The 69691-nt window shown below is 41.3% G+C and overlaps 5 protein-coding genes, 1 non-coding gene and 1 pseudogene across 14 annotated transcripts; 5 read left to right on the top strand and 2 right to left on the bottom strand.

The window, feature by feature from the left end:
• Positions 1–12390: 12390 nt before the first annotated feature.
• Positions 12391–20158, top strand: LOC112175284 (disease resistance protein At4g27190). Of its 6 annotated transcripts, XM_040509854.1 has the most exons (7): positions 12391–12996; positions 13190–13228; positions 13577–13721; positions 13994–14090; positions 14575–16874; positions 17086–18030; positions 18112–20158. In XM_040509854.1, the coding sequence occupies exons 2-7, from the start codon at positions 13206–13208 to the stop codon at positions 18640–18642; spliced, it is 4041 nt and encodes a 1346-aa protein (XP_040365788.1). In that variant the 5' UTR covers positions 12391–12996; positions 13190–13205; the 3' UTR covers positions 18643–20158. The 6 variants fall into 6 exon arrangements, with proteins under 6 accessions (XP_040365788.1, XP_024168727.2, XP_040365789.1 ...); XM_024312959.2 differs by having other exon boundaries at positions 12391–13228; XM_040509855.1 differs by lacking the exon at positions 13190–13228 and having other exon boundaries at positions 12393–12996; positions 13990–14090; positions 14510–16874.
• A 752-nt stretch (positions 20159–20910) lies between these two features.
• LOC112179403 lies at positions 20911–24869 on the top strand (annotated as a pseudogene).
• Positions 24870–25386: 517 nt separating this feature from the next.
• Positions 25387–28315, top strand: LOC112180648 (flavin-containing monooxygenase FMO GS-OX-like 4). Its single transcript, XM_024319211.2, has 7 exons — positions 25387–25958; positions 26055–26125; positions 26295–26447; positions 26532–26614; positions 26712–26847; positions 26950–27123; positions 27842–28315. Exons 1-7 carry the CDS (start codon positions 25427–25429, stop codon positions 28028–28030), a joined length of 1338 nt encoding a protein of 445 aa, XP_024174979.1. The 5' UTR covers positions 25387–25426; the 3' UTR covers positions 28031–28315.
• A 14206-nt stretch (positions 28316–42521) lies between these two features.
• On the top strand, positions 42522–46009 carry LOC112175257 (flavin-containing monooxygenase FMO GS-OX-like 4). 3 transcript variants are annotated; one of them, XM_024312921.2, is made up of 7 exons: positions 42522–43124; positions 43692–43762; positions 43980–44132; positions 44241–44326; positions 44425–44560; positions 44658–44831; positions 45561–46009. In XM_024312921.2, the coding sequence occupies exons 1-7, from the start codon at positions 42590–42592 to the stop codon at positions 45795–45797; spliced, it is 1392 nt and encodes a 463-aa protein (XP_024168689.2). In that variant the 5' UTR covers positions 42522–42589; the 3' UTR covers positions 45798–46009. The 3 variants fall into 3 exon arrangements, 2 of the variants coding, with proteins under 2 accessions (XP_024168689.2, XP_024168687.2); XM_024312919.2 differs by having other exon boundaries at positions 43980–44151; positions 44236–44326; XR_002926377.2 differs by lacking the exon at positions 45561–46009 and having other exon boundaries at positions 44236–44326; positions 44658–44799.
• Positions 46010–46569: 560 nt separating this feature from the next.
• LOC112179293 (flavin-containing monooxygenase FMO GS-OX-like 4) lies at positions 46570–49664 on the top strand. Its single transcript, XM_024317672.2, has 7 exons — positions 46570–47218; positions 47438–47508; positions 47689–47841; positions 47957–48039; positions 48143–48278; positions 48366–48539; positions 49271–49664. The coding sequence occupies exons 1-7, from the start codon at positions 46579–46581 to the stop codon at positions 49463–49465; spliced, it is 1452 nt and encodes a 483-aa protein (XP_024173440.2). The 5' UTR covers positions 46570–46578; the 3' UTR covers positions 49466–49664.
• Positions 49665–49951: 287 nt separating this feature from the next.
• On the bottom strand, positions 49952–53763 carry LOC112179294 (pentatricopeptide repeat-containing protein At4g18975, chloroplastic). 2 transcript variants are annotated; one of them, XM_040511649.1, is made up of 6 exons: positions 53541–53763; positions 52734–52835; positions 51982–52101; positions 50973–51116; positions 50412–50624; positions 49952–50277 (listed from the first exon to the last, which is right to left on the bottom strand). In XM_040511649.1, the coding sequence occupies exons 1-6, from the start codon at positions 53568–53570 to the stop codon at positions 50077–50079; spliced, it is 810 nt and encodes a 269-aa protein (XP_040367583.1). In that variant the 5' UTR covers positions 53571–53763; the 3' UTR covers positions 49952–50076. The 2 variants fall into 2 exon arrangements, with proteins under 2 accessions (XP_040367583.1, XP_024173441.1); XM_024317673.2 differs by having other exon boundaries at positions 52716–52835; positions 53541–53761.
• A 14258-nt stretch (positions 53764–68021) lies between these two features.
• LOC112175159 lies at positions 68022–69034 on the bottom strand. The gene is made up of 4 exons (XR_005804113.1): positions 68926–69034; positions 68772–68815; positions 68156–68678; positions 68022–68061 (listed from the first exon to the last, which is right to left on the bottom strand). It is a non-coding gene; the product is annotated as an uncharacterized LOC112175159 (transcript).
• Between the last annotated feature and the right edge of the window lie 657 nt (positions 69035–69691).

The following is a 69691-nucleotide window of genomic DNA, read 5'->3' as shown; positions in this document are numbered from 1 at the left end:
TGGATTTGGTGCTTTCTTAATCATAGCTGTGAACTATATGAAAACTAGTTAAAGTAGCTTAAACTCTCTTCTCATGGATATATGGCAGCTAAAGACATGTTCTTTTCTTCTTCTATTCTGAGATGATCCATGTAGAAAGCTTACAATCATCAGGTAAAGTTTCACTGCTTCTGGGACAACATTTCAGTGTCAATGTCATAATAAGATAGCAATCTAATGGAATAGAGTTGTTCCTCATTCTTTTTTTGGGTAAGTTTCTCATTGTTTTGCCCTTTTGATGTCCATTAAATAGAAATGTAGAGAAGCTTCTGTTTAATGTTACGTTAGTGTAATTTAATCCAATGAACACTACTAGAAAAAGGGCCTAAGGTGACACATAATATGTGCGCCTATTGATACCTATAGGGACAAATATGTATCCCCATTGAGCTATAGAGACAGATATGGTATGTGTGCCTATTGCTAAATGGAACACATATCTCATGTGTCCCCAAATAAAAGAGTAGGTCCCATGGGTCTCTCTACACTACAAATCTGGATTTTGTATCAAGTATTGTACTACACTTGTACAAATACAAGAAAAATACACTCACTCTTGGGGACACTTACATCTGTGCCAATGACCTTTTTTTTTTTCTCCGGTTCCCTGACCATAATAGATTCAAATCAATCTTGGACAATTCCAACAATAAAGTACTCCAATATGCATTAGAAACCATATCAAAGAATAAAAACAGTAATTGCAATCCCATTAATGAATAAGTATTTCAATGTAACAATAGAATAAGTTACTATATCCAACTATGAAACTTCAATTCAGTGGATCATTAATACATGAAAAAGCTAAGTGCTTCAGTAGCACTTGTTCCAACAGTCCGACCTGCTCCAATATGAAATCAACTACCTTTATACACATACTTCCTAAATAGAGATTGTAGCAGACTAGCAAACTGCACAAGTATGTGAATTATATAATCAAAGCAGCACTTAATAAGATGAAGCACATACTACTACTATTAACCCTACCATACTACTACACAATTCAGTCAAGGCATGTTTGGAATCATCGTTGCATCCTGAATGAAGCTAATTTGTACATGAATGTTTGATGATCAATATAACTTGTCTTTCACCATACACAAGTGTACAAGTTGTGCAACTTCTGAACAGGTCTAGCATAAATCATAGCATTGAACTAAACTAGCAGGACAAGAGTATGTGGCTTTTCAAGATCACAGATTAACAAAGAAGCATTAATTTTTATGCATGTTCCCATTAGCCATCTTAGTAACATGTGAAACCTCACAATATATATATATATATATATATATATATATATATTCTATCCAGGGCGAGGTTTTGCTTTAAAATTTCAGAGCGAGGTTAGAGTTTAGGATCACTTTTCGTCGCATATCCACATATTGACCGTTCAGTTTTTAGGTACTAATGTATAGATTACCTCTGCAAAATTTCAGCCAAATTGATAGTCGTTAAGGCATTGATAACTGCCATAAAACTAGTACGGTTTAGATTTGATAGATTCAGTTCGTCCATTGGTTTAAGCGAGTTGGATACCTTAAAGATAATCAATTTGGTTGAAATTTTACAAAGATGATCTATATATTAGTACCTAAAAACTGAATGGTCGAGATATGGATATGCGACCGAAAAGTGACCATAAACTCCAACCTCGCACTTTAATTTCAGAGAGAGGCCTCACTCTGGATAGGATCTGTGTGTGTGTGTGTGTGTGTGTGTGTGTGTGTGTGTGTGTGTGTGTGTGTATATATATCACAGGTCTCAATAGTGAAATGAAACTTACATTTGACAAAAATGAGCCACAAAGTTCAAAGGCTCGGTACCATCGAGTTGCAACATAATTTTTCACAGACAGGCAAATGAAAAAGCTTAGTCTGCAACCATTGTCGTTTATAGGCAAATGAAAAACTTCTGACAAAAGACATTCTCAAATTTGTTTGGTGGCAACTTACAGTCCAAAAAATAGCAGATGGGGCATCATTGAAGATACTCGAGCAAGCCCAATGTCTCATATCTTTAATTTGCAGTCAGCATTAGTAAGGCTATTTTTTGGCTTTAAATCTTGATGAAATACATTTGCTGCAAGAAATGCAAAGCAAAATGAATTAAATCATTGAAACTGCATACCACTACTATAATTAGTCCAAAATACCAACATGTATGAATATGCTTTAAACCACGAACAAGCTGGTATAGGAAAAACTGATAACGCTCAGGGTTAAGACCATCATTTGCCTTAATAACCTGGTGAAGGTATGATTCCATCAACTCAAACACAACATAGATATCTCCGAATTTTTGTCGTGAAGAAGGGAGCATAATGTGCTTTATTTCAACAATATCAGGATGATGAAGCGGATGAAGAAGCTTCATTTCTCTCAGGATCCTTGTATCATCTGAGGCATGCTCAAAGACACCATTAATCTTCTTGATCGCAACTTTTTCTCCGATGTGGGTGTCAACCGCAGAACCCACAACACCATAACTTCCTTTCCCAATGACCTCCTAAACTTTGTACCTACTTGCCTTTCCATATTCTGTGAAGAATTCTGACTCTAGATTGCTCTGTACAACAATCAATAACCATCATTAATTTATAAACGGAAACAAAGAGACTCTTTCTGTGGGCCCCGGAAATTTATCGAGCTTAAATTGAGATCGTTCAACAAGTTATTTATTTACGATCTAGAAAAATGTCAAGATGATCGAGAAAATTTTCAGAAATTTTCATAAAGTGAAATCTTCAATTTAGGAGTTGGATAATAAGGTACACGTCACGACGAGTTCGTGGAAATTTTCTAGGAATTTTTCGGATACTGAAGGTAATTATTACAATTTTTCAAAGTTTTGACATTTTGGAAATCATTTAAGAGAATAGAAAATGTCGTGGACCAATCTGGGCCGTCCGTTAACTCCACCGTTGGATTTGGTCTGTTTGGACTATAAATCCTGTGGAAGGGACCAGATTGCATCAGAAACATCGAGAGAGATTGAGAGAGGTCGACCCATTCTTGAGACTCGGCGACCCGATCATGTGACCCAACCGGAGTGACGCCGTCTAGCCACCGATTTATGACGCACGACCATCGATGTCTTCCTCTATTCATCGCCTTCACGTCTGCGGTCTCGGATCGCCCATGCACTTGGCGAGTAGGGAGAATCGACGGTGAGAAGACTTGACTGCTCCGGTGAATTTCTACGATTTCCGGCTACCGTTTGGGCCACCTGTGGTATGAAACCTCACCTCCTTGACATGCTCTACACCCCAGTATGATTAGTTTTCCAATTAGATCAAGTTTCGACATTTTGGTTTCTGGGTTGTTTCTGCCTCCGTCGCGTTTCCTCGCTGCCGGCGACTTCTCCTGCCTTTTGGGCTTCGTTTCTTGCTCGATGGCAGGACTAGGCGAGATGGTGTGAAGTTTTCTGAGTTGTAGCACGAGGAAATCACCGGTTCCTGCAAGTAGTTTGGTGAGGCCGAGCTCGATCAACGTGGACTTGAGAAGGTATAATCCCAAACCTTGAAATAAAAGGTTGCTCTTGGGTTGAGTTCGAAACAGTGGACTGAAGTACTTTTGATTTATTTCTGTTTTGGAGAGTTGGTTCAATTATGGTGTTAGGCGTAGTTTGATCGAGTTGTGCAGTCGGTGAGTTGGTTATTGTGTATTTGTGTTGCTGTAATTGCAGTTGAGAATTGATATTCCTGTCAAGGAAACTGGTTGTGGAAATTAGAAAGAGGATTGGAATTATGTTGGGTGCCCTTAGTAATTTGGGCACACCTTGTGTGAAATAGTAATAAGTAAAGAAAGAAGAATAACATATTGGGTGGTCTTAGTAAATTTCGGGTACACCTAATATGTTTGAAATTAAGTTGGTACTTTATTCACTTCGACATATTCGTAATTGCTCGATATCGTAATTTCAAGTAAAATGTTCTGTAATTTGGGCTAATTATCGAACCTATTACAATTGGTCAAACGTTGGTCAAACAATGGTAAAAACGGTCAATCCTGGTCAAACCAGGAAAGGTTGGTCAAACCTTGGTCAACTACTGGTCCAACCAGGAACAGTTGGTTTAGACGATTTATTAATCATCGATATTTCATATAATTGTTCAATAGATTATTAAAGGTCGAAATGTTGGAATCTAGGACTCCAGTTACCCAAGGAATAGAAGGTTTGTAACTCTCGGAGTACGTGAGAGAAAGCATCGGAATCCAGGTAGGGATTCAGAACTCTCCTCGGTTGGTGATTTTCTTTTATAGTTTATTGGTTATGTAAAATGCAATGCATACTAACCAATCCGTGAGAAAATGTGTGATGGCTTGAGAGCGAAGGGTGGCTCTAACTTCCTTGGGTTCGATCCCCTTAACCTCCGGAGGGTTAGTTACGCCGGTCGTCCGGGTATTCCGATCGTAATAACGGGCCCGGTACGTGTGTGTAGGTAGGTAGTGGACGCTCTCGCTACGCTTACCTGGTGATAAATTAATTTGAGGTAAGGTCGTGTAGTGGGTCTATGGGACCGGCCATCAGGTAATACTTGGTTTTGGCACCGTATTTATTTAAGCATCATGCATCGGTTTTCAAGTTGAAAAACATTAAAGTTTGTCGTTCTTTTAAATATTTGGTTTAAATATGTTTTCATACTGGGCAGCCCAAATATTTGTTTATTGGTTTTGAGTCTAGCTGAGGTAGAGTTCCTGTTGAGCAACGAGGACGAAAGTTCACCCCCTACAACAGTATGGATGCAGGTACTGTGCACTGGTGACGGGACAATGGCGGACGGAGCTGGGTGTGCAGAACAAGTTTGGTAAACCACCTTCTGGGCTTTATTCTAATTTCCATTTCTCAAACTTTGTGTTTGTGTCCCGGAACTTGTGTGAAACTATTCTTGGGTCAAATCTAGCTCAATTCTTATTCCTTAATTTTTTACCTCTTGAGTGAGCATTCAATTCAAGTCTAGAGGAACAAATTGAACCTACCGATTCAAGGATTTTCACCTCAAAAATATTGGTAGTTTTCGCTGTGTTTTGCAAAAAGTTTTCTAACAAAATGCCTAGCGGTCCTCTAGAATGTGAATCGAGCTTTCGGTTTATATTTTAGAGCCCCGCGGCACTGTGACGTGTCCAAGCTGGTGGGGTGCAGCTTGGGGCGTTACACTTTCATTCTTATAATTTATTACTTCGATCCAGAAATGGTTTCAAAAACACATACTACAACAATTACTAAAATCTATGGTCATAAGTTGATATAACATCATACTGAAACAGAGTTAAAAACAGAGTGAAAATAGGCTTAATTGCTAAAAATGTACATGCCTCCCCATCAAAATTTGAAGCTTTACAGAGCAAGTTTCAATTACCCTCAAAATGAAACAGGGTAAAAAAAAATTAGCTTAATTGGGCACAATGTCCATGCCTAACCGATCAAAATTTGAAGCTTTGAATCTTTGATCAGACCAAAAATGAAAAAAAGTTTCAATCTAAGCTAACTTGTATCCGTCCATTTTCATAACTAAGCCAAACAAAAGCTTAAGAAATCAACTAAACCCACCATCAATATTCAACCAAACAAACAATAAGCTATTGAAAACAAATATAGAACCAAAATCAAATCAAGACCCAGATTTTGAAATGCAAAGAAGAATGAGAAAGGCACCTTCTTTTCCATAATATAAGCTTCGTTTAGTTTACTTCCAAGTTCTTAATATAAGCTTAAAAAGTAAGAGCTCCCCATTTGAAATTTGAAATTGAAAATGAATTTGACTACAATACCTCATCATAAGGAGAGCAGTGCTAGCCTTCTTGACAGTAGCTGGTTTCAATGGTAAGATGAAACCAACCACCACTGCCCAAGAACCCAACTGAAAAATCGAATCGAAGAACCAGATTGAAGAACACAAAAGAAAAATCGGGTGAAGAAACTAATGGAACAACACAACCAAAGAACCCAAATTAAACAACCCTTAAACCCAGGCCAGATCCCCTTTAGTTTTCCCAAACCAACCCAGATCTTCAAGTTTCCCACCCCTAACTCATAAGCTACAAATCGAATAACCTAGCTAGAGGCAGAGATGGTTTTGGTCAGGGTTCATTTTTGAGAGATGGCTTCGATCGGAGTTTGTCAAAGAGAGATCTGGCACTGGGAACAGAAGTGGAGTCGCAATACACACCTCGTGAAAACAAACAAGAAGAAATGGGAGAGAGAGTGGGAGATAAAATATGTATTTCAGTGTGTACATGTTATTTTTATCAAATAGGGACACTTCATCCATCCCTTCTCCCCATTGTGGAGATAGAAATACATATTTGTAGTCTGTATGTGGTATTTTTATCAAATGGGGACACTTCATCTGTCCCTTTTCTAACTAAAGGGACACATATCTTCTTCTGTGCCTATTGATCACTTAAAGGCACACATCCTTCATCTATCCCTATTCTATGTGTCCCCTTAGGCCTTTTTTCTAGTAGTGGAATTAGAGTAGTTCTTTTTTGTTCTACCCTCTGTCCAGGAAATAGAGATGCAGAGAAGATTGTATCTACTGTTAATGTATGTATTTGATCCATTTAAACCTCTCTATAACATTGCCTGATAGATACAAACAGGTTGATTTTGTGCTTTAAAAAAAAAAAAAAAACAAACAAACAAACAAAATTCACTCAAAGTCTGAAGTCTTGAAGAACCAGCTTTTGTTGGCTGTTGCATGGTTTTGTTCTCACTAAATAGTTTGTAATTTTACTTTTGTCAAGTTGGCGAGCATATTGGTAGTCGGTGGAAACCTGACAGAATAGAGGCTTGAAAGGTTAGAAGATTGATTAGATGAATTGAATCCGAATAAGGACATCTACTGAATTTGCATTGTTATGGTTCAGGTAATGACGTTTATTCTGAACTTAGAAAAACTTCTAGTTGCTCACTTTTGTAAATCAAGCCTGTGATGCCCCAGAAATTCGTAATTATTTTTCGAAGATTTTTCGGAATTTAATTAGTGGTTATTGAACGGTTTTGTGGTTCGTGGATGGAGCGGGAGTGTTTCGGACGAATTTTTATTCAGAAAGTATGACTTTAGGGGGGTTGTAAAGGTTGACTTTTTATTTGTTAGGATTCTCCGAAAACTTCTTTCACTAAAGTTGTAGAGCGCATCGATACGAGTTCGTGGACATGTGGAACGCGAAAATCGGAGTTCGTTGAAAGTTATGAGCGTTTGAAGTTTTGGGAAAATTCTATAAATAGGAGTTTCCATTTTCCTTTTCCGGAAAATAGAAATGCTCCATTCTCTCTCCTTACCCGCGACTGACCCGACCCGAACCCGGAAACCCAACCCGGCTTTTCCGGTTGTCTCTGGCGATGAAACTTTCCAGATCAGTTCGTCGTTGCCGTCCGCTCCTCCTTGTGGTATCCTCTAGCGGCGATTCGCGGCGGTGATGGCCCTAGAAGGCGGCAGAGTTGGTGTATTCGGACCCGGTCGGAAAACGCAGCTCCGGCGACTTCGTGGCTTCGTGCTTCCTTGGTTGAGTTCAGAGAAGGCTCCCTGATCGATCTATGGTGTTTGTTTTGATCGATTTACATGGAAATCGGTTCAACTCAGTTTGAGCAATAATCCAAAGCTTGTGAGGTAGTTTTCGACCATTTATGCTTGTTTTCTGACTTCGAGCTAGTTATGAAAATTCACAAGCATGCTTAGATGAACAGCTTTGATGTTGGGAGTTTTGTGAAATATTGAGTTTTGGCCGGCGACGGTGCACCACCGCCTGTGGCGTTTTGGTGGCTTTCCGTCCATGTATGGAACTGTTTTTGGTATTATATATGTTCTACTCGTTGATACGAGCGTTTTGATATATAATATGTAAATTTTGGAGTTCGTATGGATTTGTTATGATTTTTACGGTTTCATACCGGTCGATTTATACGATCCATGAGGATCCAAGTTTCCGATCGACTTGTGGTTTTGGCATATCGATCGTAGAAGTATTCTGGAGACATTGGGTGGTCTCGGATGTGGTTTCGCCTCGATTGGCGTCACTTTGGGGATTTTAGTTTAAAACAGGGGTTTCGGACTTAAATCGTTTGTGAATTGTTACTAAGTGGAAACCGATTGTGATTAGATACTTGACGAAGTATTCTTGGACGGTCGTTTTGTGAGTTGACTGCTTTGTTCTGTATTGAAGACGCAGCGGGAGTTTCGAGGTGAGTAAATCTCACAATATTCGTTATGAGCCTAGTTACCATATTGTCTTGGAGTTATTAGATTAACTGTGACTAGTGGTATTAGTGGCATTCCTGAGTGGATGATTATGTATATATATATTTGCGTGATATATATATATATATATTTTGGTGGAATATGTGTGATTAGTTGGATGATTGCTATCTGTGTGATGACTGATAAAATTGTGTATTGAGTTGTGATTGTAGGATATCATGTGTTGAGATACCATGGGGTCTAATATGACCGTCTTAAGTGAGATTTAAGATATGGTAGCTTGTGTAGGAATATCTGTGTTATGAATTGATGATTTCAATATGATGAATCTTTGTGATGATTGTCATGTAAAGCTTGTGTAGGTGTAGGAATATCTATGTGATGAATCGATGAGATCCGTATGATGAATTTTTGTGATGATTGTCATGTAAAGCTTGTGTAGGTGTAGGAATATCTGTGTAATGAATCGATGACATCAGTATGATGAATCTTTGTGATGATTATCATGTAAAACTTGTGTAGGTGTAGGAATATCTGTGTGATGAATCGATGACATCAGTATGATGAATCTTTGTAATGATTGTCATGTAAAGCTTGTGTAGAAATATCTGTGTAGCTTGTGTAGGGATATTTGTGTGATGATTGCTATATGTGTGATGACTAGCAATGAATCTATGTGATGATCGCTATCTGTGTAATGATCGGCGATATCTGTGTGATGAATATGTGTAATGATCGTTATCTGTGTGATGACTAGCGATATCTGTGTGATGACTAGCGATATCTGTGTGATGATTAGTTGGATGATCGCTATCTGTGTGATGATCAGTAGGATGATGGCTATTTGTGTGATGATCAGTGTGATGACAGCTCAGTAGCGGAGTTGAATTTTTATTAAGTTAACAAAGATCTAGGGGACTGTTGTGATAGTCAGAGCTACCTATGGATGTCAGAGTGTGGGGTTATGATGATTACTATGACTTTTTTTGCTTGTTTTGAATTGTGATTGCCTTGTTTTCTTCTTGATTTGATTGATTGATGGTTTGATTTATCTTGAAAACTATAGTGGTGACGATCGTGCTCTGTGTGAGGATAGGAAGGTGATTCATTGTTTTCACCTTGATGTCATGTTGATGACAAGGCTTCCTGTTGGAAGGAAATGAGTGTGATCCTTGTGACTCACCGTGTGCGTCAAGGGATTTCCAAACATTATCTGAGGAGGTTTTGTTTGACGGGAAATTTGTGTAATAGGATGTTAGGTTGAGAATCTGAGCATGTAGTTTAGTCACGAGTTGACCTACGTAAGCATGAGATGGAAGATTATGAAACAGATGGTTGTAAGTGTGAGATGTATGCTTATTGTTGTTTAAGTTGGGGTGACTTAAGAAATGTGTTTTGCTATGTGGTTTTGAGTTTACTCATACGGGCTTGCAAAAGCTTACTGGGTTTGTTGTGTGGCAACCCGGTGCACCATTCCAACGGTGTATGGGTTATTTCTGCAGGTCAGGGGTCAAGATAATCGTAACTAATGCTGAGGTAGCGTGCTTGCAGCTTAATGGTAAGAAGTTAATTTTGTGACTTTACCGTTATAAAGACTTCGCTTGTAGTGAGCTTTGAGGAGCATTTACGTTTTATTTTATTGTTGACAATTTAATTCGTAAGCTCGTGTAGTATGTGACTCTGTGGGGTGAGTCAATATTGGAATTGTAGGTTCAGGACATCAATATATACTTGGTTTAAAGGGAAGATGTCTCCATGTATTTTGTATTGATGCCTGAACGATCGCGCATATATAATTATGAGGTTATATAAACATTAAAAATCAGGGGTGTGACAACGCCTTCCTTCACAGTTCAGAATATCTGAAATTCTTTTCTTTGGTAAAGAGAAAATGTGAACTGCAAGTTAATAGAAATTCAAGATTAGAAGTTTTGCAAGTATTGAGAAAGCTAAGATGGAATCCTGCACTCCAACCAAAAGATCAATGGGACTGCTTGTTTAAAGACTTACACTCGTAGTCATATAATATGGGAGACGGTTAAATGTCATATATTTATAAATATATTTAGTATATCTATTTCCTTTAATTAATCTACATTAATTCTTGTTTCACCAGTTCCTCATGCTGGCTTTGGATTGAGTTTTGAAAGGCTTGTAAAGTTTGCAATGGGATTGAGAATATCAGAGATGTGATTCCTTTCCCACGGACACCTAGTTCATCAGAATTTTGCGGAGGCTTTTTACATTCTTTGGCTCCCAAACTTTTTTTTTTCCCCTGCTTACCTTCACTATTTTGTAGCTGGTTTCTCAACTTATATTGTACAAGAAAGCCTAGGCAGCTTTCATTCTCTAGGCCTGAAAGGGAAGGTTAATTCTCGTATAAGAACTAATATGTTTATTAAATTAAGGGAAAAATTTACCAACGGTGTCTGGACACTTAGGGGACTTTCAGAATGATACCTGAACTTTCAAAGTTATCAATGTGATACCTGAACTCATTTTTTCGTATCAACGTCGTACCTACGGTCAATTTCCGTCACGGAACAGTTAACCAGAGGCACGTGTCCGACTCGTGAGGCATAAAATAAGGGTAAAAGACTAATTTACCCTCAAAAGTATTTTATTATTATTTTTTATTCTTTATTTTTTTGCTTTCTTCCTTTCTTTTTTTCTTTCTTGTTTTTCTTTTTCAGCTTCTTCTTCTCTCTGCTTTCTTTCAGCTTCTTCGTCAGCAATTCGAAGGTCCGCCAAGTCGGGTTCTTCGCCGCCCCGGAGCCCATCGCCTCCTCCCCTCCTGTCTCTGACATTTCCCCCTCCAGCAACTCTCTCTCTCCCGTCATGATCATCCCGCCACCTCACTCCTTCGACGTCGAGTTCACTTTCTCCCCCGGCCGCCCGCTCCGGTCCAACTCGGTTCGCCCCACTGCGGCCGTGACGACGACGTTGATGGGGATTAGGGAGGAAGAAAAAAGAACAAAAGATGAAGCAGAGTTGCAGAAACTGCAGAAAGAAGAAGAAAGGTCGAAGACCAGGAGAGAGAGAGAGAGAGAGAGAAGATTCTTTTTGGTGTTTAATCTATCACCTAAGAACAACATAAATATAAAGATCATAGGGGTTATAACATCGGCAGCTCGTGCCCAAGAGGTGGGGAGTTGAGCTGTTGTGCAAGAGGTTGGCGGTTCGAATCTCAAATGTTCCAAGGTTTATTTATTTTGTTTAATTATTTGGTATCGCCTAAAAAGAGTATAAATACAAAGTTTGGAGATAATATGTCGGCAACAGTTCGTGCTCCAGTGGTGGGGATTTGTTTTGTTGTGAGAGAGGTCGGGGGTTCGAACCTCATCTCTTCCACGGTTTGTAAATTTTGTATATTATTCGGTATCTCTTAAAACGTGTATAAATATAAAGTTTGGAGGTATTACATCGATGACAGTTTGTGCTCCAGTGGTGGGGAGTTAAGTTGTTGTGAGGGAGGTTGGGGGTTCGAACCTCATGTCCTCCAAATTTTGGAACGAATTGAATTTTTGATCGATTTTAGGGGAAATTGAGAGAAAAAGTCTGTTTTGCCCTCACTTTTTTTATCACGTGCCGGACACATGCCTCTGGTTAACTGTTCCGTGACGGAAATTGACCGTAGGTACGACGTTGATACGAAAAAATGAGTTCAGGTATCACATTGATAACTTTGAAAGTTCAGGTATCATTCTGAAAGTCCCCTAAGTGTCCAGACACCGATGATAAATTTTTCCCTTAAACTAATTGTCTAGAGTATTCGTCTTTGTTTTTCTTTTGTTTGGGCTAATCTCATATTAGTTGCATTACGCAATTTGCTGAAACATTTAAGATGGCATCTTCTGATGAGTTGAAAGTGTAGCATGCTTCAAACTGCCAAAATAGTATCCAAAAAAAAGACACGCTGATTGCTGTGGTCCTCACGCACAATTTGCTGTGCCTATCCCTATGCCCATCTCCCACTGTGACGAATACTTTGTCGAGCAATCATGCATGCCATCCTAGTTAGTATTTTTTCGTGAGTCCTTGATTCAAAGTATTAAAAATTCCCACTTATTTCTGATAATTAATTATTATTCTCAGTTATTCTGTTTAAAGCAAAATAACAATTTGGCCCTTGACTTAATTAATTAATTACACTTATTCTCTCTCTCTCTCTCATCCCTCTCCGATATGCACTCACTCTCTCTCTCTCTCTCTCTCTCCCGATCCACCACTCTCTCACCGGATCCTTCCTACTCTGATCGAGACACTCTAAAGCGGAAGTACTCGTCCATGGCAGAAGACGGCGTCGGCGGCGGCGGATTTTCGGGTTTCGAAGTCGCACAGACGAGTCGAGTTCGGGTTTTGAAGGGTTACAGCGTGTGCTTCCAAGTCGGAGAGGAACGGGAGTAATGCTGGCGCGACAGCCTGAGTTCGAGTCCGGGTCGGGTCCGAGACCAAGTTCATATCGGTCGCCGGCTGGGTCAGCGCCACCGTCTCCTCCCTCGAGCGCTTCTCCTGCATCAACGTCGCCACCATGGACGCCGTCGAAAACGAGGCCGCCCGCCGCCCTCTCGCTCTCACCGATCTCACGCACCCCGATCAGCAAGAACACCACCACCACGCAAACGACGTCGCTCAGGTCGTTGAAAAAAAAAAAAAAAAGGGAAGGCAGAGATAGCGGGCCTCTGGGCTGTGGGCTTGGTTTTTGGCTGGAAATAGATTTAAAAATAAGTCCTGCACCACTGTAGCACCCTATAAAAGTAAGTCCTATTGTACACTATTCAGATAGACTCAAACTACTATTTCAATTTATTTGGACCCAAATTTGAGTATAAAAAATTAGTCTTCACTGCTGATGCTTTGAGTTATAGTTATAGACTTGTAAGGTTACAGCAAGCATGTCTTGTAATTAGTGTATATGAAGTTTGAAGCATAATAATTTGTATGTGCCAGTGTGCTGGAGTAGGATATGCAGAGAAGAAATGGGGAAAGGTGTGTACAGTTTTTCATGGTCCTTATTCCATGTAAAGTTATTTTATACTCTCCAATACTTTCAATACAAATATCAATTCATAATGGAAATTATGTTCTCAACATTTTAATTTGGTTTGGTAACGGGGATACATAATTGAGAGTCCAAATAGCTGTATAACGGTGTCTTCACTACTTTTTAATTAATATTAATAATATAATAATAAAGAGTTGGCTTTACCATCTAGACATGGTGGCATCACTCGCATTTGAGAAACAGATCTGAAAGTGTTGCCTTATCCGCTCATTGTTTTCGTTTGGTAGTCCTGGGCCTTTACACACTTGAACAATCTTCTCTTTTCCTCCCAGTTCTACTTTGATCATCGCTCTACTGTACTTCTCAATTCTAAGAAGCCAATCGAAAAACAGATGTGCTTCTTTCTCTGACAATCTGACATTGTTGCCACAAGAAATTAGAGGAGCAACTCAGCTTTGGTTCCAGGTCATAACCACGGTACGTCCTTTAATTTCATTCGTTCTTAAATCCAGTTAATTTACTACTAGCTGCTGCTGCTCTTTTATTTTTCATTACCCCTAAAAAAACAAAAAAACTGATATCAGTAAGGATTTACTTTTACTTTTGTTGCTCGACTTCATGCGTCCTTGATTTCATTGAACAATATTATTGCAAACACTCTGTTTTTACTTTTTACTTCTACTATTCTCCTTTGCAAACTCTCTGTTCTTACTTCTTACTTTAATTAGATTATTCCTCTTGTTAGGCAGCTTGCAGTTAATTTGTTCGTTGCATCAACCTTCTCTAGTTTTACTTTGATTGCTGTTCTTCTCAAGTTAGAAACAAAGCAAAATCAACTACATACAGGTACTGCCTCTAGATTTCCTAAATTTTCATTTTTTTTTTCCTTGATTTGGGTAAAACCCTTCTAAGCAAAGGAAGTCAAAGACCTAAAACCAAAAAAAAAAAAGCAAAGGGAAATTAAAGACCACTTAGCTTCATCCATAAGTCAAAACACATAACAAATTCATGTATGTTCTTTAAAATTATCCTTTATCGGTTAGATTTTATCCCTACGCCTGATAATTTAAGTGTATCGTCTTGTACTAAAACATATGGTATTATCAACAGCAACGATCCCAAGTTTTTGCATAAAAAAAAACGATCCCAATTTTTTTCAAACCTTTAATTAATCATGATTATCATCAAGTCTTCATTCTCCCAAAAAAAAAAAAAAAAAAAAAGATTATCATCAAGTCAATACCTGACCCTGCAATATTCAGCAGACGAATGGCGATTAGATTTACGGAGGCAATTCTTTTTAAAACTAAGGAGACAATTGAACTCGTAGGACGCCAAGTGGGATATGTAATTCACTGCAAAAGCAACCTTCAAAGACTGCAGGCTCAATTGGAAGAATTGAACGCCGCCCGGGAGGCTGTAGAGGATAAAGTTGTGGAAGCTGAAGACAAAGGTGAAGCAGTTCAACCAGATGTCCAGTTGTGGCTACAGGAAGTGGGCAACATCAATGCACAGGCAGAGGAATTGTTGAAAGATGAAAACCAAGCCAAGCTGAAATGTCTCCTTGGGTTTTGTCCTAATCTGACAATCCGTCATCACCTAGGCAGGAAATCAAAAATATTGGTGCACCATCTTGTTGAACTCTATGAAAGACGAGAATTTCCCGTTATTTCTGTTATTCGGCCGCAAGAGCTTTGGGTTGAGTCCACCGGAGAGTACCTGGCCTTTCCATCAAGGACATCAGTTGTGGCCCAAATCATGGATGAACTTGAGAATCCTAATACTCATAGGATCGGGGTGTATGGAATTGAAGGTGTGGGTAAAACCACACTAGCAAAAGAAGTCTACAGGCAAGCTACAGAAGATAAAAATTTATTTGACAATGTGGTTATCCTACTAGATGTGAAAGAAAATCCACACTTGGAAGGAATTCAAAACAAAATTTTAAATAAGTTAGATATGAAGATTTTTGATGATGAGAATTTAGATGGAAGAGCAAGTCGTACTTCTGCCGATATACAGGACAAAAACATCCTTGTAATTCTGGATGATGTTTGGGAACAAATTGACTTGGAGGCTCTCCAACTTCCAAGTGTGGCTACTTGTAAGATATTGCTGACATGTACAAGTAGAGAATCGTTATCTGGTATGAACACGCAGGTAGATTTTCAGCTTGACATCTTGGTGGAAGAAGAGGCTTGGATTCTATTTAAGAAGAAGGCAGGCGACGTTGTTAAGAATTATGCTATACGAGAAGTAGCACTCCAAGTAGCCGAATGTTGTAGTGGCTTGCCTATTTTAGTTGTCACAGTTGCAAGCGCTTTGAAGAAACAAACTACTTCACCTCCATGGAAAGATGCATTGAGATGCCTAAAAAGCCAAGAATTTACAGAGAACCCATACTTGTGTCTGGAGTGGAGTTACGATCAGCTGAAGGATAAGGAACTTGAGCAGTTGTTCTTGCTATGTGGATTTGCTATATGGGGAAAGGATATTTATTTGCCAGCCTTGCTGAAATATAGTATGGGTTTGGGTCTCTTTAGAAAGGGATACACAGTGGAGGAAGCACAAAATACATTGCTTAAATGGGTTGGAAAACTAAAAGATTCTTGTCTACTGACAGATAGTGATGATAGCAGATATGTCAAAATGCATAACCTTGTGCGTGATGTTGCTAACCGGATTGCACTCAGAGATGAACACATCTTATCATCAGTCGATGATAGGGGAAATTATGAATTTAAGGAATGGCTAGATAAGGATTTCTTCAAAAAGTGCACTATGAAATCTTTACAATCTAGTACTGTTCCTGTGCTTTCTGAAGTACCTAGGATATACCCCAAATTAAAGCTGTTCTATTTACACGGTACAGGTGATGTGTCAGTGGAAATCCCAACAAACTTTTTTAGAGAGATTGAGGAACTAAAAGTGTTGGATTTAACAAGACTGCATATGCTGTCACTACCTTCCTCTCTTCAGTACTTGAAGAATCTGCATGCCCTATTTTTAGATCAATGCATAGTGGGAGACACTGCTTTAGTTGGGGAGCTAAGTAACTTGGAAATTCTTAGCTTTTTCCAGTCCAATGTCAAACAATTACCAAAGGAAATAGGGAAACTGACCCGTCTTCAGTTGCTGGAATTATCTGATTGCTCTGAACTCGAAGTTATTTCACCTGGTGTCATCTCAAGCTTGGAGAGACTACAAGAATTGAGAATGAGAAACAGCTTCAACAAGTGGGAGGTTGAAGGTGAAAGAAGTAATGTGAGCCTTAGTGAGTTGAAGCATTTGTCTCAGCTATCTGTATTAGAGGTACATATTCCGAATACTGACATCCTTCCAGCAAACTTGTTCTCCCACGAGTTCGAAAGATTCAATATTGTTATTGGAGATGCATGGGTTGACAGATATACATCACGAGAGAAATTTATGGCTGAGACGACCCTCAAGACACTAAAACTCAAACTCACTACCAGCATTAAAGAATTGGATGAAGGATTAATATGGCTGCTGGAGAGATGTGAAGACTTGTCCTTAAGTGAGACACAGAATGCTAATAATATTGACCATTATTTAGATACTGAAGATTCTGAGCATCCGCAACATCTGCAAGTCATAAACATCTATAAGGTACATCTTTAATTTGGTGCCAGTTTGATATAGTTTCTATAACTCTGAGTTTAAGACATATTATCATCACTAGTTATTTTTTGTATAATTAAAAATATGTCTCAGGAGAACCCTGTATAATAATCTTATTTTGACCTATATATAAAAGGTGAATATTCTCTTTCTTTCATCACATACATTGTAATGTCTTAGATATGAATTTTGTCTACAGATTGGTTTGCCCAACTTAACAAGATTGGCTGTTCACCAATGTGATGGTTTAAGTTTCTTATTGTCATCTTCCGTGGCAAAAAGTTTTGTACAACTTAAACATCTTCGGATATCTGAATGTCAAATCATGAAAGAGGTAGTATTGTCAGAAGGTCACGGTGAAGAAAAGGATAACTTGTTTCCGAAGTTAGAACAATTGGAGCTAAATGATCTTCCTTGTCTCACTAGATTCTGTTCAGGAAGTTATGTTGAGTTTGCAGCTCTGAAGAGGTCGCAATTGGAGAAGTGTCCTAAATTGGAGACATTCATCTTTAATCATTTGAGTAACAGAATTCAAATCTACAAAGAAATTAAAGAAAGGGGCACAAATGATGAGAATGTTGAGACAGTTGCACCATACTTTCTTTTAGATGAAAAGGTGAAAACGTTGAGGTTGCATGGAATGGAGATCAAGCTCATGCATCTCTCAGAAGAGAGCCCAGTTTTTCCACTGTTGGAAATTCTAGAGGTGAAGTTTTGTGGATTGAATAACCTAAAGTTGTCTGCAATATCCTTTCGGAATCTAACAATTATAGAAGTAACTTTTTGCTGGCGATTGCAATATTTGACAAGTTATTCGGTAGCTCAAAGTTTAGTGGGACTGAAAAAATTGAAAGTTGATGAATGTAAAAATATGAAAGAAATCTTCACAAGTGAAGGAATTGAAGAAGATGCAAGTAATTGTGAGATTGTTTTCAGCCGGTTGCAACATTTGGAACTCAGTGATTTAATAAGTTTGGAAAGGTTTTGCTCGAGAAATTGCATTGTGAAAGTCCCATCCTTGCAAAGCAGTGCTTTACAGGTAAATTGGTGCCCATTCCAGTTGAAGATTTCCACTGAAAGGGTACTAGAAGAAGTTTCCGATATGCAACAGGATGTACATAAGTCGCATACTGGTAAAGAAGAGGTAAATGAAACCTATTTCCTAACCGCATACTTAAAATCTTTGTAATGTAACTTTGATAACTGAAATAAAGTCTTCTTGTAGGTTCTCGACACAACTGAGTCTGCTTGTAGCCTGGAAACAAATCAGAAACAGCACATCCCAAACACCTCCAAAGTTTCTAAAGAAATCGAGTTTAATGAAGGAGAACTCCATGATGACAGACTTGTAAACAACGACGGGCCTCTATTGCCTGGCAATATTGCTGAAAGTAGTGAACATGGAATCAAAGCTGTCATTAAAGAAACTCCTATCAATTTCTTGGAGCATGCTGAGGTTATGGACCTACATCGGAAGCAAATTGTCACCAATACGCCAAAGAATCTTCAGGAGGCTGATTTTGGCATGGAAGAGAGCCTCATTGAACCTTTGAATGCAAATGAAGGCAGACCACTTCAATTGAAACAACTTAATGGGGTGCAAACTGATTCGTTGCTGCAAAGCATATCTGAGCTTGATGCCGACATAAAACATTTGCAGGAAGAATTAAGGGCCAAAGAAGCAGAGAGGATAGATAAACAGCAAAGGCTTGCCGACAGACTTGCGACAGTTGATCGGTTGTCCGATTCTTTATGAAGCCAACTTTCCAGATAGTAATGCAGCTCTTGTTGGAATGCAGACAGACTATGGTCTGGCGAATGACAACAAAGTCAAATTCTGATATGAGCTAATTGTTCGCCGTAAACTTATACTTTTGCCAATGAATTGCTCCATCATTCAGTGAAGGATTGCTCTTTTATTTGTTGCGAAATTAAAGTTTGATCTCTTTTTGGTCATTTTATTATTCATGTTTCCCTTGATTTTGTGAATAAATCTCCATTCTCTAGCTGCAGATGCTTAACTGAATAAGCTTAAATAAAACTGGGATGGGGAATTACAATTCGGCTCTGTGGGCAACAACAAAAGCTGAGATGTCATCTGTGTCTTTTCCTTAGTTTTGTTTGCATTGCTCTTTAATTTCCTTTATGTATGCATTTAACCTGTTTATGTCGTTACATGCATTCTAGTACTGTTTTTACTGCTTTTGTAATTAATTAGGTACTGAGCTGGGTGCCAAATTCCCCCTAGCCAGTTAATTATGTGCTGGTTCTGTGTATTTTTCTTCTCTTTCTTAACAATGAAGCATTATGTTCTTTAGTGAGGGAGTTTTGTGTGTGGGTTTTGAGTTTATGGGTAAGTGATGGCACACGATTTCTTTCCCAGATTGATCCTTCTGAATGAAGTGGCCACAAATGTGTTTAAACGTAACCTATTTCCTAACCGCAAACTTAAAATCTTTGTAATTTAACTTTGATAACTGAAATCAAGTCTTCTTAATTGTAGGTTCTCAGACTTGTAGGTTCTCGACACAACAGTCTGCTTGTAATCTGGAAACAAATCAGAAACACCGTGTCCCCAACACCTTTGAAGTAGCTCAAAAAATCGAGTTCAATGCAGGAGAACTCCATGATGAGAGACTTGTAAACAACGACCTGCCTCTCTATTGCCTGGCAATATTGCTGAAAGTGACCATGGAGTCGAAGCTGTCATTCAAGAAACTGCTATCAATTTGCTAAACTTAGAGCATGTTGAGGTTATCAACCTAAATCAGAAGCAAATTGTCACCAGTACTCCAAAGAATCTTCAGGAGGCTGATTTTGGAGTGGAAGAGAGCCTCAATGAACCTTTGAATGCAAATGAAGGCAGACCACTTCAATTGAAACAACTGGATGAGGTGCAAACTGATTCATTGCGCAAAGCATATCTAAGCTTGATGCGGACATAAAACGTTTGTAGGATGAATTAAGGGCCAAAGAAGCAGAGAGGAGAGATAAACAGTAAAGGCTTGCCGATGAGAGACTTGCGAAAGTTGATCGATTGGCTGACAGCTTACCGACGAGAGACTAATCGACTGTCTGACTCTTCAGGAAGCTAACTTTCTAGATCGTAGTGCAGGCTAAGGTTTAGCAAATGACAACAAAGTCTAATGCTGATATAGCAAAGATTCAAAGAACCTGAGCTAATTGTTCACCGTAAACTTATACTTTTGCCATTGAATTGCGTAATCAATCAGTGAAGGATTGCTCTTATTTCTGTTGTGAAATTATGTAAGAATTTACTCCTTTAATTGTGGATCGTATGAATTAGTAATTGGTGTTTATGGTGTATATTCCATATATGATTTGATAGACTAAATGATGGATCCCAATTGATCAATCAGAGGGAATTTTCTAATCTATTTCCATTATCACATTATGGATGGAAATCACTTGAGTCATTGATGGACATTGGTCCTCTCTCACCCTATATAACCGGTGCACAATTCCATCTTATGTACACACATAAAGTACTCAAAACACCTATGAGAGTTTGAGGTGCAAGGGCTGAGAGAGAAACCATTTTCTTTGGATTGACGACTTCGCTGAGCCGCTGCATCTTAGTATACTACATATTGCTCCAATGGAACAAGGTATGTAGTTTATGTTTCCGCCTTACGGTTAATGTGGTGAAATCATGTAAGTTCTAGATCTTGGCTTTATATATTTAAACTCTTACAAATTAAAGTTTTCTCTCTAATTTGAAAAGAAATACAATTCTTTAAATCGATTAAAAAAATAAATAGATAAATAAAAGGGAGTGCGTATACAATTATACATATATAATCAATCAGTGAAGGATTGCTCTTATTTTAAAGAAATACATTTCTTTAAATCGATATAAAAAGGGAAGGGCCTTTCAAAAAAAAAAAAAGGGGAGGAAACTATACATACATGGTTAATTAGGCACACTGTCATTTTTCTAGTAAACAAAGACGAACGATAAAAAAAATGTTAAGCATGCAAGTCTCTAGCATTTGCTCCGGCGATGGCTGATGCTCCCTCTGCTCGTTCGGCTACAATACATCCCTTATCCCGCCACGTAACTGTGATCGGTGCTGGTGCCAGCGGCTTGGTGGAGGCACGTGAGCTCCGGCGGGAAGGTCACACTGTTGTCGTCTTCGAGCGAGGAGACCAAATCAGTGGCACTTGGGTCTACCAGAGCCGGCCCTGAGGGTAGCTACCTGAGGCAGCTGCCTCAGGCCACCAGCTTCTGGGGGGCCTCTAAAGCTTTGAGTTCCAGTATGCTTAGTATAATATATATCAACTTTGCGAGTTTGAAACTGGTTGGTTGTGTTACTGCAGTGGTGATGCGGTCTTTGCTCTATCTTGGTAATTGAGATTCGACTCCTATGATGACTTTTGAGACCTGAGTTTTTCCTTTTTTTGTTTTACATTTTCAGTTCATTTTTTTCTTTTATAATCTATAAACAGTAACATAATTTTTATTATGTACCTTTTTCTTGATATTATTTTTATAATGGAAAAATGATTTTCTATAGCTATTTGAAAAAAATACTTATTTAAACTTCATGTAAGGCCACATTTTAACTATTTACCTCAGGCTTGTACAATCTCAAGATCGGCCTTGGGTCTACACTCCAGAAGTGGAGTCCGACCCAGTTGGTATTGACCCAGATAGAACCAGGGTCCACTCGAGCATGTACCAGTCTCTCAGGACCAACCTTCCAAGAGAGATCATGGGGTTCCGGGACTATCCATTTGTGGCCAAGGAAGGAGATGAAGAGAGAGACCCGGGAAGGTATCCGGTGTTAACGAGTCAACTATATCATGCTGGTCATCATCAGGTCTTGAGATTGTTGACTTTCTGCTAGTGATGAGGATTATGCCATGCTGGCAAAATTACAGGCTGTAATAAATAAACATGCTAGGGTTTGTCTTTTTCCGTTTTTGAGTTGCTATAAATAGTCAAAAGGTGTTGTAATAATTAACGAGACTTTCATTATTGCTGAATATTAGTTCTTGCTTTTTCTCTCTGTAAGTTCTTCTTCCTTCTTCAGCTTAATTACATTTCAAGCTTTGTGATCTATGGCGGTCATGTTATCATCCGGGTCACAGAGAGGTGTTGACGTATTAGAAGGACTTCGCCAGCGAGTTTGGGATTTCTGAGATGGTAAGGCTTGAGAGTGAGGTGGCGTTCGTGGGTTTGGTGGAGGGTGGCAAGTGGATGGTTAAATCCAAGAGCAAGACAAGTGAGTATATGGAAGAGATTTAAGATGCTGTGGTTGTTTGTTGTGGGCACTATACTAATCCTCGTGTTGCAGAAATTCCAGGTATGAATTAATATCAATCATAGAGAGCTAGCTTTACTTGTTAGTTGATGAACAGAATGGTATTGGTACCGAATTTTTTGAGGTTGCAATTTTAATGGCATTGTAGTATATGGGATTTTGTGTTTCCATATACAAGTCAAGGATGCGTAGAGAAAAAGTCTCACCTTGAAAAAAAACACAAAGACACAACAACATAACGAAGACAAGTGGTTATATTACTCTTAATCGTACATAAATATATGTTTTCAGATAAAAACACATGTTAACACAAGAAAGTTAAGTGGAAACAATGTTGATATTATATATGTCTAACCTTTGAGTGGTGCGGATTCTATTGCCACAAAAGTATACAACAAAAATATGTTGCATCGTACACGTTTCTCCTCATTTATAGCATTTACATTCTTTTTAGGTATCACTACATGGAAAGGGAAGCAAATTCACAGCCACAACTATCGGACTCCTGAGCTGTTTCGAGATCAGGTCCGTGACAGTACTTGTACATTCTGTAAAATTTTGTAGCTAGGTTCTGTCCTCATAACTTGCCAATGTGAGAATATATGCGAAACAAAGCAACTTGTATGAAGCAGGTCATAGGGTACGTAGGACTACTTTAACTGTTCTGTTTTCGTTTTCTTTTGTAGACGTTAACTTCGATTATTCGGTGCCTGCTTTGCATAGGTTGTAATTTTAATAGGGAGCTCCAGTAGTGCTACTGATATCTCTCGGGACATCGCTGGAGTTGCCAAAGAGGTTCACATTTCATCTAGATCTGTTGCGTCCGAAACCAATGAGAAGAAGCCTTGCTTTAATACGACGCGGCTTAACGCTATGGTAAGATAACACCCATAGAATGGATCGGTTTTGGTGACTATGATGAGAAGTTTTGCACTAATGCTGAAATCTAAACCGATGCAGATTAATAGTGGCTATGATAACATGTGGCTTCACTCTAAGGTAACATAACTCACCAAAGTAAGAATTTCGGCTATGAGAAGTTATGAACTTATGATATAATCTAACTGATGCAGATTGAAAGTGTCCATGAAGATGGTAGTGTTGTTTTCACAGATAGGAGTGTTGTCGTTGCTGACACCATTCTTCACTGCACAAGGTATACCTGCTTTGTAATCCTCTGTACTGAATGTGAGGTAATGTGAAGTGTAACAAAAATGAGAGCAATAATAATCTACGTCTTTAATTTTCCTTCCAAGGTACAAATATCATTTTCCTTTTCTCGAAACCAATGGCATTGTAACCGTTGATGAGGATGACAACCGTGTCGGGCCACTGTTCAAGCATGTCTTCCCACCTGCCTTGGCACCGTCGCTTTCTTTTGTCGGGGTACCATCGAAGGTGTGTTAATTCTTTACCTTGAAATTGTTAGAATTTGTGGCTTTGATACCACTGTTGGAATTTGGTGCGGAAGCTTTAGGAGTAGTGGGCTAGGACAATGTGTTTAAGACTTTATAGTTTTGGGAGCAAGAGTTTGGGAGAAGGAGTAGAGGAGATGGTTGAGTCTGGAACAGAGGAGGGAAGGCTTTGCACTCTTGCTTAATTGCTTCTGCTTGAAACTTCTTAATTGATCCATAATTGCAAGAATACACGTCATAGATATAGATCTTGTAAGCCGACATTGTGGCTTACTATGACCACTGACTTGCTTGTGGTTAATTATTAACCACACCTCAATGGAACTTTCTAGACCATGATAAACTTAATTGATTACATTCATACTTTCATGATTGTTCTAGACACATAATGCAATAATTAACATGATAATTCTAGATCAATCTAGCAACTCTTAAACTTCACTTGTTTGCTTTAAACTTCTTTAGATTGATGTAGATTATTTTAGATGATCAATGTGCATTAACTTTCAACATAAGTGTATGCCGCATTTTGGTTGAATCTTTTTTGTTTAATGGTCCCAGACCCTTATTCCTTTCCCCAATTTTGAACTTCAAAGCAAGTGGATAGCAGGAGTTTTGTCTAATCGAATTGCGCTTCCATCTCAAGAGGAGATGATGGAGGATGTCAAAGCTTTCTACTCTTCACTTGAAGCTTCTGGCAAACCTAAACGACAAACCCATGACATTGCTGATTATCAAGTAAGTTCGGCTTCTTTGCTTCCTTGTCAATGTCTTATTCTCATTGATATCTCTATACTTAACATGAAATTGAGAGTTAATATTTGGATTGTTGTTTTTACAGGGCGATTATGCTGATTGGCTTGCAGCGCAGTGTGGGAGCCCAGTCTTTGAAGAATGGAGAAAACAAATAATGTTCGCAGTAGCAAAGAATTATCTAGTCCGGCCGAAGACATATCACGATGAGTGGGATGATGACCATTTAGTGCTGCAAGCTTATAAGGACTTCTGGAAATTCACCACAGATGGATCGAGTTTAACTTATTAGCAGTGATATCAAATGATGTATTTGCCAAATGAATCTGAAATATGAAAGTGAACACCTTATTTCTGTATAAACTTATATAAATGTTTACGTGTTGTTGTTCCTTTGGGATTAGGAAATGCAGTTTCCCCCAAAAAGGGCTATGTAATTCAAATTTGGACAGTGATGGTTAAAAAGTATTGAAAAGTGATAATGGTGAATGAATACTTTTGGAGATGGGTATTGGAAAGTGAAGGTTGAAGACGAAACAACCAAGATTAGTTGAATTAAAAAACAATAAAATATTGATATATAAGATAATTAAACCATAGTTAAGTATAATTATCTTTTATAACATGCACATGCAGCTTTATATTGAGTGCTCTGAGTGGAGGTATCACCAGTGCCCCACTAAAGTGTTGGTGATGAGCAATTTCAATTTCAAAAACAACGTTTTATTTTTAGCTCATAGAATTTGACCAATAATGGCAACGTTACTTTTTTTTTTTTTATAGAGTAAATAAGTATTTTGGATAAAATATTCTTTTTTAATTGGCTAAATCAATTTGGCTTTTGACTTGTGATTGGAGATGTCCGCAGTTGATGAAAGTTTTGTAGGCTAAATCAATTTAGCTTTTGGCCTGAGATCACTTAACCAAAATTTGATTGGTTAATCAAATTTTTTTATTATTAAATTGGCTAAATCAATTTGGCTTTTGGTAGGCTAAATCAATTTGGCTTTTGCCCTATGGCGGTAGATGCCCTGAGTTAACCAACATAAAATGGCAGGTCTATGCTATCTCTGCTCATCCTACAATGCAACTCTTATCTCGGCACGTAGCGGTGATCGGCGCCGGCGCCTCAGGCCTGGTGGCGGCACGTGAGCTCCGGCGGGAAGGTCACACTGTCGTCGTGTTCGAGCGAGGAGACCAAATCGGTGGCACGTGGGTCTACACTCCAGAAGTGGAGTCCGACCCAATTGGCCTCCACCCAAACAGAAACATAGTCCACTCGAGCATGTACCAGTCTCTCAGGACCAATCTCCCAAGAGAGGTCATGGGGTTCCGGGACTACCCTTTTGTGGCCAAGGAAGGAGATGAAGAGAGAGACCCAAGAAGGTTTCCGGGTCACAGAGAGGTGTTGCAGTACTTGAATGACTACGCTACCGAGTTTGGGATTTACGAGGTTGTGAGGTTCGAGTGTGAGGTGGTGTTTGTGGGTTTGGTGGAAGGTGGAAAGTGGAAGGTGAAGTCCAAGAGCAAGAGAGGTGAGGTTTTGGAAGAGGTTTATGATGCTGTGGTGGTCTGTAATGGACACCATACTGAGCCTCGTGTAGCTCAGATTCCAGGTATCATTTGCCATTTTCGTTTTTATTTTTTCTGTTACACATTGGAATATTTCAGGTTGTGAATTTGAACTTGATTCTTGCTTTTTCTCCTTTCAGGCATCAATGCATGGAAGGGGAAGCAAATTCACAGCCACAATTACCGTAATCCTGAGCCATTCAGAGATCAGGTCTGTGCTCCCTTCTGAATCCTGTAGAAACTTCTACATTGTGTTGTCTGAGTTGCTGATGTGATTACACGTGTGAAACAATGCAACTTCTCATAGAAGCACTTCTGTTTTTGTTTTCTTTCACCTCCTTAGTAGATAGCTGATATTGGCCCTTTCCTGCTTTGCGTAGGTTGTAATTTTGATAGGCAGCGGCACAAGTGCTGTTGATATGTCTCGGGAGATAGCTGGAGTTGCTAAAGAAGTCCACATTGCATCTAGATCTGTTGCTGATGAAACCATTGAAAAGCACCCTGGCTATGATAACTTGTGGCTTCACTCAATGGTAAGAATTGGGTGGCTATGATGAGCAGTTCGTGAAGGAATTTTCTGTTTTATTTGAGCTCTGATATTATTTAAACCGGTGCAGATCAAAAGTGCCCATGAAGATGGGAGCGTTGTTTTCCAAGATGGGAGTGTTGTCCATGCAGACATCATTCTTCATTGCACCGGGTATACTTGCTTAGCCTTTTTACAGTATTTCATGCTACTGGGTAGTGTTCCCAATTGTTAGGAAATCGCACGTAATCTTTTCTTCTGTTCTTTAAAGGTACAAGTATCATTTTCCTTTTCTCGAAACGAATGGCATTGTGACTGTGGATGACAACCGTGTCGGGCCACTGTACAAGCATGTCTTTCCACCTGCCTTTGCACCTTCGCTTTCCTTCGTTGGTATACCATGGAAGGTTTTTATCTACATAAACCCCATGTCCTTATATGGTTGAATCTTTTTGTCCATTTTATTGGTTGTTGAAGTAAATCTTAGAATATCATATTCATGCTACCAGGTCGCTCTTTTCTTCATGTTTGAACTTCAAAGCAAGTGGATAGCTGGTATTTTGTCTGATCGAATGGCACTTCCATCCCAAGAGTACATGATGGAGGATGTAAAAGCTTTCTACTCTTTACTTGAAGCTTCTGACACACCTAAGCGATACACTCATAACATTGCTGATTATCAGGTAAATTCAGTCTCCTTTTCTTTTGCAACTAGTAAATTCAATCTCTTTGGTTGTCTAGCTGCCTATGTTTTTAATTTACTTTCAACCCGTACGTCCTTACTGAGGAGTTCATTCATCATCGGTTGTCGAGAGAACTACCTGCAAAGCAGTTACTATATGAAATGTTTCATATTGACTTGACTGGATCCACGTCTGATACACAGAGACAGTTTAATTAAGTACATATCTCTTGTTAAAACAGACTGTCAGCTCCATAAGAACTAATTAATGGGGTTCTGCAGAAGTTTCATCTCTCTCAATCTGTTGGAGCCTTCAATTTGTACCAAATGAAATGCATGTCATATTATTCAGGAAGATATATAAATAAAAAATAATAAAAAATGTAATGTGAAGAATTATAATCTTTGTTTCCTTTTGTGCTTATAATATATTATCATTATCTGCTTCTTCTGACTGATCAAAGGTCAAGAGGTTCATAGACACTTCCGTCGTATAACTTTTCGATGGCTGGTATAACTCATCGCTCACACTCAATCTCGGCAGGCTTTGCTGTTTTGAAATGTTTGCATTAATGCATGTGCTGTAGTAGAGCAAAACTTCATAGCTAAAGCTACTAGTTCTTCTTAGCCTCTGTTGGATATTTTTTCTGTTCAGCTATTCTAGTCTCGAATTTTTATATCCCGAACGGAATAAATATTTTAACTGTTGCATTTTGCAGTATGGATATGAAGATTGGGTTGCAACTGAGTGTGGGTGTCCAGTCTCTGAGGAATGGAGAAAGCAAATGTACTTTGCAGCTATAGAGAACATGGTTACCAAACCAGAGACATTCCGGGATGAGTGGGGGGAATATGACCATTTGGTATTGCAGGCTCATGAGGACTTCAAGAAATATGCCTTGAATTGACAGATAATTCTTGACCAAAAGAAATTGGACATGTTAACGGATAAGTGATGGCACATGATTTCTTTCCCAGATTGATCATTGTGAAGTGGCCACAAATGTGTTTAAGAAATGTGGTGCATTCCTTCTTCATATTGTTGGTATACTTGGAACTGGAGATCATTATCCTACTTCCATACCAGAAGAAAAAACGTCTTGGCAATTCATTTTCTATTGTACCATAACTTTATATTTTATAGGACAATTTAGTACCTCAATACATCTTTCGGAAGCCCTTTGATCAGAACACATCTTATTAATCTTCTACCAAATCTGATGAATCTCTTTTCCTCCTCTTTCCCATCAGATTGCCTCCAATGTGAACTGTTGCACTCAAAATCGTTGCGAAATGCACAATCTTAGTCTGAAAAAGGAGAAATAGATTCACTAATCGACTGATAAATTGTGAATTGATGAAATTGGTTAAGGCTCTTTGGAGAGACAGACTCTGTACGTGAATATTAGAAGTTTCCATTACTTTTGCAATTACAATTAGTATTGAAAGCAAGAGATCCTATGACAATACTTGCTTGCAATGCAAGGAACAAAAACACTTGGCCAAGAACATAAATGGTAATTTCCGAACTTTTACTCCCATTCTCTCCTTTTTCGGTTTTTCCCAACCTATTTACCATTCCACATATACATTTTTCTTTCCTTTATCTCCAATTCTTTATTCTCCTCCTCGTTTTTAAAAATTTTCTATATACCAACAGTGCAAGCGATCCAGCACCTATTTATAGTTAACATTTTTTTTAATAACCAAAAAGTCAACTTGATGTAGCAACTATCTATTCATGTTATTATTGCAAGTAAACATAGGTGCTCTAAAAATCTTCCTCCCTCTTTACAAAGAAACAAAAATCTTCAGAAAAAGCCAAGAACAAAGAAAGAAAGAAAATTTAATATAAAAAAAAGGGCTGTGACCACTTACCCAATTTTTGGCCAAAAATTGCCCACTTACTTCACCAAGAGTTTTTTAACCCCATTTACCCAATCTAACAGTGTTTGACAGTATTGCCCTCATTTTAATTAACAAATTACACTCATATCTCTCTCTCCTCCCCCTTATCGATTTCTCTCTCTCTCTCTCTCTCTCTCTCTCTTTCTCTCTCTCTTTCTCTAACCTCGTCTCAGGCTCTCTTTCTCTTTCTCTCTCTCTCTCTCTGAGCCACCACGCCCACCACTCCACCGTCGATGTCGGCCTCCACCGCCGCCGCTCTGTCCTACCATCGGACCACCAGAGGATGACGCCATCTAACTCCACGATCCCAACCCCTCTGGGCTTCGCCGGTTTTGTTCGTCAGATGTCCGGGAAGCTCTCCACGCCGGAATCGGGTCTGGGCTTCCCTTGTAGGTCTTGGGCGACATCAAAACTGTGGTCTATTGGGGGGTAATAGACAGATTATTGCCCCCCACTAATTTCTTAACTATGGTTAATTAATCACTGAAATTAGAGTTTTGATAAGTCTTATGTTGTTTTGAGTTTATTAAAGTACAATAATCTGTCAATGATAGTTAAGTGAAGGGTTCTGACTTAAAACAAAGACATTATTTGGGGGCAGTAATGTGTCTACTGCCCCCACTAAACCATTAAAACTTGCACCAGTTAAGTGAAGGGTTCTGACTTCGTATGAAGACATTATTTGGGGGCAGTAATGTGTCTACTGCCCCCACATTACTGCCCCCCACTAAACCATTAAAACTTGCACCAGTTTCAAGGATTCACAGTGTATTGCACTTTATCACAAACAAATCAACAAGAGAAGATTACTGTCTCCTAAGAAAGACATTATTGGGTGGCACTAATGTGTCTACTGCCCCCCAATAGACCATCAAACATTACACCGCTTCCTATGTTTCACAGATTATAGAAGTTATTCACACTCAAAACAACAGATAATGTCTAAAAACCCACATTTTGAGGGTCAATATTCTGTCTACTGCCCCCCACTAGACTGACACAAACCACACAATTTTTTTCATTTATCGACTACTATAATTTAACACTACATTTACTTTGGAATAGCAGTTTTCAGTCCGTCAATAAATAAAGCAGTCATCATTGGCCCCCAATACAAAGTCTACTGGGGGCACTAATGTAACAACTTTTATGGTTGTGACTGCACAATAGCAGATAGCAGTTTTCAGTCCCAGATAGCAATTTTCAGTCCGTCGTCGATTCCTTCAAAAGGTCAACCCCGGCGTCGCCGAGCTTCTAAGCGACGAGGACCGTTGGCTTGGCGTCGAGCCTGGCCGCGGAGAGCACGACGACGAGTTTTGGCGCTGCGATGGCTAGAGCAGGCGTCATGAGCGACCTGTTGGAGGGATGGAGGGAGGGAGAGAGAAATCCGACGTCGTCTGGGGAGAGAGAGAGAGAGAGAGAGAGAGAGAGAGAGAGAGAGAGAGAGAGAGAGAGAGAGAGAGAGAGAGAGAGAGAGAGAGAGAGAGAGAGGAGAGAGAGAGAGAGAGAGAGAGAGAGAGAGAGAGATCGGTGAGGGGGAGGAGAGAGAAATTGGTGAGGGGGGAGAGGGCAAAAAAGTCCCAAAAATAAATAAAAAGAAGAAAAAAAGAATTAATTGGGTAAAGGGGAAATAATCTCTTAGAGTGTTTTGGGTAAACGGGGTTAAAAAACAGTTAGTGGAGTGTACATACATGTACATTTGCAAGCATAATTAGCTATAATAGGCAACGCTCAGTGTACCGACAAGGGTACTAATTCCAACCAAAGGAATGACATACAGATACACCGCCAGGCGGGCTACAACCTCAGCGGCGGATCACCCCCAGATCACCGCCGACGCGCCGCGCCAAAGCAGCATTAGAAGCTCCTAAAGCTGGGAACTGAAGCACTTTAGTCCCACATCGAAAGCAAGGAAGAGATCAGCCTCCTCCTCACCTATAAAAGGTTCTTTCCTCTCTCCTCATTAGGGGTGCATTCAATACTTACCTACTGTTACTTTGTCAACATAAGTACATTGACTAACTTAGGCATCGGAGAGTTGAAGACCGCTCAGCGCGGTCTCCCTCTGACGCCTTTTGTATTTTATTTGACAGGTAGCGGAGGCTTTGGGAACACCACAAATGTCGATCCACCCACCGGATCGGCGTTAACAAAGGTTCAGCTACCGCCGAACTTTCAAACGTTAACATTGGCGCCGTCTGTGGGAATCCTTGAACAAAAGGTCATCCCACCACAATCACCATGACTAACGGTAGCGGGGGAAACGCAGAAGAGCAGGCAGACCATTCCACCATCCCCCAACCCTCCGACCCAGCTGTAGGCGTCAACCGCGCACTATTCACAACCCCAGCCAACCCCGGCGTCGAGGCAAATCCAAGTAGCAGCCGCCCGCCGGGCCAAGATCTCATCACTATGTACGAGCTGGCACTGGCGGATCTTCATAAGGCAAACAGAGAACGCGAAGAGGAGCGTAAGGAGAAGGCTGAGGCCTAAAGGCAGTTGGCTACGCTGACGTCACGTTTTGATGAATTAAAGAGGACGCTGGGAGCTACCGCCAATCCAGCACAAAGCGAACAGTCACATAGCACTAGGCGTAGTCGACCCGGCGCTGGCGCACTGGTACCAGGGCCAGCCATACCGATGCAAATACCGCTGGAACCACCTGAGTTGTTGGGGATGGGACCACCGCCCATCCCCCAACTAATGCTAGAGCAGGAGGGGGAATCACTGCCGCACACCAACCGCTCGGAAGCTAGGACAAGGACTGAAGGCAGTCCGCTTGCGCCAGGGCGCAGGGGTGTCCAGCGGAGTGCTCGGGCTGATTTCGCCGGCGATGCAGCCACCTAGATATTGGAAAGGATGCAACAACTAGAGCAGAGGCTGATCCGGGCGGAGTCGGGCGCCCCAGCGCCAACTCAGAATCCACTTTTAGATTCCAGACCTGGGCCTTTCACCGCTGCGATTCTGCAAGCTATCAGACCAGCATATGCAAAAACCCCGAAGATGTCGCATTACGGCGGAATGTCTGATCCCTTCGTCTACATGGACACCTTCAAAAAAGTCACCAACAACAAGGGATTTGACGACGCCACCCTGTGCCACTTATTCAGCGAAACATTGGACGGTGAGGCGATGAGTTGGTTTTTCGAGTGTCCGCCAGGGTCCGTTGACTCATTCCATGCACTATCACACGCCTTCCTCTCTCGGTTCATCCTATTGTCCGCCGGACATCACAACACAAGTCAGCTGTTCGGCGTCAAGCAAGGGGCGGACGAATCACTAAAGGCCTTCGTCACAAGGTGGCGGGCAGCAGCGTCTCAGTGCCGTGACCTAGACAAAACAATGGCATTGGCGGCCTTTAGGCAGGGACTCCTCAAAGGGCCATTCCTCTATCACCTCAACTACAATCATCCTAATGCGGTATATGACCGCGTCATGAGTGAGGCGGTCATCCATGCCCAAGCGGAATTCCTCACATATGGAGAAACCCCACCGCCACCAGCAACTCCAACAAAGTCAACACAGCCATCCCCCAGTCGTCAGGAAACCGCTAACAAGACCCCATCAGCACCTCCAACTGACAAGAAGAGGGAGTGGCAGCAGGGCCACCACCAGAACAAGCGGCAGATGGACCAGCATTACAACAAGGGCGATCGCCCAACCCATGGGGATAACCGCAACAAGCAGGCGGAGTCCTCGCAGCGGTATGCAGTGTTCACGGTCCTCACGGCCTCGTATGAGGACATCTACAATCAGTACAAGGATCAGATCCCACCGCCACCCCCTCCAAAGTACCCAAAAACGGGCAAACCCAGGAACACCGGCAAGTGGTGCAAATACCACGGAGACAGCGGCCACAATACCAATAGCTGCAACGCTCTCAAAACGGCTATTGAGACCTTGTACCGTGACGGCAAGTTGGAGCAGTTCAAGGTGCGCCAACCGCCACCTGTGATCGCCAATATTGAAACTTTAGGTCGTATCAACACCATCGACGGCGGTGCCCCAATCACTAGCATGTCCCACAGGGCGAGGAAGTGCTATGCACGTGCTAATCACCCAAAGGAAGTCTGCAACATCCGCTACGAAAGATCCGCCAAACTCCCATGATCAGGTTGGGAACCTATTACCTTCTCAGAGGAGGAGGAGCGCGGAGTGCACTTACCCCATGACGACCCGTTCTTGGTCGACACCATTCTGGGCAAATTTTCTGTGGGGAGAATCTTGGTGGATAGCGGGTCCACTGTCAACGTCATCTTCAGCAGTTGCTATGACCATCTCAAGCGAAACAAGAAACTACTCCAGGATCACGAGCCACTGCTCAGCTTTTCCGGCGACGTCACACAACTGCTGGGGTCGGATTACATGCGACTGGTTATTGGCACTAGCCCATGCATGGCGGAGGTGCATACGAAATTCATTATTGTCGATTGCTTCAGTTCGTACAACGCCATCATTGGACGACCAGCGCTTAACAAGCTCAAGTGCATCATTGCCGGATACATGCTTCTCATGAAATTCCCCACACCCAACGGCACGGGCTGTGTGAGAGGAAGTTAACAGTTGGCTCGGGAATGCTATTCAACTACTATGGCGCGCTCGGCGCGCCGCCAGGAGATCCTGACAGTGGGCAACCAAGCACCCCCCCCACATATTTTCGAGGACCCTAGAGATGAGGAGAAAAAATATGTAAAGAAAGAACCGGTCAACCCGGAGACGTCGTTGAAGGTGATTTGCATCTCGGACGAACACCCTGAACGGACAGTCCGCATAGGCGCCCAGCTAGACCCAGAGGTGGCGGCAGAGCTCACTCAATTCCTGCGTGATAACGCCGCCGTCTTTGCATGGTCCTACGCGGATATGCAGGGATCTCTCCTGAAATCATCACTCATAAGCTAACCATCAAACCCTCCTTTTATCCCATCAAGCAGAAGCGGAGGGCCTTTGATGAGGAGAAGTACCAGGCAATAGGAGAGGAGGTCGCCAAGCTACAGGGCATTGGATTCATCCGCCAGGTCGTCTATCCCCAGTGGATCTCCAATTTGGTAATGGTCAAGAAGCCCAGCGGCAAGTGGCGGATATGTATCGACTTCAAAAATCTCAACAAGGCATGCCCAAAGGATAGTTTCCCGCTACCTCGTATCGATCAGCTAGTCGATGCAACCGCCGGCCATGAGCTCCTCAGCATGATGGATGCGTTCTCCAGATACAATCAGATCAAGATGCACCCCGACGACCAGGAATGCACCACCTTCACCACCGACAAAGGCCTCTACTGCTACAATGTCATGCCTTTCAGTCTGAAGAACGCCAGTGCAACTTATCAGCGGTTGATGAACGCCATGTTCGCTGAGCATCTGGGAAAAATCATCGAGGTCTATGTGGACGACATGCTGGTTAAGAGCATAAAGGTCGGCGGCCATGTGGCAAACCTCAGGATCATAGTAACCATTCTCCTGGCCTATGGTATGCGCCTCAACCCAGAAAAATGTTTCTTTGGGGTCACCGCTAGCAAATTTCTGGGTTACATCGTCAGCGAGCGAGGCATCGAGGCTAACCCAGACAAGGTACAGGCCATCCTTAACCTGGCGGACCCCGAGTATAAGGTGGACGTCCAGTGCCTCCAGGGCAAGTTAACCGCCCTTTCTCGATTCATCTCCAGACTCACCGATAGGTGTGCCCCATTCTTCAAGCTCCTCAAAACAACTCACAAGAAAATCATCAATTGGAACCCAGAGTGTCAGGCGGCGTTCCAAGGCCTAAAGGAGTACCTAGCAACAGTCCCTCTCCTTTCTGTCCCTGTGCAAGGAGAGACACTGTTCATATACCTAGCGGTCTCAGTATCGGCAGTAAGCTGCGCCATTGTCCGGCGAGAGGGCCAAGACGAGCTCCCGGTGTTCTACGCCGGCAGGGGCATGAACGGAGCAGAAACAAGATATCCTCACTTAGAACAACTAGCCCTCGCACTCATCGTTGCCGCCAGGCGCCTCCGCCAATACTTCCAGGCTCACACAATCCATGTGTTAACCAATCAACCGCTGAGGCAAGTGATGCAAAACCCTGAACACTCGGGGCGCCTCAGCAAGTGGGCCATTGAACTCAGCGAGTTCGACATAGACTACAAGCCAAGAACCGCCATGAAGGGTCAGGCAGTGGCGGACTTTATCGCTGAACTCACCGAGCGTCAACCAGACCCCGGTACCGAAACTGGGCCTCGAACGGAAATGGTAACCGCTGAGGAAACAACTCCCCTACACTCGGATTGGAACCTGCATGTGGATGGCTCCTCTTGCGCCAAGGCCAGCGGCGCTGGAATCATCTTGACAGGACCAGGGGGACTAAACGCGGAGTACGCATTGAAATTCAACTTCAAAGCTTCAAACAATATGGCGGAGTACGAAGCACTCATTGCCGGCCTACTCCTTGCCATCGACTCGGGTGCTGACAGCGTCAACATATTCAGCGACTCTCAATTAGTCATTAACCAGGTCAACGACAGCTTCCAAGCCAAGGACAAACAGTTAGCGGCATATTTGGGGTACGTCAAAACGCTGCTTAAAAAGTTCAAATTTCACACCATCACACAAATTCCCAGGGAAAGGAACGCCAAAGCTGATTCACTGGCGAGACTGGCAACCGCCCAGCCACATCAAAGTCCAACGGACACAAGAGTGGAATGCCTTGACAGGCCAAGTATCACAAAGACACTGGGGGAGATCTTCAGCATTGAAGTCGGTCCTAGCTGGATGGACGAGATCATCGCATACAAGAGCAGCGGCACATTACCGGAGGATAAGGTCCAGGCGAGACAGCTGAAACGGCGAGCAACCCGCTATAACATCCAGAATGGCAGGCTTTACCGCCAGGGATTCACCCATCCCAACCTCCGCTGCCTAACCCCAGAGGAGGGACAGGCCGTCCTAGCGGAAATCCATGCCTGAGAATGTGGAAACCACTCGGGCGCCAGATCCTTGGCCAACCGCACAATGCGACAGGGCTACTTCTGGACCACACTTGGTGATGACGCCCGGCGGATCTCGAGGTCTTGCCACAAATGCCAACAGTTTGCGGACCTCCCACATGCACCGGCAGAGCCGCTGTCAATCATCATCGGCCCATGGATTCACTCCACGTGGGACCTTGATTTGATGGGAAAATTCCAAACCGCCAAGGGCCAGTTCAAGTACATTATTGTTGCCATCGACTACAGCAGCAAGTGGGTAGAGGCGGAGCCACTGACGGCAATAACTACCGCCAAGGTAATTCACTTCCTTTGGAAGAACATCTACTGCCGCTATGGTGTCCCACATACAATCATTACAGACAACGGCACGCAGTTCAACAACAAGGAACTTATCTCTTTCACCGCCAACTTGGGCACCAAATTGAGTTTTGCATCTGTCGCCCATCCCCAAACCAACGGCCAGGTTGAAGCAGCAAACAAGATAATTAAGAAATTGCTAAAAAAGAAGCTCGACGACGCCAAGGGTCTGTGGGCGGAGAAACTTCCAGAAGTTCTATGCGCCATCCGGACAACTCCAACCTCCGCCACCGGTGAAACACCCTTTTGTATGATGTTCGGAACAGGGGCTGTCCTACCTGTTGAGGTAACTCAACCTACCGCTAGGGTCGAAGGTTACCGCCTAGAGACCAACAGCGACGGCATCAACCTGGACCGGGACCTCCTAGAAGAGAGAAGACACAAGGCTCACTTGCAAAACAAACAGCGAGTATCGCGTTTCTACAACGCCAGAGTCAAGGCCCGGAACCTCCAATTGGGGGACTGGGTAATGAAGCAAGTCATTCCACCGCCAACAAGACTCCGCCCAACATGGGAAGGTCCATACAAAATTGCGGAAGTCGTTAGCCCAGGCACCTTCTACTTAATGGACAAGGATGGCGTCACGTCGACCCACCCTTGGAATACCGAACATCTTCGGTATTACTACAAATAATCATGCCGCTACCCAAGAGCATCTTGACTTAGCTAAATTTTTGTTCAATATTTAGCTAAGGGAAGCTACCCAACGGGTACATCCCCGCTTTTGTAAAACGCTGATCAGTCGGCTATCAATGAAACGAGGAATTATTCAAACCATTGTTACCAAGTCTAGCACTGAGGGCAACTGGCGACGCCAGCAAGCGTCAGCGGACCACGTCCGCCACGTAGTGCACTTGGACCAATCTTAATTCCTTTAATGTTTCATTGATTGCAAAAGAAAATTCCAAGTTATAAGGCCATATCATAAACCACCAAAATTCGAACCTTCATTTCATACATAAACAGGCTGGGAATTCCCACCCAAAAATGTTTTTTACATCAAAAACTTTAAGCCTCAACGGCTACATACAAAAAAAGAGAGAAGTACAGCATCTCAGGGATTGGCTTCAGCCTCTTCACTTTCGGCGTGCGGCGGCGGATGTGCGCGGCTCGTTTGGTCAGACCCCTGGGCAGTTGGACTCGGAGTCTCCATTGTGCCATCTGCTCGAGTGTGGGCCACCAGGAAAATAGCACGGGACACCTCCGACTAGGTAGGAGGAGTTCGCTGGGAATCACCCGCCGGTCGAGAACTACTCTCTCCGCTCCCCGAGCGAACACCAACTTGGGAAGAGGCTGTACTCTTCGCCGGCGGGATATTCTTCGCTGGCGGGGTCTGCTGAGACGGAGGCACCTCGGGCTAGGACGCCTTCACCCAGTCAATAGCGCCTTTCTTTCCCAGCATCTCTACGTTAGCTAGGGCCCCAGCCTTCGCTGCCTCATTCATCGCTTTCTTGTAATCCGCCGACTGTTTGAATGCTTCAACAGCGGCGGTTGCGGTGCGGTCCCCCTCAGCTCTCAGGCGGCCAATCTCACCTTCCAGTTTCGTCACCTCCTCTTTCCCGGCTGCAGACTCCCGCTGCAGGATATCGATCTTTTTGTCCTTAGCGGCCACCCGTTCCTCCAGCAGGGACATGCTTTGCTCCAGCTTGGAGACATGGTTATTTCGTTCCACGTCCCGCTGAATGGCCACTTGCAGCTTGCCACGTGCATCTGCAACATCAGTATCCGCCTTTGTCAGGTGGCGCTCCACCTCCAACAATTTATCCCTCGCCTCCGCCAACTCTCTCTCAAGACCCTGGACCTTCTCCCTCAGTTCCCGCTCAACCAGGGGCTGCTTAGACGCCGCTAGGAACATTTCGTGCAATCCGACAGACAAGTGACCGAACGCCGAGCTGAAGGGCGACTGGTCAATGTCAGTTGGGCGCGAAATCCCCGCTAGGCCGCCAAACCCTAGCCGCTCACAGAGGTGGAAAAGGAATTCCCGCTCACTGTCTGTCATGAACTCTGAGTACGCGGCGAACGAATCCAGGTCGCTCGTGGGAACCTCTCTCCCCTCGACAGCGGGAGCCTTGAGCGGACCTTGTCGCGCCTTCTTCTGTTGGCGGGCCCCAATGGTCTCCACATCATCCTCCTCTTCCTCATCGACGGAGTCGGGTTGACGACGCTTTCGCTGAAGCACCCGTGTGCTTCCAGCAGCACTAGGCCTCGACTCCCTTGCAGGCTGCTCTGTCCCAGCGGCAGTGCAGGTCCCCGCTCGCTTCCTCTGAGGCCCGCGATGAGTGGCGGGCTCCCTCTCTTTTTGTGGCGCGGCGGTAGTAGACCTCTTCTCCCCGCCTGCCACGCTGCCCCTAGCTTGGGCGACGGGCAGGCCGTCATCGCCAAGGTGGGAGTGATGCGACATTGGCAGCGTCACCGGAACCTCGGACTGGCTTAACTCCAGTGTTTCCGGATTCACCACCGTCCGCTGAGCCGCTAGCCCGTCTGCATACATCGTCTCCAGGAAATTGTCGATCTCCGCACGGTCCATAGCTTTGGCAAAGGCGTCGCGGCTTCGAGTGTTACCCGGCGGAGTTTCTAAAAAAAAAAAAAAAACACAACAGGTTAGCCTGGGACTATGATTGAAGATACAGTGTGACGGGGACTCCTTACCAACAGCACGGGTCAGGCGTAGGTCGACCAGCAACTCCCAACCGGTGAGAAGGCGAAAGTCCAGCAGGTTGCGGTTCCGCCAACAGCCTCTGATACGAGTCACGCGGCACTCTTTTGCACTCGTCAAGTTGTAGCGCAAGCCCGCTACACAAACAAATTGTAATCGTTAGAAGAATACCAAAGATATGGCCAAATGGAAATCGCCAGTTATGTTCGACGAACAACCTCGAATAGGTTGAAACTCCAACTTAATCCTAAACGTCGGCTCCCCCTCGTTGGACCCGACCTGGTATTCCCACCCTGCCGTGGCCATGCAGAAGGTCCCCCGCCAATAGGACATAGAGTCCCTCAAATTCTCGATCAGCTTCGGCGCTCCCACACGCCGACTCAAATTCACCTGCCCCTACAGCCTTGGCGCTTCACATATACCAGTTCGTAGAAGTACAGCACTTCCGCCACGGTTGGCCCTTCACAACCAGACAGCCGCCATAACGAGTTCAGCGCTAACATCAACCGCCACATGTTGGGACAAATTCGCCCGAACGCAAGGCCGAACTCGCACACCAAAATTTGTAGGTTGGGCACCAATGGGAGTGTCACTCCTTGGCGGAATATCGCCTCGTGCACGGCGGCAGACCCCCTTGGCAGCATCGATGCCTTCTCGTCCACTGTCGGCGGACGCAGCTTTATCACTCCCGGCAAGCGGTACATCCCTTTCAACCGATTGACGGCGACGGCGTTCATCCGCCCACCTGCCTCGTCAACAAAAGTACCATCGGAAAGAACCCACGCTGACTCGGTATTCTCTCCCGCCACATCTCCCCCGTCAGCGGAACCACTGGCGGCACTGTTACTCGCTAGCCGCTCGTCACGCCTATTTTTCGCAACGGCTGTCTCCCCTGCCCTAGAACTCTCAGGACGCGAAACACGACCCATGGCTACTCCCCAAGGTATTGTTTGTAACGGCTCAACCTCTAGCAGTTCTGGCAGTGAGGTTCCTGCATGGGCAGACCAACGCAACGAGTCAATAAATATTCTATCCGCCGCGCTGAACGACACGTCAGACCCGGAATCCTCACTGCTCGAAATCTCTATGACGTTAGCCATCCCAAACCCTAAAACCCACACCAGTTAGCACAACCACAGATCTAGCTTATTCTTACATCAGTTATAGCCAAGAACATCAAGAACAATTACCCAGAAAAAGCCAAAACAAGAACAACCACACTCAACCCAGATTCGACCATCTAGAAAATCCCTAAACACAAACCCTCTACCAAACACCATAACCCACCCCCAAATCTCACTTTACACCCTCAGAGCACACCAGAAAAGAACAGATAACACCCCAAACACAGAACCAATGGAACAGGGAAGAAAATCAAGATACCAACCTCAAAGGCGAAAACTCCTATGTGGTGATGAACAATAAATCTTCGATGACGGAAACTTTAGTCTTTCCTGGCACTAGAACTCCACGAAATCCCGGCAGCCTCTTGCTGAAGTCTCGGACGAGCAGAGTTTCAAGTTTTAGCAAAGTGTCCAATCTCGCTGGTTTCCCCCCTTTTTATGTCAACGTCAAAGAATTCTAAACCATCCATTGAAAAACGACATCTCACGCCAGCCGTACACGTGTCCCACGTCTCCACTTACCCTCCGGATTAACCGAGGCGTCGCCTCGGTTACAAAATCCATAATTACTATCATTTATGGCGAGACGACGGCCAGGCTTAGGAAGCAAACCTCCGCACGCTAACCCTCTACGGGTTGGACACGTATCAGCAGCCACCAGACGAAGCGTCTGGTGGAAGTAACCACTTGGATGACTTCACCAACCGTCCGAAGTCTCCGCTGAGCGAAACCCCGCCAGCGGAACTTCTCACTTGTCATCTTTCAAGTGACGAAGTCTCCACCGAGCGAAACCCCGCCAGCGGAACTTCTCACTTGTCATCTTCCAAGTGACGAAGTCTCCGCTGAACGAAACCCCGCCAGCGGAACTTCTCACTTGTCATCTTTCAAGTGACGAAGTCTCCGCCGAGCGAAACCCCGCCAGCGGAACTTCTCACTTGTCATCTTTCAAGTGACGAAGTCTCCGCCGAGCGAAACCCCGCCAGCGGAACTTCTCACTTGTCATCTTCCAAGTGACGAAGTCTCCGCTGAGCGAAACCCCGCCAGCAGAACTTCTCACTTGTCATCTTTCAAGTGACGAATTCTCCGCTGAGCGAAACCCCGCCAGCGGAACTTCTCACTTGTCATCTTCCAAGTGACGAAGTCTCCGCTGAACGAAACCCCGCCAGCAGAACCTCTCCCTAGCCATCATGCAAGCGGCGTGCCTTCCACTACACACCTCTAGCGGAACCCCCTTTCATCTTGCAAACTGTGTGCTTTGTTCAACGCAATATCGCTCAATAAAGTACCGCCACGCACGTCTACTGGACGCTGTTTCCTGCTGCAGTCAGCGGGGGGATATCCGCCAGCTGCGTATCCCGAGGCCACGCCTCACTCTGACAACGACCGCCACGCGGCGTTACTGTCAGATCGTCCCTACGGGACACGGGGACTTATCAACAGTCTACGACGGCCCTGATCAGGCACGTTGACCCCCGTCACTCGGGTGCTAAGATTGGGTTCGCTATCCAACACCCTCTGCTCCGTGCAGCTCCCCTAAACGAACAATTTGCCGGCCATCCGGAGGTCTATCTTAGCCGGGGAGTGGGGGACTCCCTGGGGGGCCTAGCAGGGGCCCACCCGAAAGGGTGTAAAGCGTTTGCTCACAAAATCCATGGTTGACAACGCACTGACGCTAATTATGCTCCTACAAAGTCTAGCGGAAGAGAACGCTTCAAACCGCCAAGCAACTCCCCAACCAAGATTGCCCTCCTTGACTGGGGACTTGGGGGACTTGTACATACATGTACATTTGCAAGCATAATTAGCTATAATGGGCCATGCTCAGTGTACCGCCAAGGGTACTAATTCCAACCAAAGGAATGACATACAGATACACCGCCAGGCGGGCTACAACCTCAGCGGCGGATCACCGCCGACGCGCTGCCCCAAAGCAGCATCAGAAGCTCCTGAAGCTGGGAACTGAAGCACTTCAGTCCCACATCGAAAGTAAGGAAGAGATCAGCCTCCTCCTCACCTATAAAAGGTTCTTTCCTCTCTCCTCATTAGGGGGGCATTCAATACTTACCTACTGTTACTTTGTCAACATAAGTACATTGACTAACTTAGGCATCGAAGAGTTGAAGACCGCTCAGCGCGGTCTCCCTCTAACGCCCTTCGTATTTTATTTGACATGTAGCGGAGGCTTTGGGAACACCACAAATGTCGATCCACCCACCGGATCGGCGTTAACAAAGGTTCAGCTACCGCCGAACTTTCAAACGTTAACATGGAGCAAGTGGGCAAATTTTAAGCTAAAATTGGGTAAATGAGCATTTTCCCTAAAAAAAAAAAATTAAAAAAAAAACTTGTGATGATAACGACAATCCCCTTTTTATTTCAAAAAATGACAACCCACTCTCTACCGTCCATAGCGCCAATCCGACGTGCGCTCTCCAAATCTGCCGCCCACAGTTCCACAATGCAACCACCGACCACCCTCAACGTGGCGGTGATCGGCGCCGGAGCCGCCGGCCTGGTGGCCGCACGTGAGCTCCGGCGGGAAGGTCACACTGTTGTCGTGTTCGAGCGAGGAGACCAAATCGGTGGCACGTGGGTGTACACTCCAGAAGTGGAGTCCGACCCAATTGGTCTCCACCCAAACAGAAACATAGTCCACTCGAGCATGTACCAGTCTCTCAGGACCAATCTCCCAAGAGAGGTCATGGGGTTCCGGGACTACCCATTTGTGGTCAAGGAAGGAGATGAAGAGAGAGACCCGAGAAGGTTTCCGGGTCACGGAGAGGTGTTGAAGTACTTGAATGAGTACGCTACCGAGTTTGGGATTTATGAGGTTGTGAGGTTTGAGAGTGAGGTGGTGTCTGTGGGTTTGGTGGAGGGTGGAAAGTGGAAGGTGAAGTCCAAGAGCAAGAGAGGTGAGGTTGTGGAAGAGATTTATGATGCTGTGGTGGTCTGTAATGGACATCATACTGAGCCACGTGTAGCTCAGATTTCAGGTATCATTTGTCATTTTCGTTTTTATTTTTTCTGTCAGACATTGGAATAATTCTTCCAATGTCTGACATACTGAACCACAGAATTTTCTTTATACTCGTTTTGGTTCATTAGGAATTTGGATACAGTGTTGCAGGGATCATAATTTTCACAAAGTTTGCTTCATTTCTGTTGGTTTAGCAACCGCGATTGGTTCTGAGTTAGGCTAGTACGTATTATATTGATTGCGGGAAGAAAATTGTGTTCTGTAGAATACAATTCGTGAAGATCTTCATGAGAGGAGCTTTTGAGGTTGCAAATTTGAAGTGCAATGAGGAATGGTAAAAAAGCTTGCATAAAAGAACCTAATCTATATAGGATGCTATGCATAGAGGTCCAACAGGATTCACTTGTAGCTAATTTATGAAAATGATATGGGACATTTGCTCAAAGATGAGTCCAATTAAGTTATTGCAAGGCATTTGCAGGAATTATTAATTAGGAGTGCATGATGGCAAACTGGGGACTGTGAATTGCAGCTGCCTAAATAAAGGCAATCAGAATTTGATTCTTACTTTTTCTCCTTTCAGGCATCGATACATGGAAGGGGAAGCAAATTCACAGTCACAATTATCGTACTCCTGAGCCATTTAGAGATCAGGTCTGTGCTCCTTTCTGCCTCCTGTAGAAAAACTTCTACATATTTGTGTTGTCTGAGTTGCTGATGTGATCACATGCGTGAAACAATGCAAATTCTCATAGAAGCAGGTCAAGATTATTAGGATAAATTTTGTGGGGAATCATAAAGTACTTCTGTCTATATTTTCTTTCACCTCTGTAGTAGTTAGCTGATATTGGCCCTTTCCTGCTTTGTGTAGGTTGTAATTTTGATAGGCAGCGCCGCTAGTGCTGTTGATATATCTCGGGAGATAGCTGGAGTTGCTAAAGAAGTCCACATTGCATCTAGATCTGTTGCTGATGAAACCATTGAAAAGCACCCTGGCTATGATAACTTGTGGCTTCACTCAATGGTAAAAGAATTCACCCATGGTAAGAATTGGGTGGCTACGATAAGCAGTTCGTGAAGGAATTTTCAGTTTTATCTGAGCTCTGATATTATTTAAACTAGTGCAGATCAGATCATCAGAAGTGTCCATGAAGATGGTAGTGTTGTTTTCCAAGATGGTAGTGTTGTCCGTGCTGACATCATTCTTCACTGCACAGGGTATTACTTGCTTAGCCTTGTTACAGAACTTCATGCTATTAGGTAGTGTTCCAAACTTCCAGTTAGGAAATTGTAATCTTATTTTTTGTTGATTAAAGGTACAAATATCATTTTCCATTTCTCGAAACGAATGGCATTGTGATTGTGGAAGACAATCGTGTTGAGCCACTGTACAAGCATGTCTTCCCACCTGTCTTTGCTCCTTCGCTTTCCTTTGTTGGAATACCATGGAAGGTGTTTATCTACTTTAAACTACATGCTCTACTATTGTTGGATCTTTTGGTTCATTGTTTTGACGGTTGAAGTAAATATTTGAATATCATGCTATCAGGTCGCTCCTTTCTTCATGTTTGAACTTCAAGGCAAGTGGATAGCTGGTGTTTTGTCTAATCGAATTGCACTTCCATCCCAAGAGGACATGATGGAGGATGTCAGAGCTTTCTACTCTTTACTTGAAGCTTCTGACACACCTAAGCGATACACTCATAACATTGCTGATCATCAGGTGAATTCAGTTACGTTTTCTTTTGTAAACAGTAAATTCAATATCTTTGGTTGTCTGCTTATGTTTTTAAATTACTTTCAACCCATACATCCGTGCTGGGAAGTTCATTCATCATCAGTATTTGTTGAGAGAACTACCTCTGAAGCAATTACTATATGAAATTTTGTTTCATATTGACTTGACTGGATCCACATGTGATAAACAAAGACAGTTTAAGCACATATCTCTTATTAATACATTGACTGTCAGCTCCTTAAGAACTAATTATTGGGGTTCTGCAGAAGTTTATTATCTCTCAATCTGTTGGAGCCTTCAATTTGCACTGAATAAAATGCATGTCATATTCATCAGGGAGATAAATGAAGAAAAAAGACAAAAAGGGAATGCGAAGAATTATATAATCTTTGTTAATACCGGTTTCCTTTTGTGCTTGTATATTATCATTATCTGCTTCTTCTGACTAATCAAAGGTCAAGAGGTTCACTGACACTTCCCAAATCATTTAAGTTTCATCGGCTAGTATATCTCATTGCTCAGACTCAATCTTGGCAAGCTTTGCTGTTTTGAAATGTCTGCAATGCATATATTGTAGAAGAGCAAAACCTCATAGCTAAACCTCTAGCTAGTGGTCCTTCTTAGTGACTGTTCGATGCTTTTTCTCTTCAGCTATTCTAGTCATGAATTTTTGTGTCACGAACAGAATATATATTTAAGTGTTGCATTTTGCAGTTTGGATATGACGATTGGGTTGCAACTGAGTGTGGGTGCCCAATATCTGAGGAATGGAGAAAGGAAATGTACTTTGCAGCTATAGAGAACATGCTAACCAAACCAGAGACATACCGGGATGAGTGGGTCGAATATGACCATTTAGTATCGCAAGCTCACGAGGACTTCAAGAAATATGCCTTAAATGGACATATAATTCTTGATCAAAAGAAAGTGGACATGTTAATGGATAAGTGATGGGACATGATTTCTTTCCCAGATTGATCATTGTGAAGTAGCCACAAATATGTGTAAGAAATGTGGTGCATTCCTTCTTCATATTGGTACTGTTGGTATACGCGAAACTGGGGATCAAAATCCTACTTAATTCCATACCAGAAAGGAAAAACGCCTTGTACACTCATTTTCTATTGTACCATAGTGTGTGAACTTGATATTTTATCGGACAATTTGGTACCTCTAAAAAAATTTCGGAACCTCTTTGGTCAGAACACATCTTATTAATCTTCTGCCAAATCTGATGAGTCTCTTTGCCGCTTCTCTCCCATCAGATTGCTTCCCAATATGAACTCTTACACTCAAAATCTTTGTGAAATGCACGATCTTAGTCTGAATAGGAGAAAAAGATTCACTAACCAACTGATAAATTGTGAATTGATGAAATTGGTTTAGGCTCTTTGGAGAGAAGTTGTCATCACTTCTGCAATTACAATTAGTATTGAAAGCAAAAGCATCACCAGAGGCTCAAATTTGATGAGACCTTAACAATACTTGCTTGCAATGCAAGGAATATAAAAACACTTGGTCCAAGAACATAATAGCTTTGATGTGGTAATTTCCCTACTTTTACTCTCATTCTCCTTTTTCCCAACCTATTTACCATTCCACATCTCTTTTTCTTTACTCTTCCCCTCCCTCTTTACAAAGAAACATAAACTTCCAGAAAAAGCCAAGAACAAAGATAGAAAGAAAATTTAAAAAAAAAATCTATATATATATATATACCAATCAAATACTCATGATGACGAGAATCCTCTTTTTATTTAAAAAAATGACAACCCACTCTCTCCTGTCCATAGCGCCAATCCGTGTTCTCTCCAAATCTGCCGCCCACAGTTCCATAATGCAACCGCCGACCATCCGCAACGTGGCGGTGATCGGCGCCGGAGCCGCCGGCCTGGTCGCCGCGCGCGAGCTCCGACGAGAAGGCCACAAAGTCGTGGTCTTTGAGCGAGGAGACCAGGTGGGTGGCACCTGGGTCTACACTCCCAAGGTCGACTCCGACCCAATTGGGGTCGACCCAGATAGGACCGTGGTCCACTCGAGCATGTACCAGTCGCTCAGGACCAACCTGCCGAGAGAGGTCATGGGGTTCCGGGACTACCCATTTGTGGAAAAGGAAGGAGATGAAGAGAGAGACCCGAGAAGGTTTCCGGGTCACAGAGAGGTGTTGATGTATTTGAATGACTTTGCTAAGGACTTTGGGGTTTATGGGATTGTGAGGTTTGAGACGGAGGTGGTGTTTGTGGGTTTGGTGGAGGGTGGGAAATGGGAGGTGAAGACTAAGAGTAAGAGAGGTGAGGATTTTGATGAGGTTTATGATGCTGTGGTTGTATGTAATGGACATTATACTGAGCCTCGCATTGCCCAAATTCCAGGTATTTGATCAATCTCATTTTTCCATAGGTTGTTTGATTGATGAAGATAGTGCAAAATTGGAATTATAATTTGGCCAAAGTTTGTTCCTTTTTGTACTGGAATGCTGTGTGTAAGTAACTGACTGCAATTTGAAATCAGTGTAGGGTAAATGTAAGTTTTGGTAGGGTGCAAAAGTTGGTTCTTCTTTTTGCGATTAATGCCGTGGACAATTTTTTCAGGCATTGATACATGGAAAGGGAAGCAAATTCACAGCCATAATTATCGTACGCCTGAACCATATCGAGACCAGGTCTGTCTAACTTGTGCATTCTATAGAAACTTCTGGATTGTGTTCTTATGAGTTGGCTATCTGTCTATCTGATCGTAGAGTATGAAATAAAGCAAGTGAATGAAGCAGGTGTTGTATTTTGTAGGTTAAATAATTGTAGTTGTTGGGTAGCTTCTCTTATCTATTTCCTGCTTTGTATAGGTTGTAATCTTAATAGGGAGCTCTGCTAGTGCTGTTGATATTTCTCGGGACATAGCTGGGGTTGCCAAAGAAGTCCACATTGCATCTAGATCTCTTCCTGATGAAACCTTTGAAAAGATGCCTGGCTATGATAACATGTGGCTTCATTCTATGGTAAAAGAACTCACCCATGGTAAGATTGGGGTGGCTATGATGAGAATTCATCATGGGATTTTTGTTTGGTCATTATGATATGTAGTTCTAATGTTCATAATTTGACCCCATGCAGATCAATAGTCTCAATGAAGATGGTAGTGCCATTTTCCCAGATGGGAGTGTTGTCCATGCTGACATTATTCTTCAATGTACAGGGTATACTCGCTTTGGCTTGTTTAAAGATTTGATAGTTTGATGTAATGAAAAGTGCAAGAAAACTTAAAGATTGAATGCTAATCTGTTTTTCTTTTTTTTCAAGGTACATTTACGATTTCCCTTTTTTGGAAACCAATGGCACCGTGACTGTGGATGACAACCGTGTGGGGCCACTATACAAGCATGTCTTCCCACCAGCCTTGGCTCCGTCACTATCCTTTGTTGGGTTACCATGGAAGGTGAGTTTCTCTGCTTAAACTTATATGCCATTTTGTGCTTCATTCTTTTGCTGGTCAAAATAAGTCTTTTAACAATCTTGGTGCCAGGTTGTTCCTTTCCCCTTGTTCGAATTACAAAGCAAGTGGATAGCAGGTCTTTTATCTACCCGAATTACACTTCCATCTGAAGAGGAGATGATGGAGGATGTCAGAGCGTTCTACAGTTTACTTGAAGCTTCTGGCATACCTAAACGATACACTCATAACATGGGTGATTATCAGGTAAGTTCAGTTTCTTTGGTAGCATATGTTGTTATAATTACGCATATGGCATAACTTCAGTCAAATGAAATACCTTACTAGAAGTAAATTCATCATTGGCTGCTCAGAGCACTGGCCTAGCTTGGAGTAATTTGCCGAGTGAAATATGGTTTCAAATTCATCAATTTATGAATGTAAAGGTGGAACTCCCATTGACTTAACTGGATAATTTAAATCATCTATCTAGTCTAAACATCAATTTTATGTAAGAACCGATTTATTTGGTTCTTGGCCTTCGGCAGATGTGATGTCATCTCTTTCTCTCTCTCTCTCTGTTTGATGGAGCCTTCAGTTTGTTTGTAGCCTTTCTCTATCTACATATACCAAAAAAATAAAGGAGAAAAGATAATGAGAAGAATTACATAAGCTAAGTGACCGCTAGTTGTTCTTATGGTTATGGACTTGCTGAATCACCATCATTATGCCATCTGCTATGGTTTCTTCATGAAACATCAATATTTTCATTGCCACTTGTTTTCCAAATCTTTATCCTACATTGCTTAGTACGTCACATTTTCTTAATTCCATCTTCACAATCTGGAGCTTTCTCTTTTGAAGTGTCTGCCTTTTGTGTTTCCGTGAGCAGTAACTTGGCTAAAAGCCTAGCTGAATATTTGTATCTGTAATTTTTCTAGTCTTTGTTCTGGTATTACACGATATGAACAGAATAAGTATGAGTGGTGTTTTTGCAGTTTGAATATGATGACTGGCTTGCTGCTCAATGTGGTTCTCCAGTATCTGAAGAATGGAGAAAGCAAATGTACTTGGCAGTTTCAAAGAATAGGCGTGCCCGACCAGAGAGATACCGGGATGAGTGGGAAGATGACCATTTAGTATTGCAAGCTCGTGAAGACTTCAAGAAATACACCTCAGTCATGGATAAGTGATATCAAATTATATGTATAATCTTGTTGCGTTCCTTTCCTCTGGGATATGATCATGGTTAAAATTGAGTTTTCTCATTGTAGTGACCTGGGTTCAAGTCACAATGTTGTATTATGTAATTTTCCTTCTCAATAAAATGTCCATGATTTAAAAGTTGATAAATAAAAATCAGGCTGCTTTCTTTGTTTGCAGTTTGCTGTATGGAATACTTGTAGATGAAACATAGAGTAGACAAAATTCTATAATTATTTTAGCAACCTCCACCTGATGCTAGTTTGGAACTTAAGAAGTAGATAAATATAAACCAATTTGGAATGGTTCCATTCTGATTCTTCTATGAACTGAATTTTATAACCGCTAAGCTAAATGACATTAACAATCATATGGATTCACAAAACCTTAAATCAAGATAAATTGGATACAGCACAAATTGAAAGCCGAACCAAACCAGCTAAAATTGGCTAGTTGATATTGTTCCAAGAGAGACAGAATCATGAAACCGCAATCCCAACAGAGCATTGCATTTTATCAATTTGTACAATTTTCTTTGTCATAGAAATTGCATATACAATAGTATACGTTGTCATAGATTTAAATCAACCAATTAGAAGTTCTAACCTAGTTTCTTCTTCTCCTTAGATGAGACCTTTCTAGGTTTCTTCCGTGATGGATCTTCAGTGAAGAGATAATTGTACTTCTCCAACACCCTCTCTTTCTTTTCATGCCTGCCTAATATCTCATATGCATCCGCCACTTTCCTGACTATAGATTTCTGTGGTGGTTTACGATCAAAAGCTTCCAGACCCTCAAAAAGCTTTCAAATGCAAGCATGATCATGATAGGGTTAGTTATATAATTACAAAGTATTTGAGCAAAAACAAACAAAACTGAAAGGGCCTAACATCAATCTATCACAGCATCACCCAAGTCCACAATATAAGCAAATACCTTTACGAGATTCTCCAACATGTTGTTTCGATGGTATATAGACATCATGCTTTTGCATAACTGCCACGGAACTGCATGCAGATCCATGCCAATCTTCTTCTGCCAGAACTCGTGTGCTTCTTCTGGTCTTTGGTCCATATCTAAAGCGCGTATTAGTTGCCCATATGTTCCCATGGTGGTTCCCTGTCCCTTGCTTAGCATCCATTTAATCACCTGGAGACAGAAAAGAAACAAAGTTCAGAAATTCATGGCTTAAAGAATAGCAATCTAGCCTGCATTATTCTCTTCCCATAGTTGGTTCTCCCAGTAAGTATCTGTCCAGGATTCTAAGAATATGTTTGGGGATAAAGGATCTATAAGAAATTCCACATATGGTGAATGCAATCAACCTATGGTTCCAAAATAGACATAACTGCACAAACTTTTAGCTCCTCAGATTTTTGCATCGTATTCTTTTGCTTCAAATTATATATTCATATGTTATTGTCAAATTCAATACTTTCTTTGTTAAGTGACCTCTCAAGTTGTAAAGCCATGGGAAGGATTGAGATTTGATCATACCGGAATAATTCGGTGCCACTGCTGTTCCTTCTCAAGAGCAATCAATGCCATCTTAAGTTTTCCAATAGGAAAGTCTTGCTCCCATGCAGCCCATCCATCAAGAGTACCATAAACAGCCTCCTTACTATCATTGAGATCAAGAAGCTGCAAAGGTGGGGTGTTATTTAACAACTTTCCTGATAGGACTTGAAAGACGAAATCAACAAAAATTCCACACTACTCATTGTGGATGACAAAGAAAAAATTAAAGTTGGCATTTTTTTTTTTCATAAAAGCCAGAGAATGACTGGTAAATACCCAATGAAAGTTCTTAACCAAACATATGACGCTATAAACCTTATAACTGTAGAAGAATATAGTAGGAACATAACAAGGCAGGGATTTATTATATAAATAAGCCATTTATAATAGGGGGTGAAATTGGCACCACCCCCCCCCCCCCCTTTTTGCAAACCACAACCCCATTCTTCCTATTCTCATGCTATGTCATTGAAAAACACTCGAGAAAAATAGAAGAGGGAGGTGTGGTTTGTAAAAAAGGGCATGCAATTTCACTCCCCTTATAATATTTCTCCAAAGAATATCAATCACATCATAAGTATATGGAGAAATTATTCGCATGCATAGGTGGTATAAGTAAATCAGATTCATGAAATTGAAAAAAATAAATAAATAAATAAACATGACATGGACACATTTGCTGAGATACACACTATGAGATTTGGAACTGATTTCCCATTTCAGGTATTTCACTCTGACATTGGCAGCTCATGCAACCTAACTGGATACTGGATCCTACTTTGGCTTATTCCCCTTATCTGTGTACTACCTCTGTTACCTTTTGTTATTTATGACTATTAAGAGATTGCACATAAAAACAGAGGACAAAAGGGCCTTTCAAGGTTCCATTAATATATTACAGAAGTAGCATCCCAAACATTTCACTCTATTAATACAAATACATCATACATTAGCTCAGAACAAGCAAAATTGAAATATGAATACTTACTGTTTTGACAAGAAAGTTGACCTTATCCTTTCTAGAAACATTCCATCCAATTTGGTTCCTGTTTTGACCTCCAGCATTTTTCTCAGGAAAATGACTATTACCTTGGTTGCTGTGTAGATCCTATACAATTGCAGATCAATTAGGCCTCAATATATGAAGCATTCATTTTGTGTCCAAGACGAAAAAGGAAAAAGATAAACACAGAAAACCTTCACAATTTGAAATGAGTGCTCACAAGAGAAGTGTGACATTCTTTACCGCAAAATAACAATTTGGATATAAGAGACAATACTTTTCTTAAGTTATAGGGAATATATTAGCAACTATTTTTGTATTTGTAGGTTGCATGATAAAAGATAATTACACCAGACTACCATTTTTATTTGTCATCTCCACTTACCTTAATCCTTCCTTCATTCTCTTTTACTCATACTTAAAAGCAGGCCAGCCAACACCATTTTTTTATTCAATTCTTTTTTCTTCTTTTTTTCATCTAAACAGTGTCGCTTATGTTTACCAAGAATGGCAGAGGAACAAACAAGATGATAGTAATTATTTTATTGGGCTTATGAATCTCTTGCATCAAATGTCTAACATAGACTGACAAACAGTTAATACAACATTATCTTTCTTGATACTCAGAAATCACCCAGGACCCGCTTTGCAGAAACTGAACCCTCCTACCAACATTTCAATGCATGTGCACAAGAAATTTGACAAAGAACTCAAAGTACCTCAGATGACACCACAACCTTTCCTGTTCTATGGTTAAATACTTGAGCTTGTGCCACCGTACTGTATGAAGAACTCAGAACTTGGGCCCTAACAACTCCAAGATGAGTTAAACGGCCAACCTGGAAAAGATAAAAAAGTAGGGAAATCCATGAATGTTTTTATAACAGTTAAACTGAATCCATCTAATAAAAGAAAACCTCAACTAATAACCTGCACTATTGTGAAACAGCCCAACTCAGCTATCTCACATTCAGAGAATAAAACTTTAATTTGATCAAGAAATTAACGAGAATTGTGCCTCAGCAATTGCGCAAACTAAAACCTCTTCTACTTGAATTTAGTCCAACTTTTTGTACTGTATTCTTCTTCTTTTTGCATTTCTTATATTTGTTCGTACATTTATTCATTGGGTTGTAATTCTACTCATAAATATAGATTGAAACTAAAGAATTTTATTAGTAGCTGAACTCCAAAGCTACTCACTCACCAAAATTAGCTCTTTAGGTTCCCCACTAAACCAATGACCATCAACATTGGCAATCTATCAACCCACTAAATGGGTTTTCTCTCCTTAAGGCTTGAACACCTTATTGAGTTCCTAATACAAATTACATAAAGAGAATGTCTTTTCAAATGAAAATGAAGTATAGGAGTGTACAGCTCAGAATTCCAAACTTTTGATTGATGTTTTTAAGTGAAAACCAAAGAAATCATGTGAAAAATACAAATACGTTTATATTTGGGCATCCAACAAAACCACCGTAACACCCCAAAACCAAAACTTGGGAGGAAAAAGAAGATGAAAGGGAGAAGTATAGACTCACCAGATAGGATATGGCAGGTGATTTCCACATTCGTACAAACTGAGTGCGCCAATCTTAATAGTTAAACACACAAGACATTGATTTTTTTTTTCTCACAAGAGAAGCAAATGCGAACCTGGGAAGCCAAAGGGAGTTTGAGATTGTGCTAAACCGTCTGTTTTGCGGCGACGGGGATTGGAGGGAACAGAAGAAATGGGCTTTGGTTTATATCTTTTGTTCGCGGAAGGAAGGTGTCTAAAAATTAGTATAATTAAGATAAAAGAGCCTGCTCTCTAAAATTTATTTTTTTTAAGAAAAATTTCGCAAACAGTACATCAAGTAAAGACCACTAATAATTTCAATACATAAAGTTTCAAATCGAACATTTTGGTACATGGACTTTTGAGCCCGACCCACTATGTGGACACGAGGTCAATGATGCCGTTAATTTTTATGTCATTGTTCATTTATTAAAGGGTAATTTAGTACTCTCATACTCTTATTCATTTTTTTGGTGTAAAAAAAAAAAAAGGGAAAAACAGATCTCTCTGGCTCTCTCCCCCCACCCAAACCCAAACCCAGAAAGTCAATCCCAAAACCCAAACCTAGAAAGCTCAATCCCAGCGACCACCGCATGTCCTCCACATTCCAAATCCCAATCCTCTCTCTCTCTCTCTAATTCTCTCACCCCCAATGGCGTCACCCACTCCCGGCTCCTCCAGTCCATGAACTCTGCCACCAAAGTCATCGGCGACCACCGCTCTGCCCTGCTCCAAGTCATCGGTATAGTCCCCGCCCTCGCCTACTCCGACGACCTCTGGCCCAACCAAGGCTTCTATGTCCAGCTCTCCGACTCCCTCAACTCCACCTACGTCTCCCTCTCCGAGAAAGACATCGATCTCATCCTCGCCAACCGCCTCCAGCTCGGCCAGTTCGTCTACGTTGACAGCTTCAATTTCGACTCTCCGATGCCGCACGTCGCCGGAATCAGCCCAATCGCTGGCCGCCACCCCTTCGTCGGTTCGCCGGAGCCTCTGGTGGCGGATTTCTCCAGGGAGAAGATTGTCTGTTGGGGGAGTGAAGGACTCTGCTGCAAGGAAGAAAATGGCTACAATTGTTGCCGGAATTTCGAAGATTTTGGATTCAATCTGGATGTGCCGGAGTAAGAGAGAGAGAGATAGAGTTGGGAGATAGAGTTGGGTTGCCAGAGTAAGAAACAGATAGAGACCAATTTGCCCCTAAAAATATGCCAGCTGGCAGAGATCTCACGGCGTCATTGACGTCGTGTACGGAAAGTGGGTCGGTTTTCAAATTCCGTGTACCAAAATATTTAGTTTGAAACTTTATGTATAGAAATTATTAGTGGCCTTTACTTCGTGTACTGTTTGCAAAATTTTCCCTTTTTTTATGATTATAGCCCTGAAATATTAATAAACTTTAACATTAAATTAATTATCAAGGACAATAACGTCAATATATAAAATAGAAGATAAATAAAAATATAAAATTAAAAAAAAAATCAAAAGGCTAGAAACATGGCAGAAAAAAAAAATTCTCACTACTTTCCCACTGAGAAAAAACTTCCAACTATTTCATATCTCCCCACACACATAGGATGTGGACCCTGCTAGTGTTATTTAACAAAGGTGAAATTACACTTACCAGTCTATCCAAAACCAATGTCACCCTACATTTTTTGTTTTTAAACAGGCTCATAAAGTGATTAAAGTCTTTATTAATTAAAAAAATTACAACTGATAAATGTAGAAACTACATCAAGTTAAAAAATAATACTAAAAGCAATAAAAGGTAACCAAATGCAATTAAGCATTTGATGAAGCACTCGACAGAAACCGAGCTAAGTAAAACGATACCAACAATATGGTGCACCATCCCTCCACGCAAGGATATATGTCGAGTAGCAGGTAACCTTCTGTCAAGGTGACCGACAGTAGTATGACTGACCTTGCTTTTTCCACTTAAAAAAAAGTATGTCCAAAAGAGAGCGATCTTGTACTTAAGTAACCAGAGAACCAATTCCAAACCATAGTGAAATGAGAGCCCATAAATCTCCTAGATCCTAAATACGGACCTAAATAGCCTCAAGCCCATGCTCCTTTAACACCATAAAGGCCCAAGCCCCAAAAGCCTAGGCCCACATGAAGGCCCTTTGGGCACCCAACCAACAGCTGACCTCGACCCCAACCAAGTGTCGTTGCCAGACTGCCACATCCCCATCCCAAATATGAGGCTAACTGCGGCACTGCCTTCCCCTGCTAACTACCCCATAGTCGGCGCTCGCCAGGAAGGAACCACTGGGAAGCAACCTCCCACCAGCCTGGTTTGGGAAGCACGCACCAAAAGTTAGGCCCAAATCCACCCAATGTAACTGCAATCCACCAGGAATCGTGGTCGAACAACGACCCATCACGATCTCTTCAACAACTTTAAGGCACGCCCGCCGTGGCCTTGCCTGAACTCCTTTGCACACCGCCGCCATCATGGATGGAGAGGCCATCCCTCCCAACACTGATCGAAGCGGTAAACCATAGAAAGTCCAACCTACTGCTCAGACTTACGATGCGCCACCATCGATCATCTCCCCCTTCAAGTTAGGGTATGATCTGCTCAACGATTTGGGTACATTTGTAATTGATTGTATGTTCTAACGAATTAGGACTGTTAATTATGATACGATTTAATAACACTACTTGAAATCTGCATGAATAAAATGGGTTGAACCCAGACGATTAAAAAGCAAGTCATTTGCATCTCAACTCACCAAGATTCATTTAATAAATGGGTCATTTGCATGTCAACCACAAAATAAACCCGTATATCCGTTTATTAAAATGACCGAGTCAGGTTGTGTATAATTTATATAAAGATTTTTTTAAAAAAAGTAATCTTTTAAATATTTAGGGGTTTAAAATTTTAAATGGGTCAAGTAATGAAGTTATGTACTATTATTTATTTTGTGCAAGCTTTTAATTAAATATTTTAAATGGATCATTGAATTTAACAAGACACGACCTATTTATTAAACAAGTTAGGCGGGTCATTGCAAGACATCATCCGTTTAATAAATATGTGAGGTTTGAGTTTGTATTTTTGACACGATTAATAAATTGGTTGGATTTGAGTTTGTCTATTATTACACGTTTAATACCTTGACACGACACGAATCTGATAGACCTGAAACAACCCTAGTAAAAACGATTGTATATCATGGAACAAAATTACATATTATGATTACTTTTTATGGAGTGTCACATGAAAAATTACAAACTGAGTAAATTCACATATTCCTTATTGAGTTCATTTTAGAAATTAGACCATGCAAGTATTCTGGAAACATACAAATAAAAAATCGAACTCAGTGCTCTGATCCCTGACATATCTACTAGAACAAAATATATGTGTGTGTGTGTGTGTAACGATCCCCATATATACACATACCCTTCCACTAATGGATCTTTTTTTATATATTTTTTTGTCATTTTAAGGGATTCCTTATTGGACCCACTTTGCAATTGTATGTTTATATATCGGCATATCGAACGTTCAGTTTTTAAGTCTTTATGAGTATATTATTTCTACAAACTTTCAACATAATTGATAATCATTAAGATATTCATAATCGTGATTTGTCATTATGAACATGAACAATTCAGGTTAGACAGATTTTCTTCATCCATTAATTTGATCTAATTTAGTACTTGGATGATTCTAGTCAGACCTCCAAATTTGTTATTTAGACCTCTATTAGTTTTTGTAAAAATTTATTTCCTGTTTTACCTCTCTATTAAGAAAAAGAAATGATACAATTGTTAGCAGCACAGCGGAGAAGACCATTATTTCTTAACTTTTTACTTTTGCTTCATCCACGCTGATGCCATATATTTTGGCCAGGAGACTTGAAAGAACAACAAGAAGCCAGCAACGTATTGAAGTACCCAAATTTTATTTCAGCAACATAGCCACCAACAATAACATCAGAAGATTCAACACTGCAAAACCCAGTAGAGAACTAATCAGTACCTAATTGGTGCGCCAAGCGCAAGACATCAAAGAAAACTTCAGCTCATTCCAAGGTTAGAGAACTAAGGTTTCTGAATGAAAAAAAAATAAATAAATAAAAAAATCCTTCAATTGTTCTCATATCAACTGCACACCCACTCCCACACTACTCTTCATGAAGATATCTTTTGTTCTTCGATTATATCATGAATTTTGGCCATATTAAAGCTGTACTTACATCATGGGATTTGCAAATTTTAAGATGTAATGAGTTCAAAATTACTTGATCAATCGAGTATGCCCAGAACGTAATGATGTCAAAAAAAAAACTTCTACTCTTCATGTTTTGTAATTATACTTTTGTATATAGAATAAACAATCATTCCAACACATCATGGTGGTTTTCTCTGGAAGTATAGATATTCTTTTTTCATGTTATCCTTCCATATGAACAATAGCCCAGCCAATTACTTGAGCTACTGGGGTCATAATTCAATCTCAAATTTGAGAACAAATTTCAATTTTTATGGAAGCTACGCATTGTTGCTTATTCAGAGCTTAGGTTGAACAAGAATAAAGCTTGTTGATGAATCTTTTTAGCTTGTAGTTAAGTGGAAAGAGATGTTCACATGATGTCTGCAATTCTGGGAAATTTTGAGAGAGAGGAGAAGCATGGTTCTTTAAAGGGATAAAGTAGGAAATAAAATTTTACAAAAATTAAGGGAGGTCTAGATAGTAAATTGGGAGGTCTGAATAGAATCACTTTTTTTTTTTTTGAAATAAAGGGCTGGTGCCACTGCCCTCAAGCCTCGATTAATGAAACTGCAGAATACAAGTGGGGGACATTGAGCCTAAAACCCCTTATTACAATAAGCATATAGAGAACGTCCCGAAATAATATCAAGAGTTTCTACAAAATACATGTATTCTAACAAGCACCAAATAGCAAAGAGTGCTCGACTGACTACTCTATTTGCTTTGACATAGTTGTGACATATCAGAAAGATAACTCGATTACAACGAAGCATAATTACCAAAATCACAACTTTCCTACTATGTTGCCGCCGGAGAAGAAATCCGATGGCACTTAGTTTCATCCTGCCACTAGGAGGGTGCGACTATTTAACCATGGACTGTCCCCTCGTTAGGCCAGACAAGGCACATAGAGTGCATACACAGACATTTAGCCCAACTAGTCCTACAGAATATCTGCAAGGATTTATTACACGCCGAAGTCGAGACAAAACGGACCAACTAAAATAAATAAAACTTAAAACAAAAATGAAGCAACCAGCCTAGGCAAGGCCCAAGCCCAGGCCTCAACCCAGGAATCAGAGAGAATGCAGGCCACCAACCAAGCTCGGACCAGCCCCACCCTAGCCACCGTCGCCGGACCACTGACTGCATCGCCCCGCAGCTTTCGCCAGACCGCCTTCATCATCCTTCTGCCACCGTCGCACCATGGATCACCACCCTAGCCAAACAACGGCTTCTTCAGATCGGATCCAAGAAAACCAACCCAGATCAAGTTTGTCCAAGCAGAGCCCGACTGTGGCACCCCCGAGCCGCCTCCGACCCATACAACCCCAGTCCGCTCTGCCGACCAGACCAGTAAGGGACAAACTCCAACCCGGCGGCCTCCACTATCTCCCTCTTCCTCATCGCACACACCACCACCGAAAACTCCCCGATATGAACGAAAACGACGATCGAAGAGTCCGACCACTCACCAGACTCACACGGAGTCAACAAGTCCCGTCTGACGACGGCGAAAGGCTAGCCGCCAGACAGGGAGGAAAAGCTCAATGTTTTGTCAAGCGCGGTCACCTGATTTTGATCATATATATATATATATATATATATATATATATATATATATATATATAATCACTCTTAATACTTTAATGATTATGAAGCCCAATACAAGACCCAAACATCATCACAATAAGCATTGACCCAAGCAAGCCCAAATGATTGGTCTAGTGAAATCCGAAAAAACAAACTCTACACAATTCCTTGAGCTGCATCTAACCACCATAATCAAAACTTAATGGTGGAGCCATAAATTTTGCATATTTTGAGTTTAAAAAAAATTCGGAATAACTAAATTTTTTTTTTTTATTGCTTATATACATTGAAATAGTAATCTCATCCTTAGTAGATGTCTATATAAAACAAAAATGCCTGCTCACCTAAGAGATAGTTTTAAAGGGACTATGAGGGATAAGTGAATTTGATGGCTGAAAATAAATGCATAGTTTTAAGTTGTTATAATTTCTGCTTTTGTATTTAATACATGTGGTTGAGATGCATTTGTCCTTCACAATCCCTTAAAATTGTCCCTTAGGTGAGCAAATCTGATAAAAAAAATATATAAGAAACCATTCATTTTCAACATCTGCTGGGCTAATATTGCTTTCATAATGGAACTCCGCGCAAGTTAGGCCACCATCGGCTACATTAAACTATATGAGCAACTTTTGGATAGGAGGTCAACTATGCAAAATCATTGTTTTACTTTAGTCCTAACACTACACCTACTTTGATCCAGTCTATCACTTCTATCCTCAAAGTGTACTCAATTGATAACCCGGGTTCATATTTGGGTTTGCCGATTATTTAGGGTAGATCGAAGCGCTCAGCTCTGCGATATGTTTGGAATTCTGTTCTTCGCAAAATTCAAGGCTGGAAGCAAGCTTCTTTATCGTCAGCAGGGAAGGAAATAAGGGAAAATTTCACAAACAGTACACCAAGTAAAGGTCACTAATAATTCTTATACATAAAGTTTCAAACCGATCATTTTGGTACACGGACTCTCGAGCCCGATCCACTATGTAGACACGACGTCAATGACGCCGTTAACTCTAATGTCATTATGCATTTGTCAAAGGGTAATTTAGTACTCTCACACTCTGGCTCATTTTTTTTGTTTAAAAAAAAATCTCCTGATCTCCTCTGACTCTCTCCCTTTCTCCCTCCCTCCCTCTCTCTCTCTCTCTCTCTCTCTCCCCCCACATACCCAAACCCAGAAACCTCGACCCCAGCGACCACCACATCTCCTCCACCTTCCAAATCCATACCCACCAAACTTAACCCCACTTCTAATCCCATCAAAACCCTAATTCTAATCCCAGCCCCATCCCCACCACTGATCACCACCACAATCCCTACGCCCATCTCCGGATCCACCACATCTGCCTCCGTCAGCCCAATAGTTCTCACTCCTTGCTTGGCCTTCAACTTCGCCTTCTCCGTCACTGGAAATTGATTCCACTCTAGCTTCCAAGGCCGGATCCGGCTGTACACCGGATTTTACGTCCCGTATGACCAGCATATTCTCTCCTCTTATTCTTTTAGCAAAGCTTCGGTGCTCTCTTCCCGCACTGTCATCACAACCTCTTAGGAGTTTCTAGCAAATTGAGATGTAAAGAGAGAGAGAATCGCAGAGATGAAGGTGAGGAGAGAGAAATTGGGTCTGAGAAGATGGGTATGTGTGTGATTGATTGGTTTAGATGATGAAGAAGAAAGATTCAATTGGAATTGGAATTGGGTTTTTGGATGATGAGCTGCGAGATGGATTGCGATCTAGTCAGTTGAGGTCTTGGGCAGCTTGGTGGCGGAGCAAGTCGGGTTCTGGTCGGGGAGGACCGGAAGAGGCAGTGGGAACCCGGAGTTATTGTTGCTGTTGTTGTAATTGTAGTTGTTGTTGAACACCGGGATTAGGATTATGGTAATGGTTGTTGATTCAGCAGAGGTGAAAAGTTATGGATTGATTAGGTTGGAATTGCAGAGGTGATCGAGATTGGGAGGGAGGAAGAGAGATGGGTGCACATAGTGAGAGAGAGAGAGAGAGAGAGCGCTGGGTGCCCAGAGACAGAAAGTCGGGTGCTCAGAGTAAAAAATTGAAAAGACCATAATACCCCTCAAATTAACGGCGTCATTGACGTTGTGTCTACATAGTGGGTCGAGCTCGAGAGTCCGTGTACCAAAATGATCGGTTTGGAACTTTATGTATAAGAATTATTAGTGGCCTTTACTTGGTGTACTGTTTGTGAAATTTTCCCACTAAATAATGATAAAGGCAGTAGCTACGGCTATTCCTGTCTACCCTATGACAACCTTTAGATTTCCAAAATCTCTGTGTGCGGAAATTAATAATGCTCTTGCTCGATTTTGGTAGGGTTTAAATGGTGAAAAGGGTATATACTGGAAGTAATAGGATCAGTTATGCTTACCAAAGGTTGAAGGAGGCCTTGGCTTTCGAAAATTGCAAGATTTTAATTTGGTCTTGGTAGAAAAACAGGGATGGCGCCTTCTTCATAGTCCTTCTTTTCTTTGGGCTCAATTGTTGAAACATTGATATTTTTCAGACTCTTCTTTCTTAGAGGCAAGACAGGGTCTTCTTCTTCTTGGGTGTAGGCAAGTTTATTGGCATGAAGAGAGGTTCTTCTTAAATGTTCTTTATGGAGAGTTGGAAATGGCCCGTCCATTCATGTTTGGAAAGACCACTGGATAAAATAATGATTCTTGATCCTATTCGTCAAAAATTCCTATTCGTGGGTTCCATTTTTTTTTCGGTTTATCATAACCTTTTTTCGATTTATCATTTTAAGTAGTGGACAAACAAAAATATAGGTAAATTTATTGAACAAATAGAACTTCTTCAATTTCAATGAACTTCTAAAATAGAAAAAAGGAAACTTTGATTAGATTAAGATTAAAGAAAGTAAGGTTCTATTTTATTAGTATAGAAAGGGTTTGCATGATATCTAATCGATATAAATCCATATATAGAACTATATAGAATTGTGAGTCATCCAAAAAACGGAAATCGAGTGATTCCTTCTTTGTTTTCATTTTTTAAAGTATTCGCAGATACTTTGGAGTAAAAGATGTTCTGAATCAATTAATGAAGTGCATTTTTCAAAACATCAATCATAAGAAAATGTGGATTTTTTTGAAACATTTATACAAAAAAAATATTATGATTATTAAGAACTCAACGGATCCCCCTCGAATCAGACAAGGAAAGAGGGGGTAGGTCCCGTTGAGTTCTTATGCTTTCATGTCTATAACCCAGTTCATCTGGTTATTACAGAGATGAACCTAATCCGGAATATGAACCATAAAAGAAAATACCAATTAAACCAATTACAACAATACCGGTTACAGTACCTATTATCCAAAGAGGAATCCTTCCAGTAGTATCGGCCATTTGCCCGACTTTCCTCCACATTTTTTCAAGTGGTCATGCTAGAGACATAAACAGCCATAGATAATTATGAGATGATATCTTTCCGAATGGGCTAAGAGAATTCCTACTATATATTTTTAGTATTTATTTTTTTTTTTAATTAAAGAAATAATTGGAAAATAAAACAGCAAGTACAAAAATGAGTAATAACCCCCAGTAGAGACTGGTACGATTCAATTCAACACTTTGTTCGTTCGGGTTTGATTGTGTCATAGCTCTATGATTCGGATTAGGTTTATCGTTGGATGAACTGCATTGCTGATATTGATCTTCGTAAAGTTGATCAGTATGAGTGTTATGACGAATTTGATTGGGAAGTACAGTGGCAAAAAGAAGGGGATTCGTTGGCTCGTTATCTAGTCCGAATTGGTGAAATGGTGGAATCCATAAAAATTATTCAACAGGCTCTCGAAGGAATTCCGGGGGGGCCATATGAGAATTTAGAAACCCGATATTTTGATAGAGAAAGGAATCCAGAATGGAATGATTTTGAATATCGCTTTATTAGTAAAAAACCTTCTCCTACATTTGAATTGAGAAAAGAAGGATCCCAAAGAATCGATCTTTCTTTTAGTTGTTGAATCTCTCTTTGATTGATCAATGTGTGATATTCTGAATCCTCCCTTCTCTCCCTCCTGTTTCTCACACAGTTTCCAACCTTATTGATTTTCTTCTCTTACTTGGAATTTGGAGGCATTACGACATGTTCTTACACCGGCGGACTCCGATGCAATTCATCTAGTTCATGTGTTGACTCAAGATAAACTGGTGTGGCCTCATGCAAAGAATGGGGTTTACTCTGTTCGTTCTGATTATCATGTTTCTTTCAGCTCACTAACCAATGCTTCAAACCAACATCCACATTCCTCTCATAACATTCCTAGTTCAGTTTGGTCCTTGATTTGGTCTATTCGAACCCTGCAAAAAATAAATATCTTCCTGTGGAAGGTAATTTCGAATGTGTTAGGAACCAAACAAAATTTGTTCAGAAGACATTTAGGCCAGACACCTTTATGTCCTTTCTGTTTAGATAATCAAGAAAATGTGAACACTTACTATTGGCATGTCCTTGGGTAGTTCAAACTTGGTTCTTGCATCCTTTGGGATATAAGACTCCTTTGCAATCCCTTACTTCTTTTGATCTTTGATTTAATGAATTGGTAATCCCTCATCGTGCTGACTTGACAAAATCGGTGGTGCTTACTCATAGTAGTTTCCTCCTTTGGCACACCTGGAAACAAAGTTGCCGCTGCATTTTTAATAACGTAGAACCTGATCCTTCATTGGTAGCGTCAAAAGCTTTCCTAGCTTCTTCTAAGTTTCTTTGGCCTGCAACTTTTATCCCTCCAAGAATAAGATCTCTCCTTCCACCTCTATGGATCCCTCCTCATTTGAATTTAAGATCAACGACGGATGCTTCTTGGGACAATCTGCCTTTGCAAATAGGTCTGGCGGTGATTATACGAAGTGCCTCAAGTAGTCTTCCTCATGTTGAGACTAGAATCGTTAAGTCATCTTTAATCCTATTAGCAGAGACTTTGGTTCTTCTTCACGGTGTACTGTTAGCATTGCGCTATCAATTTCAGAGTGTTATCTTTGAAATGGATTCCTTTCATCAGGTGAATCTCCTGAATAATTCTCAGTTGGTACCTGATTGGATTATTGCTCCTCTGGTATATCATATTCAAGAGAACAAAATTGTCATTCCTCATGGCTTCTTTGGCTTGCAGGAAGATGTCCCTTCAAACTAGGTTCAGACTAGCAGAATGACCAATCAAGCTGTTGATCATATGGCTTCTTTGGCTTGCAGGATGATGTCCCCTTCAAACTGGGTTCTTCATCCACCTTCTACTTCCACTCTTATTTTACTTTTTGATGCTGAACCTTCTCTAATTAATTTCCCTTTTATCAAGCTCCTCACTTTGTTCTATTTCTATTAGGCTAAGGAGCTCTATTGTCAGTTTGTCTTTAGGTTTCAATATGTTTCGTTGTTGTTAGTCCCTTTTTTGGTTGATTAATGAAAGGTTTCACTTGACAAAAAAATAAAAAAATAAAAACAATGAAAGAAGTCGTTGTCAAAATCCAAGGTTCGAAACAACTCTAGGCGTTGGTCGGGGGGGTGATCCGGGGACTAGCGCCCAAGGGCCTAGACGAGGACTAGGCGGTTTTTAATTTTTAAATTAATTTTATGACATATAATCAATTAATTATATAAATAAAAATGTTTAAAGTCCAACAATTAATTGAATATAGGTAAAATAGGCATAATTAACCCTTTGATCTACTTAAACTGGGCCTTATATCCCATTAGCCCACATGCTAATTAGAACCTCCCATCTCGCCGTCAACCATATCAAGCCAAATAAACAAAAAACCAACACTTAAGGCCACGTTTGGTTTCTGGAAAGGAAGTATCAGGAAAGGAACAAGTCCTTTCCTGCGTTTGGGATGCTAAAGGAAAGGAAATCGTTTCCTGAAGGAAGGGAAAATAAGGAGGACAGTGGTTCCTTCCAAATCTCAAAGGAATCATTCCCCCCCCCCCCCCCCCCCCCCCCCCCTTTCTTTCCTTGCATTTATTACTCACAACATATTATTTTATTATATTATTTACAAACTTTTTAACAACTTTCCTGATAACTTTCCTTACGTTACCAAACATTGGAATGAAAAATTGTTGGGAAATTTTATTTCCCTTCCCATAGGAAGGACAAAGGAATTATTTTCCTTTCCATGAACCAATCGAGGCCTAAGAGTGGCCACTCTTAAGTCTCAACTCTCAATTACCTTAATCATCTCATTCTCTCAGTGGAAAGCTCAAACATTTGCAGTGCCCTCTTTCACTTTTCAATCCTCAATCCCTTCGCCTTAGGCAACCGAAAACCCCATATCACAAATAGAGCAAAACTCAAATCATATTCTCTTTTCCTCATAAAGTTTCAATCTTTGTAGTGCTCTCTTTTAAATTTCAAATACCCAGAAACCAAAATCAAAATCCAATTCGTATTTCTTCATTCGTGTGTTACCCAATTCACCATGTTTCAACTTTGCTATCTGGGTGTTTCTGGAAATCGAGGTGTGAACTCCTAAACCTCAAATATGGCGGCTATGGAGCAAATCAACATTTTAGATTTCACAAAACATCATCGCAAACCTCGCCGTTCTCATCTCCTCCTTCAAAGACATCCAGAACAGCAATATGTCGTATCTCGACGCCACCACCAGGAAAGCTTCCGCGACGAGAGAGTACTTTGAAAGAAAAAAAAGCTCAAATTCTCCTACTCCGCCTAGACGACTAGGACGACTAATTCCCTGCCCAGGCCGACTAATCGGTCGACTAATCGGCCGCCCAAAACCTAGGCCGCCTACCTCACCGAGTTTGTGTTAATCGTGGCGGTCACTTGCCGCCCAGCGCCTAAGGGGGCTAGGCAGCCAAGTTTTAGAACATTGTCAAAATCTAATACAGAGACAAAAAGCAAAGAAAACTGGATTAATTATAGGGTAAAAACCTCAAATGGTACATAAACTATTGTGAAAGGTACTTTTCGATACCTACGATTTTTTTTACCCCAAATGGTACCTGAACTATTGCACCATTACCAAATATGATACCTCCGTTAACTTTAACGTTAAATCGCTGATGTAACATGTATTTGGAGGGGCAAAATGGTATATGCAGTCACATAAACTCTTCCCTCCAAAAAAAAAGGTCTTCCCCTCCAAAATTACAAATTTTCCCTCCAATTAAATTCTCACTTCTTAATTTCCCTTCTCACAGCTTCCCACCAAATTGCACAAGGCCATCGATTGGGGATACATAGAATAAATTTCTAAATTAATTTTTTTATGAAAATATTTCTGAAACATCATTGTTAAAAAATTACTATTTTGCCCATAACTTATTTGCAAAAAAATCCAAGTACATGCCACTTCAGCGATTTAACGAAGGTACTGTTAGATCATAATTCATATACATATTTATGCCCTAAAACATGGGAATTACTTGTTCTAATAACTACTACAAAAAGGTCATCAGACGACGGTGGATTTCTGTTGTCTGATGACCAAGCTCACCGTAGTCTAAGTGAGTGTTGTGTGATTGAAAAATCAGACAACGGTGATTTCACCGTTGTGTGATAATAGTTTGCTCAACAGAAATACTTATTTCCGTTGTGTGAGTTCTGCGCAGCATGTGCCTGGCATGGCATGCGCGGCGATGCCTCGGCACATTCAGACAACAGAAGAAAGAATTCATTGTTGTGTGAGATTCATAACACACAACAGATATAACTCATTCTTTGTTGTCTGAGATTCATAACACACAACAGATATTACTCATTCTTTGTTGTCTGAGATATGTAACACACAACAGATATTACTCATTCTTTGTTGTCTGAGATTAATAACACACAACTGAAGTGAAATTATATCCCTTGTCTGTTGATTACTCAGACAACGGAGATGATTTCATTTATGTTGTGTGTTATGAATCTCACACAACAGAACTTTATTTTCTTTTGTTGTTGGTTGTTACTTCACACAACTACTCTATTTGGTTTCTGTTGTGTGTTATGAATCTCACACAACAGAACTTTGTTTCTTTTGTTGTTGGTTGTTTGTTCACACAACTATTCTATTTGGTTTCTGTTGTGAACTTTGTTTCTTTTGTTGTTGGTTGTTTGTTCACACAACTATTCTATTTGGTTTCTGTTGTGAACTTTGTTTCTTTTGTTGTTGGTTGTTTGTTCACACAACTATTCTATTTGGTTTCTGTTGTGTGTTATGAATCTCACACAACAGAACTTCGTTTCTTTTGTTGTTGGTTGTTAGTTCACACAACTACTCTATTTGGTTAGCTGTAGTGTGAATATTGTAATCAAATTGAGTAACAAACCAGTGACTATTGGACAGTAATTACCACATCAAAAGTACTCAAATCCATATCATTCCATTACCATTTTTCAAACATCCATACATTCAAGTGACTAGGTAATGTACCAAACAAGAAAGCATTCCTAGCTAGCTACACATGAATCAAAAGCTGATATAATATCTTTTCGCATCAACAAAACCTTCTTGTGCCATTTGCAAATGTCTTTCTCCATCTATGTTACTTGATACCAATAGAAAGTTCATACCATACAATTGAGTTTGTAAGGAGCCATTCTGCATCATTTCATACACAAGAAACCTTGTTTTTCCATGAACACAGTAACCCAAAAGTTTGATGATGTTTTGATGCCGAATTTTTCCCAACCAGTTCACCTCATTCTGCAAAGCAAAACAAGGTTTCATAAACACAGGACCTCAACAAGAGAATCAGATTCAGGAAACTGAATCCAGAACCAGTTTTGGATGGAATTACCTCAAATTCTCTTTCAGCATCCTGTCTTATGCCGTTTACTTTCTTAACAGCCACTACTACAAAAAGCAACCCTCCTCCAATTCTCATCTTCTCTTCCATTATGACGTGTTCTGAACCAAAAACAAACAATCAATACTAGTAATGCAGTTCTTTTACAACTGACCAATTTCTGAGAATCCTATAAAACAAACAATCCAATCCAAACCAAATCTAACAACACAATGCAGCAGGGGAAGGACACAAAAAGCAGAAGCCCTTAGAGTCCAACCCAAACCAAGGAACAAAACCTGCGATCTAACAAAGTGTAGTCTCTCTCTGTCTCTGCGCTTTGAAACTGGAAAAAAGAGTGTGCATGCTCCAATCCTACGCACACACTTTCTGTATAGGGGGGTGATTCCGTTGCAGCTTTAAACTGTTTCGAACATACAGGTAGCAGGATCATAGTTTGGAAGACATTTCAAGGCCACTCCAACTCTGTCTTCTAGTTTTCCATCCTCATCCACAACAACCCCGGTTTCTGGTTCTGATTTCACATCACATTCAATCAGTCAATATGAATAAAAAACAAATTCCCTCTCAGACGAAAACAAATAACAATATTTCAAAAGCTTTCAACCTTGAGATTGACTTCAAAAGCTTGCATGTCTTCGAAATTGAAACCTGCATCCATTCAGGGGAATTTGTTAACATAGTTCATAACATATACAAAACGCAATCATCTCACCAATAATATGGCATTAGTAAATTCTTTTTCACAACAATCATCTCACCAATGCATCCTTTGCTTCTTCTCCAATTGCTTCCTTCATTAATACTGTCTTTCCCTCATCAAGGCTTTCTATGCTTTTATCTGTACAGTCATCTTTCAAAGAGCTCTGAAACAGGACAACCAGCACTAAATTATAAAAAAATTTGATCGGCTAAAGTTTGATATATAACCAAGTGTTGCACTCTTTGTCATTTGAACCTTCAGTATAGTTAACTTCAACAAACTTTGGGATGTAAGGTTCTCTCTCAACAGGAAAAGAAGAGAAACCAAACTTATCCGTAGAAGAGGATGAAACTGATGATGAATTCCACTCTGCATATCCTCCTGCCTCATTATGTAGATGAACCTCTGAATCAAATCTCACGGGGTCATTCCTGAATGCAGCTGCAAAGGAAAGAAGGCAAAGTTCATTGACATCATCAAGCAGTTCATTTGATATGGCAATTAGCATGTCCTTCATTTCTTGCAAGTGATTTGCAGCTTCTGGGCAAAGTCCTATCTGCATTAGATTCAAGGATTGTGTGCTTATCAAGTTGAGTACAGAATTAGATGGAGGCGCAAAACAGAAACTAAATCATATGGATACCTTAATAGCTCAAGACATTGTGAATCACATTCTAAAAACTATTAAATACTGGGAACAGATAGGAGAACATACATAAAACCCCACGCATCTAAAAATCTTCTACATCCTCATACATAAATACAAAGTTAACATAATACTGATAAGAAACAGAAGCAGCAAAATAATAAACAGTCAAGAATCG

Source organism: Rosa chinensis, chromosome 7 (genome assembly GCF_002994745.2).
Source record: "Rosa chinensis cultivar Old Blush chromosome 7, RchiOBHm-V2, whole genome shotgun sequence".
NCBI lineage: Eukaryota > Viridiplantae > Streptophyta > Magnoliopsida > Rosales > Rosaceae > Rosa > Rosa chinensis.
This window is presented reverse-complemented; position numbering and strand designations above follow the sequence as displayed.

What these genes read in the sequence shown, in the direction of transcription:
- LOC112175284 (XM_040509854.1), top strand. Translation starts at nt 13,206, where the DNA reads ATGCAGAGAAGAAATGGGGAAAG. An exon ending in GGTTCCAGGTCATAACCACG is followed by an intron (nt 13,722 to 13,993) that starts GTACGTCCTTTA and finishes CTTGTTAGGCAG; the next exon opens with CTTGCAGTTAATTTGTTCGT. An exon ending in CGCATACTGGTAAAGAAGAG is followed by an intron (nt 18,031 to 18,111) that starts GTAAATGAAACC and finishes GTCTTCTTGTAG; the next exon opens with GTTCTCGACACAACTGAGTC.
- LOC112180648 (XM_024319211.2), top strand. Translation starts at nt 25,427, where the DNA reads ATGCAACTCTTATCTCGGCACGTAGCGGTGATCGGCGCCGGCGCCTCA. An exon ending in TCGTGTAGCTCAGATTCCAG is followed by an intron (nt 25,959 to 26,054) that starts GTATCATTTGCC and finishes TTCTCCTTTCAG; the next exon opens with GCATCAATGCATGGAAGGGG. An exon ending in TCGTTGGTATACCATGGAAG is followed by an intron (nt 26,848 to 26,949) that starts GTTTTTATCTAC and finishes TCATGCTACCAG; the next exon opens with GTCGCTCTTTTCTTCATGTT.
- LOC112175257 (XM_024312919.2), top strand. Translation starts at nt 42,590, where the DNA reads ATGCAACCACCGACCACCCTCAACGTGGCGGTGATCGGCGCCGGAGCC. An exon ending in TTGTTGGAATACCATGGAAG is followed by an intron (nt 44,561 to 44,657) that starts GTGTTTATCTAC and finishes TCATGCTATCAG; the next exon opens with GTCGCTCCTTTCTTCATGTT. An exon ending in ATAACATTGCTGATCATCAG is followed by an intron (nt 44,832 to 45,560) that starts GTGAATTCAGTT and finishes TGCATTTTGCAG; the next exon opens with TTTGGATATGACGATTGGGT.
- LOC112179293 (XM_024317672.2), top strand. Translation starts at nt 46,579, where the DNA reads ATGATGACGAGAATCCTCTTTTTATTTAAAAAAATGACAACCCACTCT. An exon ending in CTGAACCATATCGAGACCAG is followed by an intron (nt 47,509 to 47,688) that starts GTCTGTCTAACT and finishes TGCTTTGTATAG; the next exon opens with GTTGTAATCTTAATAGGGAG. An exon ending in TTGTTGGGTTACCATGGAAG is followed by an intron (nt 48,279 to 48,365) that starts GTGAGTTTCTCT and finishes TCTTGGTGCCAG; the next exon opens with GTTGTTCCTTTCCCCTTGTT.
- LOC112179294 (XM_024317673.2), bottom strand. Translation starts at nt 53,570, where the DNA reads ATGTGGAAATCACCTGCCATATCCTATCTG. An exon ending in CACCTGCCATATCCTATCTG is followed by an intron (nt 52,836 to 53,540) that starts GTGAGTCTATAC and finishes TATCTTTTCCAG; the next exon opens with GTTGGCCGTTTAACTCATCT. An exon ending in TCAACTTTCTTGTCAAAACA is followed by an intron (nt 51,117 to 51,981) that starts GTAAGTATTCAT and finishes CCACCTTTGCAG; the next exon opens with CTTCTTGATCTCAATGATAG.